Source organism: Triticum dicoccoides, chromosome 2A, assembly GCF_002162155.2.
Source record: "Triticum dicoccoides isolate Atlit2015 ecotype Zavitan chromosome 2A, WEW_v2.0, whole genome shotgun sequence".
NCBI lineage: Eukaryota > Viridiplantae > Streptophyta > Magnoliopsida > Poales > Poaceae > Triticum > Triticum dicoccoides.
Genome location: NC_041382.1, coordinates 698,653,239 through 698,725,327, shown reverse-complemented (window position 1 = coordinate 698,725,327; position 72,089 = coordinate 698,653,239). Strand labels below are relative to the sequence as shown.

The 72,089-nt window shown below is 46.5% G+C and overlaps 1 protein-coding gene and 1 pseudogene across 2 annotated transcripts; both read left to right on the top strand.

Annotated features, from left to right (window-relative positions):
• Window positions 1-32,424: 32,424 nt before the first annotated feature.
• On the top strand, window positions 32,425-36,799 carry LOC119356370 (E3 ubiquitin-protein ligase RNF14-like). Of its 2 annotated transcripts, XM_037623324.1 has the most exons (7): window positions 32,425-32,660; window positions 33,271-33,332; window positions 33,474-33,963; window positions 34,774-35,156; window positions 35,721-35,941; window positions 36,036-36,174; window positions 36,301-36,799. In XM_037623324.1, exons 1-7 carry the CDS (start codon window positions 32,474-32,476, stop codon window positions 36,484-36,486), a joined length of 1,668 nt encoding a protein of 555 aa, XP_037479221.1. In that variant the 5' UTR covers window positions 32,425-32,473; the 3' UTR covers window positions 36,487-36,799. The 2 variants fall into 2 exon arrangements, with proteins under 2 accessions (XP_037479221.1, XP_037479220.1); XM_037623323.1 differs by lacking the exon at window positions 33,271-33,332 and having other exon boundaries at window positions 32,426-32,641.
• A 27,690-nt stretch (window positions 36,800-64,489) lies between these two features.
• LOC119358134 lies at window positions 64,490-70,113 on the top strand (annotated as a pseudogene).
• The last annotated feature ends 1,976 nt before the right edge of the window (window positions 70,114-72,089 follow it).

Below are 72,089 nucleotides of genomic sequence, written 5' to 3'. Positions count from 1 at the left end.
ACTTGACTGGCCAGCATGTGTTTCACTTCGCTCCTGTGTTTGTACCTTCGGGGAAATGTCACGCGGTGACATCCGGAGTCCTGCCTAGCCTGCTACAGCCCGGGTTCTGGAGTCCTGTTAGCCCAGTGCTACAGCCCGGATTCACACGCTGCTGACCGACATGCTCGATGTGATTCATGTATGCCTGTCCCCATAGGTTGGTGCCGCTTTGGGTTCACAACTAGCCATGTCGGCCCGGGTTCTCTGTCATATGGATGCTAGCGACACTATCATATACATGAGCCAAAAGGCGCAATCGGTCCCAGGCCATGGTAAGGCGACACCCGTGGGAATACCGTGCGTGAGGCCGCAAAGTAATATGAGGTGTTACCGGCTAGATCGATGTGACTTGGAATCGGGGTCCTGACAGCATTGGTATCAGAGCCTAACTGCCTGTGGGATTACCAAGCCAAACCGGTCGAAGTTGTGTCTAGAAATGCTTTAGTTATGTAAGGGAATTGATTGTGGAAGGGAATGTAAGGCTCTTTTTACTCCTTTACCTTATGCCCTTCTGATCTGAGTCATCCTCTTCTCTTCTACGGGGATTAAGAACTAGGCCTTCTCATCTATCTATTAGGATGACGTGTTACTAATCCATAGACTTATAGGATTGATGGATTTAAGCCCAGTTCAGTTTCTACTACTTCTGTGTGTTGAAAGTTGATCTCAGAACTTTGATATTGTGATGTTGAGTGGTCATGCCACTATTTTGCAGGATGTCTCAAATATTTTTGAGCATTTACAACCGTTATGCTATCCGAGTCATCCCAGGTTTCTAAATAGTCTGATGCATTTGCAAATTCTTTCTTTCCGTTCCCGATGTCCTTTTGGTCAGAATAAGCACACTAACCGGTCAGTTGAGGTACTCTATTGCCTCAACATATATGTTGGAGCTATTATTATGACCCTAGGTGTTTTAGGGAGTCACCTAGTAATCTAGCCATGTTTTGTGTTCCCGGTGTGATGATTCTGGCCACCATTCTCGAAAGCATTCCGTGATGCCATTTAGTAGTAGGTATTCTACTCCTGGGTTCTTGACCCAAGATTCACTTTACTTACCTCGTGTTGATAGAGTTGTTCGTACCTTTAGAATATTAGTAACCTTTGAGATATTCCTCAAGGTTCATGGTATATACTTCTTCCAAATATCATGAACTGCTTATGACAGAAGTTCCTTGCGGAACCGAACGATCACAACCAAAGTGCTCTTAATGAGTTCTTGATTCTATATTGTGACTCTGCCAATTCTACCTCTCTGCATGGGTTATCCGGGAGAAATATGTTGAACTCGTTCGACATGCTAATCTATGCATCCACAACTCAGAAAGTTATATGTTCCTTGAGTTGTCCCTCCTTAGTTGTTTTCTGACCTTCGTCTATCAATTGATAGTTAGGAGTATGTGTGCATTCATGTTCATCGATGCCTAGTATTCTTGTGGTCTGTCAAGCCATTCTATTTCAGAATGGCTAGGAGAAACAAACTCCAGTACCTCATCCATATCCAGGATTGGGTCAAAGCAGTTGTATTCCGCAGATCAAAATGCAACCCAGCTTTTGGTTCTGTTCTACCCTGAAGTATTACCCACTTTATGTCAGGAACGTCATGAGAACTGCACCTTCTCTTATGAATTCTTGATGTAGTGATACTTCTCGCCATCATTGTTCATTCCTCAGTGTCGCGTTGTCGCAACCGGAATGCCGACAAGTGAATCGTGATGTGTGAAATCAATACTCCTAGCAACAAGTTGCTTGGTAGTAAATGGACAGCATTCTCATTCTTAGTGTGTTGGTTATTAAATCATCATCCTAAGATTGATCGTGCTACCTAGACCTTATTTCCGGTGCACTCTTCGATCAATCAGTTAGGACTTTGTCAACCCCTCACTCTTCTGATCATGTCGTCTTGCCTTGAAAAGCAAGATTGTTCTCGAGCTTAGAGACATATCGGTGGTTCGTGATTTTCTGGATATCTTCACGGAAGTATCACCAGGTCGTCCCCTAACCGATATGTTGAGTTCGTGATCATGTTGGTTTTCCTCCAAACCACCATTCTCCAAGAATCTGTGTTGGATACCCCTGAGCTAGTTGGTTAAGCCAAACAACAACTTGGAGCGTTGGAAGATAAAAGCTTGTCTGACTTAGTTCATGTTAAGGGATATCTTTCGTGTGTATGTGTGTGTGTTGAAGACAGATGATATCTCCATCAAATGGTCCTCGTGATCAGTTGTTGGATCTATTGCCTTGACAAAACTTTGACTTGAGTATGGGCTATCGTCAAGTCAAATCAGAGCCAACAATGTTCGTAATGTTGTCTTACGCATGGTTGATCCCTCGAGCATACATCATTACATCTTTTGGTCTGACCAATACTATCACCGTGTTCACATGATGGTGGAAGTCCAGTGATATGGAAATTTCGATGAATTGTTGTTGAACCCATCAGCAGCATTTTGTCTCCCCCATGATTCATGTTGAACATCAACCTAGTGTTGAAAACTTTGTAAACGATGCCTTCGTGTTTCATTCATGAAGCTTATGCTTGGATGGAAGAAGTGACTTCCTCGAATTCATGTGCACTTGTTGCAAGTTGTCGCCCTTAGTTCAAGAAAGATTGGTTTTGTTCCTCTGGTACCATCCCAAGTCAGTTATGCATGCGCGAATGTATTCTATGGTTTGGTAGACTAATTACCTCCACTCCATATGGGTTCCCTAGCACACCAAGCCACTGATTGATTTGCTCAGGGAAAAGGAGTCTGTTGTGTTAATTCTAGATCATGCACAAGACTCCGATATCCTCGACGATGGTTCCCAACCAGAACTCGGTAGTGTTTCATTGTAAGACTACTATGTGGTCATGCTTGTCTGGGACAACATGTTCACATGTGTTTAGCAGAACCAGCTCATGTTTTGGAGCTTGCTATCGTAGTTCATTTCCTGAGAATCTCGCAACATCATCTCGTCGATTTGTGTTGCAAACTTTCATTTTCCTTTCTAGACTTGATGAGTCTGGAATACCCTGACACCAACCAGATCTGAATCTCAGGCAGATATGATGGTTGGAACATTCCCAACATTTGCATTTTGTTCCCAGTTTGCACCCCATTGTGCCAATTTCCCATGGGTTGTCCTTCTCAACAGTTGCCATCAAGGATCTTCTTCAAAAGTGGACTTACCATGAGTCCTATCCATTTCCGGTGATAAGAAAAAGTCATCCATTGCATTGTCTTCAATAAGGTAGTCCACATCATTCATCCTAGTCCGAGTATGCCACTTCTTCGAGCTCTTTCAAACGATCAATTGTAAATTGCCTTAAGCTGGTATGAAGAGTTTCAATGATCTATGGATCAAAAGTAATTCTTTTTTGCCACTTAAGGGAACATTCCAACGAGTCACCTTTCCAAGGTGCCCCGTTATGGGATCATGGCAATTATTTCCTCGCCACCTTGACACCATCCATCATTTTTCTAAGCGTGGAATTGTTGCCCACCAAATCAAACCCCGTCATTTGTTCTTCCATCCCTCTCGATGTGTTTTGTGTCTCAACTCAAGATGTTTCAACATCTCATTCCGCGAGTTGATCTTGTATAGCTCGATCTTTGAGAAGATCAATCCTAGTAGAGTTTCTTTCCGTCGTCATCACGTGGATGAAGATCTCAAAAGCGAGGATGTCAAGATCAACGTATGCAACGAATCAACAACCTTATGGGGTGCAACTTGGATCGTGAAGATTGTGTTGGTCTTGTGCCCCTCTGTCTTCTTACCTCACGTCTTGAATCTCGGGACAAGATTCTTGTTTAGTGGGGGTGAGTTGTCACAACCCTAGAAATCTTCTTGTAATTAGTGGCATTTCATCCATGCATATTTTTCCAATTTCAATTAATCTTGAAATGGGGATGCTTAAACCCTAGCACCAAATGAATTCAACTAGGGTCAAAATAAAATCTTTTTCATTGAACTCAAAATGCCCTCTAAAAATGTTCAACATTTCTGGATTGAGGTGGAAGCATCTACCAAAAACGGTTTACATTTTTGCAGGACATATTTGGGCTTTGAATTAATTCAAACATATTTGTATTGGAGCTATTTAAATGCTATATATATTCTAGATGCTCCAAAAATGTTGGAAGTTGTTATGGGTCACTGGAATAATTCAGACAGCACCCCTAATTATTTCCAGGATTTTATAAAATGGTTTAGTATTTTACTAAATCAAAACAAAACAGAAGAAATAGAAAACAGAAACAAATAAGAGAGGGAGAGAGTTACCTGGACCTACCTACTGTGCAGCCCACTTGTCCGGCCCAGCTGGCAGCCCAGCCAACTGGCCCAGCCCACCACCGCCTCCTCCCCTGTCGTCTTCCTCCTCTGCCAGGAGGACGGGCGTGTGCCCCTTGCACGCGGCCACGCGCCTCGGCCACCTCCTGCTTCGTGCCGCCTCCCCGACGTCGCTCTGGACGCTCTGGACGAAGCCACACACACCCCCGACCCCCTTGTCCTCTCCCCTCTCTCCCTAGACCTCTTTCCCCTCCTCTACTCTCTCTCTCTCACGGCAACCCGAATGAAGCCGTTGCCACCGTCGCCGCTCGCTGCATCCACCGATCTCCCCATGCCCAGCTAGCTATCCCACGAGCTCCGCCTTGCTGCCGCGCACCTCTACGCCGAACCGCAGGACCCCGGACACCCTGAAGCCTCGTCCTCGACATCGTCTTCTCCGCACGGCCGCCGAATGCCATCGCCAAATTCGCCTTCACCAAGCCGTCCCCGAGTCCGCTGACCTTCTCCTCCGACCCCCAGTGAGCCCCGCCGTCTTTCCCCTCTCTTCTTGCTACCGAACGCGTCCCCTAACCGTGCTCTTCACCGGAGCCGAAAGCTTCCACCCGCCGGCCATGTCACCACCGTCACCGCAGCCGCTCAGGCTCAAAACCGAGCGCGTCACGGTGCTCAGCACAGCTCCACAGGCCCATAGCAACCACCCATTGCCCTGCCGTGCACCATAGCGATGTTTGCATCATCGCTCGAACTCCGGCCGCCGCATTTCAGGACGCCGCCGTCATTCTAGGTCACCTACGGCGACGCCACCTGCACCAAAAGACGTGGACGGGTTCCAGCTCTGCATAGCACCCCTCCCGTGCATCAAACCGTGGCTGGAGCAGCTATTCCGCAGCGCTCCGTTGTGCCTGTCGTCGCCGGCGTCAAGCCGCCAGCGCGTTTGACCTTTGACCAGGGGTTTGACTCCGCTAAGTCACCCACATGTGGGCCCAAGCCCTAATTAACCTGGGTTTAGGGTTAGTTTAGCATGAACTAACTTTGTTAATTAGCCTAGACAGTGACACGCGAGACCCACTGGTCAGATTTGACCAGGAACGGTCATGTTGACTTGCTGACGTCACACCGACGTCATGCTGACGTAGTAATTGCTTTTCTGGTTTTTCTGATTTCAGAAATGATTTAGAAATTCCAGAAAATAGTTGAAACTTCTAAAAATCATAGAAAATCAACCGTAACTCCAAATGAAATAATTTATATATGAAAAATTATCAGAAAAATGCAATCTATCCATCTGTACCATTTTCATGCATGTTGGAACAACTTAAAGTTTATGGTTAGGAAAATTCAATTAAATGGCATTTAAGAAAGCACATATGGAGTTTGAATTTGAACCTAGTGTTCAAACCAACTCCATTTAACTTGTTGCTAGTTGCATTAGGCCAATCAACAGCATATTGCCATGTCACATTCATGCATCATTTTGTTGCATGGCATTGATTGTGTTTCTTTCTCTGTTGCCGGTATTTGTTCCCCCTCGGTAGACGATGTTTCCGACGACGTGTTCGATGACACCGATGAAGAGATATATCATCTTCAGAAGTGCCAGGCAAGCAAAACCCCTTGCTCATTCCAATACAATCCCACTCTCTCGCTCCTGCTCCCTTTTACTGCATTAGGACAACAACGATTCATCTGTAACTTGCTGCGGTAGTTGAACCCCTTATCCTCTGCATGACCTGTCATTGCCACAGTAAATAGATGAAACCCACTAGCATGAGTAGGAGTTGTTTGAGCCCTGATGTGCCTACTCATTCATGCTTGTTTGTCATGCCTGCTATTGCATAGAGTCGTGTCAGGTCTGATTCATCGGGGATGAATCGGAGGTGTGTGAACATGTCCTACTATTGAGAGCTAAGTGTGTGAACATGTTTTGGTAAAGGTATCGATGAGAGGCCATGTAGGAGTACATGGTGGGTTGTTTCATTGAAGTCGTCCTTACGAACTGAGTTCTGTGTTTGTGATCCATGAAACAGCTACTACCACATATTGGGCCCTGAAATATGACCCCGCTCGACTTACTGACCCCTCTCGTCCTCTGTCCAGGAGTTGCAACTAGTTTCTGGTGTTTATAGGATATGTGTTGGCGGCCGTGCGTAACGCTGACCCTAGGGGTGGGCTATGATGCGGTTGATACACCATGGCACGGTGTACCGGGCGCCCGTTTGGTGTCTCGGGAACCCTGCACACATCGTTTGGGGCTGTGAGCGAAACTCCGGCTGGATCTCCTCGCGGATGGAACCCGAATAGGCGATAAAACTGGACTAGAGACTTGTGCGGTTAGTCAGGTCGTGGTCTACACCCACGTCGGCTTTCGCTTGAAGTCTGCCGAGCACATGTCGTGTGCATATGCTAAGTGGTGGAAACATGTGTGACGAAGTACACCCCTGCAGGGTTATAAATGATCTATTTGAATAGTCGTGTCCGCAGTAAAGGACTTCTGGGTTGCCTATAACAGTTCATAGACAAGTGAAAGTGGATACTCTAAAATGCGCAAGATAAGTGTGAGTGCAATGGATGGCGTTCTCGTAGGGAGACGGGAGCGGATCCATAGTGGGGTATTGATATGGTGAATATGTGGACTTGTGTGCGCCACCTCAAAAGAGTTGCTTGCAGTCGTAGTTCAGGTTAGCCACTGAGTCAAAGCTGGCTTGCTGCAGTTAAACTCCACCACCACCCCCTTGTTGATACAGATGCATATGTAGTTAGTTATGATGTAAGTCTTGCTGAGTACATTGTACTCACGTTTGCTTAATTTATGTTTTGTAGAGAGACGTCAGTCTCGCTAGTAGTTCCATGTGGACTTCGACGTTTAGTTTGATACCTCAGATACGATCTTGTGCCCTCGGCAGGATCTAGTAGATAGTCAGGCTTCTCAGCCTTTTTCATTTGTAGATGTCTGTACCCAGACATGTTAAGCTTCCGCATGTGCCTTGATTTGTATGCTCTGAATGATGGGTCATGAGACCCATGTTTGTAATATCTCGCTCCTCGGAGCCTAATGAATAATACTTGAGTCGTAGAGTTATGTTGTGATGCCATGTTGTATTTACACATATCGAGCATATTGTGTGTATGATTGAAATGCTTGGTATGTGTGGGATCCGACAACCTAGTTGTTTATACTTGGCAGCCTCTCTTATGGGGAAATGTAGTCTAGTGCTTCCATGAGCCATAGTAGTCCGCTACAGCCCAGTTCATCGGAGTCCTGCTAGCCCAGCACTACTGCTCAGGACACTTGACTGGTCGGCATGTGTTTCACTTCATTCCTGTGTCTATCCCTTCGGGGAAATGTCACGCGGTGACATCCGGAGTCCTGCCGAGCCTGCTACAGCCCGGGTTCTGGAGTCCTGTTAGCCCAGTGCTACAGCCCGGATTCACACGCTGCTGACTGACATGCTCGATGTGATTCTTGTATGCATGTCCCCATAGGTTGGTGCTGCTTTGGATTCATGACTAGCCATGTCGGCATGGGTCATATGGATGCTAGTGACACTATCATATACGTGAGCCAAAAGGCACAAACGGTCCTGGGCGATGGTAAGGCGACACCCGTGGGAATACCGTGCGTGAGGCCGCAAAGTGATATGAGGTGTTACCGGCTAGATCGATGTGACTTGGAATCGGGGTCCTGACAACAACGAACAGGGCAATCGGACCATAATGCGTTATCACTCTCACTTAGCCATAGAATTCTATAATTTTAAATTTCGGCGAAGCCCCTAGTATTCGGAAGGCCGAATTCGGGGCGCGATACACACCTTAAGCCAGACAAGGCCGACTCCTCGCTCTAAGCGGCATAAGCCTTTAAGGACTTGAAACCTCTCGAACAGCGACCGGTCTCTCGCCTTATCATGACAGTCAGTTTTAGCTTTCTCTACTGAGGTGCTTAGCCCAGCAGAACCGGGGCACAATCGCAGGAGTTCTCCCAGTGCTACCTTAACCGATATAGCGGAACGTAAGGTACCAAAACATGGGAGCTGGGCAAACCCAACTATTGACCCAAGACATGATTCGGAGCTGATGCATATAATGCTATAAGTTCGGGGTGCCGCACTGTTGAAAGTGTTCGGACTTCTCACGCCGTATTATGGGGTATGCTGAAGCCCCTAGCGTACTGGCCGTACTAGAGTGTACGGGTGCTAGATGTCGTGAATGAACATATATATATAAAGGAGGTAATGCAATAATAGTCTTAATGCTATGCATTGTTTATTGAAAAAGGTGCATTAAAGCAGAATGATACAAGTAGTGCGATAAGCAAAAAGTAGGACTGTTTGACATGTCCCTTCCAAGGGCAACCTGAGGAATAGTATTAAAGCAAATATTTCACTCGTTATCGTAATCCACCTGGGAGTTCCGTGGTGTGACGTAGCTTTCTGCCTCCTTGGTTGCTACATCATGTGTTCGACAATCATGCTGTCGGACAGGGTTTCCAGAGATTAAAGTCCTGAAAGAGAAAAATAACAAAGTGGGAAGCCCCTAGTGCAGTTTAAGCCGTGTATTGGGGCATGCCATAGTTGTGCCCCCCTCCCCGCCTGTGCCCACGGTATATTTAATGCATAATTATGTATGCGTGGCACGAATTTCACCATTTGGTTGGGGCCGGGGTGGGGGCCGCATTGCTATGCGGGCTCGAGACGTGCCAGGTGGTCCAGTTGCCGATTACTCCGGGCACGCTTGAAGTTGTCCGGGTGCTTAATCGCCGAACTAGTGGATTGCCTTAAGAGGCTGCTTTGCGCTTCTGCTGCGATGGCCGTGGTGTGCTCCTCCGTGCGGAGAGAGCGCTCTGTGTTTCCATTGACTGTGATGACCCCCCGAGGTCCTGGCATCTTGAGCTTGAGATATGCATAATGCGGTACCGCATTGAATATTGCAAATGCGGTTCGCCCGAGTAGTGCATGGTAGCCGCTACGGAACGGGACTATGTCGAAGATTAATTCTTCGCTTCGGAAGTTATCCGGAGATCCGAAGACCACTTCTAGTGTTACCGAGCCTATGCAATGGGCCTCTACACCTGGTATGATGCCTTTAAAGGTCGTTTTAGTGGGTTTGATCCTTGAGGGGTCTATACCCATTTTGCGCACTGTGTCCTGATAAAGCAGGTTCAGGCTACTGCCGCCGTCCATTAGGACTCGAGTGAGGTGAAATCCATCAATGATTGGGTCTAGGACCAGTGCGGCAAATCCGCCATGACGGATGCTAGTGGGATGGTCCCTGCGATCGAAGGTGATCAGACAGGAGGACCATGGGTTGAACTTGGGGGCGACTGGCTCCAACGCATATACGCCCCTGAGCGCACGCTTCCGCTCCCTCTTGGGGATGTGGGTTGCGTATATCATGTTCACTGTCCGCACTTGTGGGGGGAACCTCTTCTGTCCTCCGGTGTTCGGCTGCCAGGGCTCCTCCTCGTCATCGCTATGTGACCCCTTATCTTTGTGTTCGGCATTTAACTTGTCGGCCTGCTTGAACACCCATCGGTCCCTGTTGTTGTGGTTGGCTGGCTTGTCGGGGGTGCCGTGTATTTGACATGAGCGATCGAGTATACGGTCCAAACTAGACGGGCCCGGAGTGCTTCTTTTGAATGGCTTTTTCCGCTGACTGGGTTTAGAGCCTTTGAATCCGGCATTGACTGTCATATCTTCGGTATTGTCGCTGTTAATGCGGCGCTTATGCTTGTTGCGACGTGACCTGCCATTACCGTCCATGGTATCCGAAGTACCATGGTTCTTTGATATGTTATTACCGCGAGCCAGCCAGCTATCTTCTCTCACGCAAAAGCGGTTCATGAGTGTCGTGAGGGCTGCCATAGATTTCGTCTTTTCCTGACCAAGGTGCCGGGCTAGCCACTCGTCGCGGATGTTGTGCTTGAAAGCTGCTAGGGCCTCTGCATCTGGACAATCGACGATTTGATTTTTCTTTGTTAGGAAGTGTGTCTAGAATTGCCTGGCCGATTCCTCTGGCTGCTGAATTATGTGGCTCAAGTCATCGGCATCTGGTGGTCGCACGTAAGTGCCCTGAAAGTTGTCGAGGAATGCGGCTTCCAGATCTTCCCAACAGCCAATGGACTCTGCTGGCAAGTTGTTGAGCCAATGCCGAGCTGGTCCTTTGAGTTTGAGTGGGAGGTATTTGATGGCATGTAGGTCATCACCGCGGGCCATGTGAATGTGCAGGAGGAAATCCTTGATCCATACCACAGGATCTGTTGTGCCGTCGTATGATTCTATATTTACGGGTTTGAAAGCATCTGGGATTTGATGATCCATTACTTCGTCTATGAAGCATAAGGGGTGTGCGGCGCCTCTGTACTGGGCTATATCGCGACGCAGCTCGATTGGGTCTTGCCCGTTGTGTTCGGCCCGGCCAGGCTTAATTTTAATATATCCAGCGTGACAATTATCGTCTCACATAGTGGCGCGCCCTCGTGATCCGTAGATCGATCTTTCACGTTTTGCTTTATCCTCCAATATGTCTCGCAAGTCTGGCGTATTTCCCCATGCCTTTTTATTTGAATGACGTCGGGGTGCGGGTTGAGCTTTTGGCTGGAATGTCTCTCTATCGCGGCCACGAGGTGGCCGATCAGCCGCGTCATACACCGGGGATGTAGGTTTTGGTGCTTCCTCCTCCAGTCGGGGTAGCAACCTGCATTTTGGGTAACTCTTGGAGGGGCGTTCGAGTTTATACTCTTCGGCCGCCAGGACTTCAGTCCATCTGTCAGCTAGCAAATCTTGATCAGCTTGGAGCTGCTGCTGCTTTTTCTTAAGGCTATTTGCCGTGGCTATAAGCCGGCGCTTGAAGCGCTCTTGTTCGATGGGATCCTCTGGCACGGCGAATTCGTCATCGCCGAGGCTTGCCTCGTCTTCGGAGAGGGCATGTAATTATCGTCCTCCGCCTCTCCATCTGCCGCTCTCTCCGGAGGGCTGGCTCCTCCATCCTCCTGCTCTAAATCTTGCTGGAGGGGATTTTTGTTGTCTTCGGCACTGTCCGGAGTGCTATTATCTCCTGTGCCGGTATCACCACTTTTGCCTTGGCGGGACTTAGAGCGGAGCCGCTGACGCCGACGCTTGGGTTGCTTCTTGGACGGGTCATCCTCCATTGTCTCGTCGCCATTGCCTTCTTTGGGTGTGTCCACCATGTATATATCGTATGATGAGGTGGCTGTCCAGTGCCCTGTGGGCAGTGGTTCCTCTTTGACTCCCGCATCGTTGTCCATACCGTCGATGTCTTCGGAGTCGAAGTCGAGCATGTCGGTTAAGTCATCGACAGTGGCTACTAAGTGGGTGGTGGGTGGGCGGCGAATTTCTTCATCATCCGCATCCCAATCCTGCCGGACGTAGTTCGGCCAGGATCCTTCTGACAAGGAAAGAGACCTTAATGAGTTCAGTATGTCGCCGAAGGGCGAGTGCTGAAAAATATCCGTGGAGGTAAACTCCATGATCGGCGCCCAATCGGATTCGATAGGAACGGGCGCAGGCGGTTCGGAGTCCGTGGCCAGAGAAGGATCCGACAGTTTGGCAACACGGCTCTTGTGAAGGGTAAGGTCGATATTCGACTCGATCGCCACTGAGGGTACGGCCTCTGCGACGGGGTCTATCCACCCGTCCACGAATGGTGAAAATGGCTCCGAATTGAGCGTCGGAGCGGCTGCCAGTGCGATCTCCTGAATACGGTCCGATGGTAGAGCTAAATCGTACTCATCGTGACCGCGTGGCGCACAAGGCAGGGGCTCGAATCCGTCAAAGATCAAGTCTCCACGGATATCGGCCGTGTAGTTTAAGCTTCCAAACTTGACCTGGTGGCCAGGGGCATAACCTTCGATCTGCTCCAGATGGCCAAGTGAGTTGGCCCGCAGTGCGAAGCTGCCAAACACAAAGATCTGTCTGGGGAGAAAAATCTCACCCTGGACTGCATCGCTATCGATGATCGTAGGAGCCATCAAGCCTAACGGCGACGACACAGAGGAACTCTCAATGAAAGCAGCAATGTAGGGGGTCCCGAACTGTGCGTCTAAGGCGGATGGTAACAGGAGGCAGGGGACACGATGTTTTACCCAGGTTCGGGCCCTCTCGATGGAGGTAAAACCCTATGTCCTGCTTGATTTATTCTTGATGATACGAGTATTACAAGAGTTGATCTACCACGAGATCGGAGAGGCTAAACCCTAGAAGCTAGCCTATGGTATGATTGTATGTTGTCCTGCGGACAAAAACCCTCCGGTTTATATAGACACCGGAAAGGGCTAGGGTTACACAAGGTCGGTTACAAAGGAGGAGATATACATATCCGTATTGCCTAGCTTGCCTTCCACGCCAAGTAGAGTCCTATCCGGACATGAGACGAAGTCTTCAATCTTGTATCTTCATAGTCCAACAGTCCAGCCAAAGGATATAGTCCGGCTGTTTGGAGACCCCCTAATCCAGGACTCCCTCAAGCATAAAGGCGCTCTTTTCTAAGAGTTTGCAACACGGTTCTAAGATGGGTGGCATGATCTTTGAGGGATCTGCTAAAGACAAGAATATCATCAAAGTAGGCCACAACAAATACACCAATATAGGGTCGAAGAACAAAATGCATGACTCGCATGAAAGTACCGGGTGCTTCAGATAAACCTATTGGCATAACAAGCCATTCATATAAGCCAAATTTGGTCTTAAATGCGGTTTAATATTCATTACCTTCTTGGATGCGTATTTGATAGTATTCACTTTTCAGGTCAATCTTAGAGAAAATGGTGGGTCCGCTAAGCTCATCTAGCATATCATCTATGCATGGAATGGGGTAACGATAACGCACGGTAATAGCATTGATAGGACGACAATCGGAACACATGCGATATGTACCATCTTTCTTGGGAAAAAGGATTACCGGGATGGCACAAGGGCTCAAACTTTCTCGAACATGGCCGTTGTTGATGAGTTTTTGTACTTGTCGTTGGATCTCCTTGGTTTCCTCAGGGTTGACGCGGTAGGGAGCCTTGTTAGGAAGAAGTGCTCCAGGGATGAGGTCGATTCGGTGCTCGATGCCTCGTAGAGGAGGTAGACCCGGAGGTAGCTCATCGGGGAATGCATCTTGGAATTCTTGCAAAAGAAAAGATAACACTAAAGGTAGATTGTGAGAATTGTTAGTTTTTGGTGCCTCGTCCTTGCACAAAAGGACATAGTGCATTACACTTGACGGGTTCTCACACACTTCTCTCATCTCACTTTTGGTGGCAAATAGGACTAAGTTCTTCTTGTCGCTCATCGTGGAGGGACTCAATTTGGGCTTGTGGCGCTCACTCTCTTTTTGGTGGTTCACTCTCTCACTATTCTCTCCATGATGGGTGTCTTGATTGTCGGCGATCACTTGGCTTGGAGACATAGGACGTAACACATACTCCTTTCCCTTCATCCTGAAGCCATAGTGGTTTGTACGCCCGTTGTGGATGACACCTCGGTCAAATTTCCATGGTCGTCCAAGAAGGAGATGGCAAACGGACATCGGGACGACATCACACTCCAGGAGTGTCTTCATAAGCCCCAATTTTGAAGGAAACTTGTACCATATGCTCGACTTGGATGGTGCCGGAGTCGCTTAGCCATTGAACTTAGTTGGGATGTGGGTGCTTCATCTTGACCAATTGGAGTTTGGAGCAAAGTTCTTCACTTGCCAAGTTATGACAACTCCCTCCATCGATGATGACCTTGACGGACCTTCCATTGATGCCGGCCTTGGTATGTAAGATATGGCATCTTTGGTCTTCTTCTTGTTGATGTTGAAGTGTCAAGACCTCGGAGACAACAAGAGCGGGGCTCAGATCTTCATCACAAAAGACTTGATCATCTTCATCCTCGTTCACTTGGCGGTGCATGGCCACTTGCTCAAGGGCTTCCATTTCTCCTTCACTCATGGAGTCGTATGCACCATCGTCGTTGAAGATCATGGTGCGCTTGTTGGTACACTCAAAGGACTTGTGGCCTCGGCCGCCGCATGTGAAGCATTTGAAGGAACTTGTCTTGGTGGTCTCATCGGTTGGGGTAGAGGATGGTGAAGCTCTCAGCTTGAAGTTGCTTGTTGTAGGAGGACGACTTGAGGTTGTCGAAGTTTTCTTGTAATTTGACTTGTCGTCGTTGCTTGTAGAAGGCTTCGTTGAGGTAGGAGATGTAGGAGTCGTTGAAGCTTGTTTGATGGAGAAACCGTAGGACTTGGATGAGAACTTGGCATACTTGAAGTCATCTTGCACTTGACGTTCCGCCTTGGTAGCTTGGTGCACTAGCTCGATGAGGATCGGGTATGGTTGGAAGTCGGCGATCTTCTTGATAGGATGATTGAGTCCATTCAAGAAATGTGCCATAGTTTGCTCATCATCTTTCGTTACATTGGCTCGTATCATGGCAATCTCCATTTCCTTGTAGTACTATTCAACGCTCTTGGTTCCTTGTTTGAGAAGTTGGAGTTTCTTCAAGAGGTCGCGGTTGTAGTAGGTTGGCACGAAACGTGCTCTCATGACATCATTCATTTGTAAGTAGTGATGGGTGGTTCACCTCTTGCCTCACGGTGCTCAATGACTTGTTCCCACCAAATAAGGACGTGGTCTTGGAACTCAAGGGATGCCATTGCGATCTTCTTCTCTTCCTCATAGTTGTGCAAGCGGAAGATTTTGTCAACCTTCAATGCCCATGAAAGTTACTCTTCAGGATCATTGCTTCCAGTGAACTTGGGCATGGTGAAATTTAGCTTGCCATAGTGTTGCTCTTCATTGTGTTGGGGTTGGGGATGATGACGCCCTTGTCGGGGAGGATTTCCATTGTCTTCTTGCTCTTGTTGAACTTGAGGTTCTTGTCGAGCTTGTGGAGGAGCTTGTCGAGCTTGTGGAGGAGCTTGTCGAGCTTGTGGATGAGCTTGAGGAACTTGACGATACACTCGTGATTGATAAATCCTCTCTTGAACTTCATCGCGAAGCGCTTCTTCTTGTTCGCGCCTATGGCTATTGTGTGCGGCAACGACGCGATTTGTGTCGTGTAGTGCATGTTGCGCCTCAAGTGCTCGAGCTTCTCGCCGTTTTTGTTCTCTATGTTGTGCCTCGGTGTCTTGTGCATGTTGGTATTGTCGCGCTCGCTCTTCCTCTAATTATTGACGTTGGTGTTGCCGTTCTTGTGCTTGTGCAAAAGTAGCTTGGTTTTGACGATGTCGATGCTCTTGTGCTCGAAGTTGCTCTTGAGCATCGGTTCCATGTAGAGGATTGTGGTTTGCTTGACGGTCTTGGCGCGCGGCACGTCGAAGAGTATTTGATGTTGGAGTACTTGAGCCTGAGATGGTGTCGTCGGAGTGTCGACTTGAGCAGCTCCGTCTTGAGTAGGACGAAGTGGTAGAAGAGCGGTTGACTAACAAGGCACACATCTCGTCCATTCTTGTGTCATTCTCTTGTTTTGTGATCGTTGAGCTTGTTGTCGAAGTAGTCCCTTGTATGTTGCTCGGAGAGTCGCATGCCAGTTTTGCACATGCAAAATACTCGGGTTAAACTTGACGAGCCTAGCATATGCAGATATGGCCTCGGAACACTGAGACCGAAAGGTCGAGCGTGAATCATATAGTAGATATGATCAACATAGTGATGTTCACCATTGAAAGCTACTCCATCTCACGTGATGATCGGAGATGGTTTAGTTGATATGGATCACGTGATCAATTAGATGATTAGAGGGATGTCTATCTAAGTGGGAGTTCTTAAGTAATATGATTAATTGAACTTTAATTTATCATGAACTTAGTCCTGATAGTATTTTCATATCTATTTTGTAGATCAATAGCTTGCGATGTAGCTCCCCGTTTATTTTTTGATATGTTCCTAGAGAAAAATAAGTTGAAAGTTGATAGTAGCAATGATGCAGACTGGGTCAGTGATCTGAGGATTATACTCATTGCTGCACAGAAGAATCATGTCCTTGATGCACCGCTAGGTGATAGACCTATGGCAGGAGCAGATGCACACGTTATGAATGTTTGACAAAGCTCGGTATGATGACTACTTAATAGTTTAGTGCACCATGCTTTACGGCTTAGAACCGGGACTTCAAAAATGTTTTGAACGCCACGGAACATATAAGATGTTCTAAGAGTTGAAATTGGTACTTCATACTCATGCCCATGTCGAGAGGTATGAGACCTTTGACAGTACTTTGCCTACAAGGTGGAGGAGAATAGCTCAACCAGTGAGCATGTGCTCAGATTGTCTGCGTACTACAATTGCTTGAATCAAGTGGGAGTTAATCTTCCAGATAAGATAGTAATTGATAAAGTTCTCTAGTCACTATCACCAAGTTACTAGAACTTAGTTATGAACTATAATATGCAAGGGATGACGAAAGTAATTCCCAAGCTCTTCGCGATGCTGAAATCAGTGAAGGTAGAAATCAAGAAATATCATCAAGTGGTGATGGTTAACAAGACCACTAGTTTCAAGAAAAGGGCAAAGGGAAGGAAAGAGGAACTTCAAGAAGAATGGCAAGCAAGTTGCCACTCCCATGAAGAAGCCCAAAGCTAGACCCAAGACTGAAACTGAGTTCTTCTATTGCAAAGGAAATGATCACTGGATGTGGAACTGCCCTAGGTACTTGGCGGCTAAGAAGGATGGCAAAGTGAACAAAGGTATATTTGATATACATGTTATTGATGTGTACTTTACTAGAGTTTATAGAAAACCCCTCGGTATTTGATACTAGTTCAGTTGCTAAGAGTAGTAACTCGAAATGGGAGTTGCAAAATAAACAAAGACTAGTTGAGGATGAGGGGACGATGTGTGTTGGAAATGATTCCAAGGTTGATCAGATCGCACACTCCCTTTACCTTCGGGATTAGTGTTGAACCTAAAATAAATGTTATTTGGTGTTTGCGTTGAGCATAATATGATTGGATCATGTTTATTGCAATACAGTTATTCATTTAAGTCAAAGAATAATTGTTATTCTATTTACATGAATAAAACCTTCTGTGGTCATACACCCAAGGTGAATGGTTTATTGAATCTCGATCGTAGTGATACACATATTCATAATATTGAAGCCAAAAGATGCAAAGTTAATAATGATAGTGCAACCTATTTGTTGCACTGCCGTTTAGCTCATATTGGTGTAAAGCGCATAAAGAAACTCCATGTTGATGGACTTTTGGAATCACTTGATGCTTGCGAACCATGCCTCATGGGCAAGATGACTAAGACTCCGTTCTCCGAAACAATGGAGCGAGCAACTGACTTATTGGAAATAATACATACTGATGTATGCGATCCGACAAGTGTTGAGGCTTGCGGTGGGTATCGTTATTTTCTGACCTTCACAGATGATTTGAGCAGATATGGGTATGTCTACTTAATGAAACATAAGTCTGAAACATTTGAAAAGTTCAAAGAATTTTAGAGTGAAGTGGAAAATCATCGTAACAAGAAAATAAAGTTTCTACGATCTAATTGCGACGAATATTTGAGTTACGAGTTTGGTCTTCATTTGAAACAATGTGGAATAGTTTTGCAACTCATGCCACCTGGAACACCACAGCATAATGGTGTGTCCGAATGTTGTAATCGTACTTTATTGGATATGGTGCAATCTATGATGTCTCTTATCAATTTACCACTATCATTTTGGGGTTATGCATTAGAGACAGCTGCATTAACGTTAAATAGGGCACCATCTAAATCTGTTGAGATGACACCGTATGAACTATGGTTTGGCAAGAAACCAAAGCTGTCGTTTCTTAGTTTGGGGTTGCGATGCTTATGTGAAAAAGTTTCAAACTGATAAGCTCGAACCCAAATTAGAGTAGTGCATCTTCATAGGATACCCAAAAGAAACTGTTGGGTACACCTTCTATCACAGATCCGAAGGCAAGATATTTTGTTGCTAAGAATGGATCCTTTCTAGAGAAGGAGTTTCTCTCGAAAGAAGTGAGTGGGAGAAAAGTAGAACTTGATGAGGTAATTGTACCTTCTCCAAAATTGGAAAGTAGTTCATCATAGAAATCAGTTCCAGTGATTCCTACACCAATTAGTGAGGAAGCTAATGATGATGATCATGAAACTTCAGATCAAGTTACTACAGAACCTCGTAGGTCAACCAAAGTACAGTCCACATCAGAGTGGTACGATAATCCTCTTCTGGAAGTCATGTTACTAGACCATGACGAACCTACGAACTATGAGGAAGCGACGATGAGTCCAGATTCTGCAAAATGGCTTGAGGCCATGAAATCTGAGATGGGATCCATGTATGAGAACAAAGTATGGACTTTGATTGACTTGCCCGATGATCGGTAAGTCATTGAGAATAAATGGATCTTCAAGAGGAAGACGAACGCTAATAGTAGTGTTACTATCTACAAAGCTCGAATTGCCGCAAAAATGTTTTCGACAAGTTCAAGGTGTTGACTACGATGAGATTTTCTCACTCGTATCAATGCTTAAAAGTCTGTATGAATCATGTTAGCAGTTGCCGCATTTTATGAAATCTGGCAAATGGATGTCAAAACTGCATTCCTTAATGGATTTCTTAAAGAAGAGTTGTATATGATGCAACCAGAAGGTTTTGTCGATCCTAAAGGTGCTAACAAAGTCAGCAAGCTCCAGCGATCCATCTATGGACTGGTGCAAGCATCTCGGAGTTGGAATATATGATTTGATAAAGTGATCGAAGCATATGGTTTTATACAGACTTGCGGTCAAGCCTGTATTTACAAGAAAGTGAGTGGGAGCACTACAACATTTCTGATAAGTATATGTGAATGACATATTGTTGATCAGAAATAATGTAGAATTTTTTGGAAAGCATAAAGGAATGTTTGCAAGGAGTTTTTCAAAGAAAGACCTCGGTGAAGCTACTTACATATTGAGCATCAAGATCTATAGAGATAGATCAAGACGCTTGATATATTTTCAATGAGTACATACCTTGACAAGATTTTGAAGTAGTTCAAAATGGAACAGTCAAAGAAGGAGTTCCTGCTTGTGTTGCAAGGTGTGAAGTTGAGTAAAGACTCAAAACCCGACCACGACAGAAAATAGAAAGAGAATGAAAAATCATTCCCTATGCCTTAGTCATAGGTTCTACAAAGTATGCTATCATGTGTACCAGACCTATTGTCTACCTCACCATAAGTTTGGCAAGAGGGTACAATAGTGATCCAGGAGTGGATCACTGGACAGCGGTCAAAAATATCCTTAGTGGAATAAGGAAATGTTTCTTGGTTATGGAGGTGACAAAGAGTTCGTTGTAAAGAGTTAAGTCGATGCAAGCTTTGACACCGATATGGATGAGTCTAAGTCTCGATCTAGATACATATTGAAAGTGGGAGCAATTAGCTAGAGTAGCTCCGTGCAAAGCATTGTAGACATAGAAAATTTGCAAAATACATACGACTCTGAATGTGGCAGGCCCGTTGACTAAATTTCTCTCACAAGCAAAACATGATCACTCTTTGGGTGTTAATCACATAACGATGTGAACTAGATTATTGACTCTAGTAAACCCTTTGGGTGTTACTCACATGGAGATGTGAACTAATCACATAAAGATGTGAACTATTGGTGTTAAATCACATGACGATGTGAACTAGATTATTGACTCTAGTGCAAGTGGGAGACTGAAGGAAATATGCCCTAGAGGCAATAATAAAGTTGTTATTTATATTTCCTTATATCATGATAAATGTTTATTATTCATGCTAGAATTGTATTAACCAGAAACCTAGTACATGTGTGAATACATAGACAAACAGAGTGTCCCTAGTATGCCTCTACTTGACTAGCTCGTTAATCAAAGATGGTTAAGTTTCCTAGCCATGGACATGTGTTATCATTTGATGAACGGGGTCACATCATTATAGAATGATGTGATGGACAATACCCATCCGTTAGCTTAGCATAATGATAGTTCAGTTTTATTGCTACTGCTTTCTTCATGACTTATACATGTTCCTCTGACTATGAGATTATGCAACTCCCGAATACCTGAGGAACACTTTGTGTGCTACCAAATGTCACAACGTAACTGGGTGATTATAAAGGTGCTCTACAGGTGTCTCTGATGGTGTTTGTTGAGTTGGCATGGATCAAGATTAGGATTTGTCACTCCGATTGTCGGAGAGGTATCTCTGGGCCCTCTCGGTAATGTACATCACTATAAGCCTTGCAAGCAATGTAGCTAATGAGTTAGTTATGGGATGTAGCATTACGAAACAAGTAAAGAGACTTGCCAGTAACGAGATTGAACTAGGTATTGAGATACCGACGATCGAATCTCGGACAAGTAACATACCGATGACAAAGGGAACAACGTATATCGTTATGCGGTTTGATCGATAAAGATCTTCGTAGAATATGTAGGAACCAATATGAGCATCCAAGTTCCGCTATTGGTTATTGACCGGAGACATGTCTTGGTCATGTCTACATGGTTCTCGAACCCGTAGGGTCCGCACACTTAACGTTCGGTGACATCGGTATTACGAGTTTATGTGTTTTGATGTACCGAAGGTAGTTTGGAGTCCCAGATTTGATCACGGACATGACAAGGAGTCTCGAAATGGTCGAGATGTAAAGATCGATATATTGGAAGCCTATGTTTGGACATCAGAATGGTTCCGGGTGAAATCGGGAGTATACCGGAGCACCAGGAGGTTACCGGAACCCCCGGGAGGTATATGGGCCTTATTGGGCCATAGTGGAAGAGAGGGAAAAGAAGCAAAGGAGGGGGCGCCCCCAAGCCCAATCCGAATTGGGAGGGTGTCCGGGCCCCCCTTTCCTTCCTTCTTCCTCCTCCTTCCTTCTCTCCTAGAACCAACATAGGGAAGGGGGGAATCCTACTCCCGGTGGGAGTAGGACTCCCTTGGGGCGTGCCTAGAGAGGCCTCCCCCTCCCCCTCCTCCACTCCTTTATATATGGGGGAGGGGGCACCCCATAGACACACAAGTTGATCATTGATCTTTAGCCGTGTGCGGTGCCCCCCTCCACCATAATCCACCTCGGTAATATCATAGCGATGCTTAGGCGAAGCCCTATTCCGATAGCAACATCATCACCGTCATCACGCCGTCGTGCTGACGAAGCTCTCCCTCGAAGCTCTACTGGATCGTGAGTTCGCGGGACGTCATCGAGCCGAACGTGTGTAGATCACGGAGGTGCCGTACCTTTGGTACTAGATCGGTCGATTGTGAAGACGTACGACTACATCAACCGCGTTGTCATAACGCTTCCGCTTATGGTCTACGATGGTACATAGACGATACTCTCCCCTCTCGTTGGTGTGCATCACCATGATCTTGCGTCTGCGTGGGATTTTTTTGAAATTACTGCGTTCCCCAACAGGTGTAGCCACACGATATCTCCAATGTTGAATATCATGGGGTGCTTGTTGAAGTTGAGCTTGGTCGCGAGTTTTGTACTTGGCGCTCGATAGTGTGCCTTGTATCTTCATGCATCTTCTTGAGATAGTCCGCTCGTGCACTCGTGTCCATGTTGATGCGCTCTTGAAGTGGTAGAGGAAGAATGTGCAATGGGGACAACGGGTTGAAACCGTAGACGACCACGAAGGGGGACTTGCCAGTAGTCGAATGTCTTGCGCGGTTGTAGGCGTACTCGGCGATGGGTAGGCACTCTTCCCACTCCTTGACGTTCCTTTTGATCAATACGCATAGTAGAGTGGAGAGCGTTCGGTTTTCACCTCCGTTTGGCCGTCAGCTTGGGGATGGTATGCCGAAGAGAACAATAGCTTGATTTCGAGCTTGGCGCATAAGTTCTTCCAAAAGTAACTCAAGAACTTGACGTCGCGGTCCGAGACAATCGTCTTTGGCACTCCATGTAGGTGCAAGATTTCCCTACAAAAAAGATTTGCAACATGGGAAGCATATTCTATATTGTTGCATGGTATGAGATGTGCCATTTTATAGAATCGGTCCACAACAACAAACACAAAATCTTTGCCATTTCTAGTTCGAGGCAAGCCAAGGACAAAGTCCATACTAATGTCTTCCCATGGGTGATATGGAATTGGAAGTGTCATATAAAGGCCATGAGATTGAGCTTTAGACTTAGCTTTGCGACATATAGAGCATCGGTTGGTGAACGTGAGATGTCACGGAACATCTTGGGCCAAATTTTTTTTGGAGGGCGTAGCAAATGTCTTATCACGTCCGAAGTGCCCCATTAGTCCTCCACCATGAGATTCTTGCAAAAGTAACAACCAAAGAGAAGACTCGGGGATGCAAAGTTGGTTAGCTCTCATAAGATAATCATCTTTGATGTAATAGTGTTCCCAAGACGTATGCGTCAAATATTTAGCATAAGGAGTAGCAAAAGTGGGATCATGCGCATACAAGTCTTTTATGTGCTCAAAGCCTATGACATTCAATTCAAGTTGGGTAACAAGCATGCATCTATGGGAAAGAGCATCCGCCACAACATTTTCCTTACCTTTAATATACTTGATGACATAAGGAAATGACTCAATAAATTCACTCCATTTAGCATGAGGCTTGTTCAACTTAGTTTGACCCCTAAGATACTTAAGTGTTTCATGATCGGTGTGAAGAATGAACTCATGAGGACGGAGATAATGCTCCCAAACATGCAAGACTCTCACTAAAGCATATACCTCTTTGTCATAGATGGGATAATTGAGTTGCGCTCTAAAAAGTTTTTCACTAAAGAAAGCTATAGGGCGCTTCTCTTGCATTAACACACCTCCTATGCCATAACCGCTAGCATCAGAATGAATCTCAAATGGTTTATCGAAGTTGCGTAAAGCAAGCAAAGGAGCATGTCTAAGCAAATTCTTAAGCTCATTGAATGCGGTATCTTGGGATTGTCTCCAAACAAATGGTGCATTTTTCTTAGTCAAAGCATGCAAAGGTGAAGCAATGGTGCTAAATGATATGTCTCCGTCGTATCTACTTTTCCAAACACTTTTGCCCTTGTTTTGGACTCTAACTTGCATGATTTGAATGGAACTAACCCGGACTGACGCTGTTTTCAGCAGAATTGCCATGGTGTTATTTTTGTGCAGAAATAAAAGTTCTCGGAATGACCTAAAAATCAACGGAGAATTATTTTGGAATATATAAAAAAATACTGGAAGAAGAATCCACGTCAGGGGGGCCTCCACCTGTCCACGAGGATGGGGGGCGCCCTACCCCCTGGGCACACCCCCTGCCTCGTGGGCCCCCTGACGCTCCACCGACCTCAACCCTGACTCCATATATTCACTTTCAGGGAGAAAAAAATTAGGGAGAAGGATTCATCGTGTTTTATGATACGGAGCCGCCGCCAAGCCCTAAACTCTCCCAGGAGGGCTGATCTGGAGTCCGTTTGGTGCTCCGGAGAGGGGAATCCGTCGCCATCATCATCAACAACCTTCCTCCATCACCAATTTCATGATGCTCACCGCCGTGCGTGAGTAATTCCATCGTAGGCTTGCTGGACGGTGATGGGTTGGATGAGATTTATCATGTAATAGAGTTAGTTTTGTTAGGGTTTGATCCCTAGTATCCACTATGTTTTGAGATTGATGTTGCTATGACTTTGCCATGCTTAATGCTTGTCACTAGGGCCCGAGTGCCATGATTTCAGATCTGAACCTATTATGTTTTCATCAATATATGAGAGTTCTTGATCCTATCTTGCAAGTCTATAGTCACCTACTATGTGTTATGATCCAGCAACCCCGAAGTGACAATAGTCGGGACCACTCCTGGTGATGACCGTAGTTTGAGGAGTTCATGTATTCACTATGTGTTAATGCTTTGGTTCGGTACTCTATTAAAAGGAGGCCTTAATATCCCTTAGTTTCCGATAGGACCCCGCTGCCACGGGAGGGTAGGACAAAAGATGGCATGCAAGTTCTTTTCCATAAGCACGTATGACTATATTCGGAATACATGCCTACATTACATTGATGAACTGGAGCTAGTTCTGTGTCACCCTAGGTTATGACTGTTACATGATCGATCACATCTGGCATAATTCTCTATCACCGATCCATTGCCTACGAGCTTTTCATATATTGTTCTTCGCGTATCTACTTTTCCGTTGCTACTGTTACAATCAATACAAAACCCAAAAATATTACTTTTGTTACCATTACCTTTTACCACCGTTACCACTACTATCATATTACTTTGCTACTAAATACCTTGCTGTAGATATTAAGTTTCCAGGTGTGATCGAATTGACAACTCAGCTGCTAATACTTGAGAATATTCTTTGGCTCCCCTTGTGTTGAATCAATAAATTTGGGTTGAATACTCTACCCTCTAAAACGGTTGCGATCCCCTATACTTGTGGGTTATCACTAAAATCCTTCACAAATCTACGATAGAAACTGGCTAAACCAAGAAAACTACGCACTTGTTGCAAGTTGGTTGGTTGGGGCCAAGTTTTAATAGCATTGATCTTAGATTCATCTACATGAACACCCTTAGAAGACACAACGAAACCCAAGAAAACAAGTTTATCAACACCAAAAAGGCATTTGTCCATATTAGCATAAAGGCGCTCTTTTCTAAGAGTTTGCAACACGGTTCTAAGATGGGTGGCATGATCTTTGAGGGGTCTGCTAAAGACAAGAATATCGTCAAATTAGACCACAACAAATACACCAATATAGGGTTGAAGAACAAAATGCATGACTCGCATGAAAGTACCGGGTGCTTCGGATAAACCCATTGGCATAACAAGCCATTCATATAAGCCTAATTTGGTCTTAAATGCGGTTTAACATTCATCACCTTCTTGGATGTGTATTTGATAGTAGCCACTTTTAAGGTCAATCTTAGAGAAAATGGTGGGTCCGCTAAGCTCATCTAGCATATCATCTATGCGTGGAATGGGGTAAAGATAACACACGGTAATAGCATTGATAGGACGACAATCGGAACACATGCGATATGTACCATCTTTCTTGGGAACAAGGATTACCGGGATGGCACAAGGGCTCAAACTTTCTTGAACATGGCCATTGTCGATGAGTTGTTGTACTTGTCGTTGGATCTCCTTGGTTTCCTCGGGGTTGACGCGGTAGGGAGCCTTGTTAGGAAGAAGTGCTCCAGGGATGAGGTCGGTTCGGTGCTCGATGTCTCGTAGAGGAGGTAGACCAAGACGTAGCTCGTCGGGGAATGCATCTTGGAATTCTTGCAAAAGAAAAGATAACACTAAAGGTAGATTGTGAGAATTGTTAGTTTTTGGTGCCTCGTCCTTGCACAAAAGGACATAGTGCATTACACTTGATGGGTTCTCACAAACTTCCCTCATCTCACTTTTGGTGGCAAATAGCACTAAGTTCTTCTGGTCACTCATCGTGGAGGCACTCAATTTGGGCTTGTGGCGCTCACTCTCTTTTTGGTGGTTCACTCTCTCACTATTCTCTCCATGATGGGTGTCTTGCTTGTCGGCGATCACTTGGCTTGGAGACATAAGACGTAGCACATACTCATTTCCCTTCATCTTGAAGCCATAGTGGTTTGTACACCCGTTGTGGATGACACGTCGGTCAAATTTCCATGGTCGTCCAAGAAGGAGATGGCAAACGGACATCGGGACGACATCACACTCCAAAGTGTCTTCATAAGCCCCAATTCTGAAGGAAACTTGTACCATATGCTCGACTTGGATGGTGTCGGAGTCGCTTAGCCATTGAACTTTGTCGGCATGTGGGTGCTTCATCTTGACCAATTGGAGTTTGGAGAAAAGTTCTTCACTTGCCAAGTTATGACAACTCCCTCCATCGATGATGACCTTGAAGGACCTTCCATTGATGTCGTCCTTGGTATGTAAGATATGGCATCTTTGGTCTTCTTCTTGTTGATGTTGAAGTGTCAAGACCTCGGAGACAACAAGAGCGGGGCTCAGATCTTCATCACAAAATACTTGATCATCTTCATCCTCGTTCACTTGGTGGTGCATGGCCACTTGCTCAAGGGCTTCCATTTCTCCTTCACTCATGGAGTCGTATGTACCATCGTCGTTGAAGATCATGGTGTGCTTGTTGGTTCACTCAATGGACTTGTGGCCTCGGTTGCCGCATGTGAAGCATTTGAAGGAACTTGTCTTGGTGGTCTCATTGGTTGGGGTAGAGGATGGTGAAGCTCTCAGCTTGAAGTTGCTTGTTGTAGGAGGACGACTTGAGGTTGTCGAAGTTTTCTTGTAATTTGACTTGTCGTCGTTGCTTGTAGAAGGCTTCATTGAGGTAGGAGATGTAGGAGTCGTTGAAGCTTGGTTGTTGGAGAAACCGTAGGACTTGGATGAGAACTTAGCATACTTGAAGTCATCTTGCACTTGACGTTCCGCCTTGGTAGCTTGGTGCACTAGCTCGATGAGGTTCGAGTATGGTTGGAAGTCGGCGATCTTGTTGATAGGATGATTGCGTCCATTCAAGAAATGTGCCATAGTTTGCTCATTATCTTTCGTTACAGTGGCTCGTATCATGGCAATCTCCATTTCCTTGTAGTACTCTTCAACGCTCTTGGTTCCTTGTTTGAGAAGTTGGGGTTTCTTGAAGAGGTCGCGGTTGTAGTAGGTTTGGCACGAAACGTGCTCTCATGACATCATTCATTTGTAAGTAGTGATGGGTGGTTCACCTCTTGCCTCACGGCGCTCAATGACTTGTTCCCACCAAATAAGGACGTAGTCTTGGAACTCAAGGGATGCCATTGCGATCTTCTTCTCTTCCTCATAGTTGTGCAAGCGGAAGATTTTGTCAACCTTCAATGCCCATGAAAGGTACTCTTCAGGATCATTGCTTCCAGTGAACTTGGGCATGGTGAACTTTAGCTTGCCATAGCCTTGCTCTTCATTGTGTTGGGGTTGGGGATGATGACGCCCATGTCGGGGAGGATTTCCATTGTCTTCTTGCTCTTGGTGAACTTGAGGTTCTTGTCGAGCTTGTGGAGGAGCTTGTCGAGCTTGTGGATGAGCTTGAGGAACTTGACGATGCACTCATGATTGATAAATCCTCTCTTGAACTTCATCGCGAAGCGCTTCTTCTTGTTCGCGCCTATGGCTGTTGCGTGCGGCAACGGCGCGATTTGTGTCGTGTAGTGCATGTTGCGCCTCAAGTGCTCGAGCTTCTCGCCGTTGTTGTTCTCTATGTTGTGCCTCGGCGTCTTGTGCATCTTGGTGTTGTCGCGCTTGCTCTTCCTCTTCTTGTTGACATTGGTGTTGCCGTTCTTGTGCTTGCGCAAAAGTAGCTTGGTTTTGATGATGTCGATGCTCTTGCGCTCGAAGTTGCTCTTGAGCATCGGTTCCATGTAGAGGATTGTGGTTTGCTTGACGGTCTTGGCGCGCGGCACGTCGAAGAGTATTTTATGTTGGAGTACTTGAGCCGGAGATGGTGTCGTCGGAGTGTCGACTTGAGTGGCTCCGTCTTGAGTAGGACGAAGTGGTAGAAGAGCGGTTGACTAACAAGGCACGAATCTTGTCCATTCTTGCGTCATTCTCTAGTTTTGTGTTCGTCGAGCTTGTTGTTGAAGTAGTCCCTTGTACGTTGCTCGAAGAGTCGCATGCCAGTGGCGAGGTTGTCAATGCGTTTGCTCATTGCTTGTTGCTCTTGATGCAAAGCTCGTTGTGCACCAAAGAGGTGGTTCTTTGTGACGTAGGAGGACATGTCGTCGTCTTGCTCGATGAAGAGTGGGTTGGTAGAAGTACTTGGCCTATACATCATTCCAAGCAAATATGTGAGTGGGAAAAAGAGAAGAACTTATACCAAATGTACCTTGAATGATGTTGAAGATGGATCAATGATCACTCAAATGTGGAACAAGGAAATAACACAATTGGTACCAATTCTTGTCGGTTTCTCACACCTACACAAGTAAAAGCTTATAGTGGAGCTCGGTTAGGATGGTGGCACAAAATTTGATGCAATTGTTAGTGAGCCTCAATAATGTTGGAAAAGATTCACAACTTTGCAAATGCAACAAGTAGACCAATAGCAAGATATGGTACATGGAAACGCACACACGGGGAGATAAATGGGGTCGTGCAACCAAGGAATGAGCCAAAATGTGGAATCCACGAAAATGCTCTTGTTGCACAACACTAGAGAGACGCTAGCACGATTGCACAATAGGCAGATCAGAAGACTTGTGCACAACCTACTAAGCAAAAATGTAACGACTTCTATCCCAAGTATGCTCTATGTATGGTATTCTGATGATAGGATCCAAGATGATCGAGTATGGTAATCTTAATGTAATATGATGCTATGGTTCTTGCTTAAAAGCTCTTTGCTTATCTTTCTATTTTGCTTAAAAGCTTGTTTGGTTGTGATGGGCTGGCTTATTAGGGATGATAGGCTACTCATATAAATAAGGAATTCCTTCTTTTCCAGGAGCCCATTCGGACATAACTCCAAAGTTAAGCGTGCTCAACTTGGAGTAGTGTCAGGATGGGTGACCGACCGGGAAGTTGCTCCTGGGTGCGCACGAGTGAGGACAAAGTGCGCACAAAAGACTAGTATTGATCTGTGGGGCCAGTCTAGATCCCGCCAGGAGTAACGACCACCGGCGGGTGTGTTCGGGGCGTTACATTGGCTCCTTTTTCTTTTGAGCAACGCAAAAGATGATACCAAGATATGTACCAAGATGATATGGTAAGTATGCAATGGGAAGTATGACCACTAATGTGCACATGTGATGTTGCCGACAATACTCAAAGGCTAGTCTCGATGGGTAAGATACGCAAAATTGGGCTATGATGGTTATCAATGTAATGGCAAGGAGTAGATCAAGATGTCGTCGAGATTACCGTTGAGGGCTACATGTGTAAGCAAGGACGGATGATGGTGAAGTGGTTGTTGTCGATGACGAATCTGTGGCGAATATGAGCGGCGGTGATGTTGATGTTGAACCGTCCCTAAGTAGCCGAAACACATTAGGAAACGGAATCCGCAACTAAAATTCTCAAAGCAAAATGTGTCGGAGTGCGAAACGAGTAAGCAATGGTGGTTGCGGAAAGTGATGATGGTATCAGGGTGCGTATTTGGAAGTGGAATGGGTATTGGAGTGCATATGCGGAACTGGGGCGGTGGCTGAAAACTTTCGGGCGACGATTTTTAATTTCGTCAGGAAACATCGGACGTCCGATGGATGTCGGACGACCGGTCGTCGGACGTCCGCTAGCTGGCGGGCGTCCAGTGCCTGGGAGATTTCGGGCACGGGATGAACGGCTAGGGTTCGTGGTGGAGGTGAAAAAATTGGTCAAATCCGAGCGATTTTGTGAAAATGGTGGAGATGATGGGGGAAAGCTAGATCCACTCGTGGCAAAGCAAATGCATGGATCAAATCCAACAAAACTTCATCACACCAACAAATTACAGAAAAATTGGGGCTATTTTTGATGGGGATTTTCGAAATTGGGGAAGAACACAACGAAATCAAGCTAGAAAACAAGGGGTAGGGGCTCCAAATACGTGATCAACGTGGCTCATGATATCAAGATGATGTAGGGTGGAAACCCTAGGGGCCGATCTTTCATGATTGGAGCGGATCCTACAAAGAATACGAAGAACACGAGGGAGAAAACACGAGGGGAAAAGAGAGGAATCACTCAAATCAACAAGAAACGATCACACATGTGCTAGATCCTTGAAACACAAAAGAGGTACAAGATCCGAATCTAACAAAGGACGATACATATGTAACGAGTTTTTCTCCGTGAGGAGGTCTTAAGGTCTTCCCGTTAGGGGTCTTGAATCCAAGTGGATCTTCTCCGAGGAGGTGACGGTCTCTCTCGGTGGAGTAGATCCAGATGGATGAGTGAGGCTCAATCTCACGTATGAGCTATCACAATGTTGCCCTACCTAGGAGGATGAGGAGGAGGAGGTATATTTATAGTCTTAGTGCAAATGGTGGCGAAGTGAAGGGGTACATGGGCTGCCGGCCCGAAACTGTGCGCAGACAAGTATAGGACGTCCAGTGGTTCGCGGGCGTCCGGACATCCGGTAGTCGCCGGACTTCCGCTATTTTGGCTCGATTGAAGTCGCACCGGATTTCCGGAGATGACCGGTCGTCCGGTCGCCACGGACTTCCGCTGATTTCGCTCGGTTGGGGACCTGCCGGATTTTCGGTGGAGATCGGATGTCCGGTCGCTGGGAGGTGTGGCCGGTCGTCCAGTCGCCGGTCGTCCGCTCGCTGTAGCTTGCGTTGGCTAGGACTTGGGTAGGCCGGGGCTTCGGGTGCCGAATGTCCGGTCCCGACCGGTCGTCCGGTGGTTGGAGCTTCTTTGGCAGCTCTTCTTCTTGTCCCTCATACTCGGTTTCCTCGCGCGTCTTGTTCGTTGTATGTAGCTGCTTCGTGGCCTTCCTCCAAGTACCTGATCACACATAGTGTCTCCGCATGAGGTAGTAGCCATGTCGCCTGTGTAGAAAGTGGTAGTTTGGAGAGGAGCGAGTTCACCTTATCTTCGATAGCCTTTGCTCGAGCTCTTGTCATTGGTCCAAGTGGTGCCGTGGGAGACGTAGGTAGGTCCATCTGGATGACCTCAGGATGCTCCGCATCATCTGGTGTATAAGGGCATCTCCAATAGTGACCCACAAATTTTCTCGTGCATCCGTCTACAGACAGGGGGATCAGTCCGGACACGGATGCGGGAGAACGCCATCCAACCGTAGCTATATATGTTTGCCAGCAAATTCAAATTCAAATGTATGCTGACCCACACAATGTGCTGGATCACACCCGCGCCGTATCGCATCCCCGATCACATAAAAAAGGGCAAATATGCTTAGTTTTTACATGCCCGAATCCAAAAGAACATCAGTACGGTAGTCCATGCATTTTTACGTGCCGGGCCGGCCATCCCAGCAAGCTCATGGAACCATATGTGAATATTCCTCCAAAAGGTTGTGCCCTTTTGCTCCGTGCCATGGACAGGATCGAGGCTAGTGGCCAACCATGCATCGCACAACAACTCGTCCTCCCGCATGTTGAAGCTTTCTCCTCTACCCTTCTTCTTCGGATCGCCGGTTGTATCCATCATCGTCGCCCTCCTCCTCCTCCCCCCCCCCCTCTGGATGATGCTCTCCGGCGACCCAATGTTGTTATTGTTGTGTGCCATCGCCGTCCTGGTTGTAGGACTGCTGCGTGGCCGTCTGGGTGTAGAATTACTGCTGCTGGTAGTTACCGGACTGGGTGGGATTCGAGTCTTCCACTTGCTCGTCCTCATAGCCGCTCCTCCTCCCTTGTCTCTGTCGTGGATGATATCGAGCACCTCCCTGTCCATGTCGTACGCCATCTCTGAGCCGATCTTCCGGGGGAGCGTGATGATCGGATCCTCCGGCAGCTCTGCCAGCTCCATCTCCGACATGTTCTTCGATGGTTCCATGTGTTGGCGGCAGAGGGAATGAGAGGGTGGGAGAAAATAGTGGAAATTGGGCGGAGAGCGGCGAGGAATGGAAGAAGAGAGTGGAGAATTTTGGCGCTGAAATAGTGCGGGATGCTACAAAAGCACGGGCTTCGCCTTCCTTTTCGGTGGGCTAGGAGGGCGAAGAGCGGCATTTTGCGTGTCCGGACTCCTACAAATCTTCCTCATGTTTGTCTCCGGTTTGCAGGAGAAATCGCGTTTGGACCGCACAGCGGATCGATACACGAACGTGTTGGATGGCTTCCGCGGTCCGGACAGCACGGTCCGGACGGTTGTGGAGGTTTGCGGGTCGGCGGCGTTGGAGATGCCCTAACGTTTCTGTATAATTTTGGCTCAAATGTTAGCAGTTTTCAATATGTTCAAACCGGTGATACTTTTAGTTGAACTCCTGTTTTGATGAATCCGTCCGACTATACACATGGTTTCATAGGCAATTCGTATCCTATGCGATTCGTATTCAACCGTGTACATTACGGACGCGGATCCTCTGCCGTGCGGCAGGGTGCCGTTCGGCGATTGACAGGTGGGCTCGCTGTGAATCAGCCCCACATGCTAGTGTCCCCAACGGCGTGTAACGTACGTCAGGGGAGCTGCTTCCGTACATTACTAGTTTACTACACACACCAAATCGGGGCGAGAGCACACACCAAATCCCTCCGTACGCGGCACCGTACGCGCACCACAGAAACTACCAAGGCCGCTCCGGCCGCCACCCGTGGTCCGCTTATGGAGAGTCCTCACGGCGCCGCCCCGGGAGAAGGCGGCGCCCTCTCGCCGTCGCCGGAGGCGGTGGGGATGCTGCACGAGATGGCGCTCCGGGACAGCCAGCAGGGGGAGGAGCCCGATCTGCCCGACGAGCAGCTGCGCTCCTACGACCAGCTCCAGAAAGACGAGGTACTCCCACTGCTACCTCGCTAGGGATTAACCCTCAAGCCTGTTTTCCGGAACCAGGTCGCGAATCCCTCTCGTGATCCCGGCCGTTCGCAGTTCGCAAACTGGAAATTACGAACACCCGTTGCAACTAATGCGCCCATGGATACCCGTTTTCTAGTCTGTAGATTGTGATTCGGAGTAGCTGGAACAGGCTAACAAATAGTAAGATCGCGAGATATCGTAAGGCCAGCTATACAAAGCTTTTGAAGTGAAAGCCTGCGTACGGCGCACAGCTCTGTATCGATGGTCTAGAAAAGATGGCTGCAGAATTAGAGTGGCTCTTCCAAGTTCCCTTTACCTTTAGAATGCAAAAATAATGATGGAATTGATGAAACAAAACCGCAAATATATATAAGTTAGTACCACATACTCCCTCTGTAAAGAAAAGTGATCTAAACGCTCTTGCATTTCTTTACAGAGGGAGTACTTTGTTCTGCGAGACTTTAACTGAAGAAAGTTCTATGCCAAAACACGCGTCAAGAAACATATGTCGAATGCAGTATTGGTTTTCTCGAAACTAGATGAATGGACACTACAGTAAATTTCAGAACTCCGCCGTCGTAATTTTTCTCTGGTCTATGATTGCATAGATGCTGGCAGTGGAGGCAATTTAAACATTCTTGGTGAAAATTCTGTACCACGGTATTTCCAGGTATATCTGTTTTATATATTTATTATCTTCTTGAGGAAATTATTGTTGTTTTAATTGGTTTCAGACTCCAGGACCCAGCAATTACCAAAAAATCAACAAAGATTGTGTTACAGTTTTCCTTTTGTTTTCAATTCTTTGCAGATCTATGTATATTGCGAAATTCCAGATGGTATCAGTGTGTCCGCGGAACTCCGAGGTGTTGATGATTACCCAACCAAATTCAGTGTCGAGCACTTGGCTCCAATATCGCTGACATGCCTTATGCCTCCATCTTACCCAAGCCATCATTCTCCATACTTTACCCTCGCAGTACAATGGTTGGATAGTGTGAAGATTTCCTCCCTATGTGACATGCTCGAATCGCTCTGGGCGCAGCAACCTGGACAGGAAGTTGTTTTTGAGTGGGTCCAATGGCTGCAGAGCTCTACGCTCTCTCATCTTGGTTTTGATGACGGAATAGTAATAAGGGATTCTGATAGTACGATGGATCATGTGGATGTTCGCGTTGTTGGAGGGATTCTGTCTGTAGAGGATGTTGTTCAACAGTTGATCAGCTACAATGAAGAGCAATGCCAAGAATCGTTTCTTCAGGGCTTTCATGTTTGCATGATCTGTTTCAGTGAGTACAAAGGTAAGTCGGATGCTCCATCCATGCTCATGTACTCCCACAAGTGCTAATTGCTGTACCGGGTTATGTATTATAGATTAACTTATGCAAGACTCACAGTTCGTTATTTCACAACTCCAGCTCTTTCATACTCCTAACTTAAATTTGTTGTTCTTGAACAGTAAGGGAGAGTGCTAGCGATAATAGGTATCTATTCGACACCGTACTGGGGCTCCATGGAGTCAGGGCACCATGGTTTCAAATGCACAAATCCAATCCAAAAGTTGGATATATTTTTCAGAAATTTTAGCCCTGGGGTATATACCCAATTATAAGAATTAGCATACTTTGCAATGCACATACATTTCAATAAAACACTCGAATTTGGATATTGCAGGGCATATCTATTCACATGCCATACTGTTTTCATATAAAATCCCGCACATGCCCGCACTCTAATGAACATTATAAAAAAATACTATGTTAATATTAGTTCAAACTTTTTTCAGTTAGTTTGTATACAAGTTAAACCTGACAAAGGAAATACAAAATTCTTTTGGGCCCCATACCTAGACGAAACTAACGAATTTGTTGCATGGTGCCCCTGCTACCTGTATATACTGTGAGTAAATCAAAGTGATTTAGAATGTTCTGCTGGAACAAAGGTACAGCTCAAACACCTAAAGATAGCTTATCTTCCCTGCAAAAGTTAAATATTGAGCTTCTTTACAAAATTTCTATAATTGACAAGATGAGCATGAACAATCCAAGTTCCACCATGTCCTGAGTCTGGAATATCTAAAAGTTAAATCTGTATCTTTTGATTACTACCAGGCATCGACTTCATAAAACTTCCATGCCGTCATTACTTTTGCCGGAATTGCATGGAGACATACTCACGGATGCATGTGAAAGAAGGATCAGTCATGAAAATTGTGTGCCCTGACAACAAATGCGGAGGTTTTGTTCCTCCTAATCTACTAAAGAGGTTGCTCGGAGAGTCAGATTTTGAAAGGTGGGAAAGACTGATACTTGAAAGGACTCTAGACGCAATGGCTGATGTAGCCTACTGTCCAAGATGTCAGACAGCTTGCCTGGAAGATGAGGACAACGCCCAGTGCCCCAAGTGCCTCTTCAGCTTCTGCACCCGCTGCAGAGATCGTCGTCACATAGGGGAGAAATGCCTTACTCCAGAAGAAAAACTTCTCTCCTTGCAGGTTCAGAATTCCTCTAAGCACTAAATATCTCCTTTTTGTAGTAAGTATTATCTACCAGCTCATTCTCTATTCTTGACCACATTTGGTTTTGATGCCGTATTTGTCCCAACCGAACCTGGTCCAAAGGACAAAATTTTGTAGCCCAACTGGTGTTATGTGCAACATTTGAACATATCTAGTCCATGCAACTAGCAACACAATATACTGGCATGAAGTGCAATTTACTCAAAGAAAATACATTACATGATCACTCTATTTGCTGCCTCATCAAGGCGTTCTTCTTAATGCAAAGATGCCCAGGCCTTCCGCACATTTAGAACAAATATAACTCTACGTATATATTATATCTGTATTCTGGATACAGTAACTATTCATAAACCAATTTTCTTTTCAGCAGAATACATCCTTTTACTTATATGATATTATTTCTAGAAAAATGGACGCTCGAAGTTCCAGCATTTCTGTTAGGGCTATTCATCATTTGTCATAGTGGTGTTCCGTTCAATGAGAACAATATTGAGATCACTGTGTTGAGTGTGTTTTTTTTGTTTTTTTTTTGTACAGGAACGTGAAAAGGTACGCCACTTAAACAAAGGCGGTACTGGACCTAGTAAATTGGTGGATGAATTATCTAGTATCAAGGAAATACTTCGTTCTTGTGTTCCATGTCCGCATTGTGGTACTGGCATCACACGTGTGTCAGGCTGCAACCATATGCTTTCTAAGAACTGTGGTAAGTTGTTCTGCTATGGCTGTGGCAAGCCACTAACTCCTGCTCATACAAGGTACATTCTTCTGATAAAAATGTGATCTATCAAATATGCTGTCTGGTAGCTATTCTCTGGATACCAAATCTGAACCTATGCTCCCCTTTGAAAGTGAACAATGCAGAATCGATTATGAGAAGCGGACAGCAAAGGTGGATTTGGTTGACGCTGTCAAAGAGCTACAGAAAAAACTGAAAGTGGGTGGATACAAACCGCATCCATGCCCGAATTGCCACCTGATAACTTACAAGGTGAAGTTTTGGTCTCTTCCGAATATCATATGGATCGGTGATCCTTTTTACTGTGATCTGAATATAGCTGTAGTTTATTTTTCACTTGGTTCTGGTAAATGAAGACTCTGTCTCTGATGTGAGCAGCTGGGAAACAACAACCATGTCTTCTGCGAGGGATGCCAGGTTCATCATTGTGCTCTGTGCCGGAAGGTGGTGCGGAAGAGCTCGGAGCACTATGGCCCTCGAGGGTGCAAGCAGCACACTGTCGACCCCGAGGTTGCTCGGGCTAGACCAAAGAAGAACGATGACTCTCAATCAGAATCCTTGTGAGGGTTTATCATAGGGCGAGCATTGGTTTTGGCTACAGGGAGGCCATTCCTCATTTAGAAGAACAGGTTTATTCCCTACAAGTATATATACAGTTTCAATTTTAAAATAGCAATAGTTGCGCCGACAGCTTCAATTTTACCGAGCATGTCATCGATGATTAGTGAATCTCTGAACCCTGATAATCATTCTATTTTTATGTTAAGCAACATCAGTTCCGTAAAAGGCCTTCGTAACTGCAAAGTTTGCTGGATTCAGTATACCATAATGTTTCAGGCTACACTTATTATATAAGAAAAAGGGTTTCCCCGCTTTATAGATAAAGCATCACCGAACAACCGAATCCTGCCGATACAAACACACACACACCACATCACACCCACCCAAGGCTGGATACAAGGACGCTGATAACGGCAACACTACCCCAACAAAATCCTAGCCAACATCAGATGAACACAATAAGCACTACTACGAAGATGTCAGGGCCCTCGACTGTGGGCGGGCCACCGCGAAGAGGAGAAGTCGTGTAAGACGAGCAATGAGTTCCAAAGCGGCGCCTTCAGCAAGGGAACGACACCATCGTGTCGCCACCGCCCAATCCAAGGATTAGAGTTTCCCCAGAGCACTCCGACGACAAATGAGATGCCGCGACGGCACCTTCAAGAAGGGGGCGGCGCTAGAACACCGCCGCCGTCGGCTTGGCAAAGCAGAATGGATTTTCACCCCGGCCAACACTCATCGTCACTGGATTGGATGAACGACTCACCCCGGTCAACACGCCGCCCACACGGCCATGCTGATCGGACAGCGCCCGAGCCGCGTGCTCCGCCCATGAGCACCGGTTACCACCAACCGGGCCGCTGCCACGGCATCCGAGCCCCACCCTCAACCAGGACACACCAAACAGACGCGGCTGACCGGAACGAAGTGAAAGCTCGCCTTCCACCCCAAAGCCGACACCTTGGCATAGTCGATGACCTCGGCGGCCGAATCAGGGCCAGGGGAACTCCGGCGGCCACCCACAACGGCCGCCAGATGCAACGGAGGGGGCACCCTGCCCCTTCCCGAAGTCCCCTGCCACCACCAGCAAGCCTCCCGCGCACCACCACACCATGGCGCCACCTCGGCCTGACAAGCCCGTCGCTGAGTCCAAAGAAGAGGGAGGGAGCTCACCCGAGTCCGACGCAGACGAACCATCGCCGGAGAGACCCGTCGTTGCCGCGCGCAGATCGGATAACCACCAGGCCGCAGCAGCACCGCTGCAGGCCACCCCACTCCGAAGTCAAGACCGACCTCGGCCACCGCCCCGCGCCGCCCACCGCCATCCGCGCCAGCACGCCACCGCGCAGATCGGGACCCCCCGCGATCGCCATGATAACCCACAAGTATATGGGATCGCAACAATTTTCGAGGGTAGAGTATTCAACCCAAATTTATAGATTCGACACAAGGGGGAGCCAAAGAATATTTGCAAGTATAGCAGCCGAGTTGTCAATTCAACCACACCTAGAGATTAATTATCTGCAGCAAGGTGATCAGTATCAAAGTAGTAGTGCAACAGTGACGATAGCAGTAGTAACTTAGCAAGAACAATATAAGATAAATTCATAGGCATTGGATCAGTAATTTGTTGGATGATATTCATCATGTGACAGTCATAACCTAGGGCGATATGGCACTAGCTCCAGTTCATAAATATAATGTAGGCATGTATTTCGTAAATAGTCATACGTGCTTATGAAAAGAACTTGCATGACATCTTTTGTCCTACCCTCCCGTTGCAGCGGGGTCCAATTGGAAACTAAGGGATATTAAGGCCTCCTTTAAATAGAGAACCGGAACAAAGCATTAACACACGGTGAATACATGAACTCCTCAAACTACGGTCATCACCGAGAGTGGCCCGACTATTGTCACTCCGGGGTTGCCAGATCATAACACGCAGTAGGTGACTATAACTTGCAAGATCGGATCTAGAACATGGATATAATGGTGATAACATAAACAGTTCAGATCTAAAATCATGGCACCCGGGCCCAAAGTGACAAACATTAAGCATGACAAAGTCATAGAAACATCAACCTCAGAACATAGTGGATATCAGGGATCAGCCCTAACAAAACTAACTAGATTACATGATGAATCCCATCCAACTCCTCACCGACCAGCGAGCCTACGAAGGAATTACTCACTCTCGATGGGGAGCATCATGGAATTGGCGATGGAGAAGGGTTGGTGATGACGAAGATCGAAGATCCCCCTCTCCGAAGCCCCAAACGGACTTCAGATTTGGCCTCCCGATGAAGAACAGAAGGTGACGACGGCTTCGTCTCGTGGATCGTGATAATTCTTTCTCCCTGATTTTTTCCGAAAAAATATGATTTTATAGTGTCGGTTTCAAGGTTTGCGGGGCCACTAGGTGGGGAGAACCCACCTGGGCGCGCCCTGGTGAGTTGTGCCCACCCAGGTGCCCCCCTCCGGTGGTTCTCAGCTCCAGAAATTACCTTTTATATTGTATAAAAAATCCTCGCAAAGTTTCATTACATTCCGAGAACTTTTATTTCTGCACAAAAACACCACGGTAGTTCTGCTGAAAACAGTGTCAGTCCGGGGTTAGTTTCATTCAAATCATGCAAATTAGAGTCCAAAACAAGAGGAAAAGCGTTAGAAAAAGTAGATACGTTGGAGACATGTCACGCCACGCCACAAACGAGCCCGCCGCTCGACACCGTGTCCCCACCAGGCAACCCCGCCGTCAAACTCGAGAACATCGCCGTGCCGCCGGCCCCACGAAAGCCTGGCGCCCCCACTCGACCGGCCGTCTCGCGCCAGCCGCGAAGCACGAGGGGGGAGGAAGAAGAGGCCCCACCGGCCGGGCTTCACCCGACGGTGTCGCTGGGCGGTGGCGAGGAAGGAGAGCAGAGGAGAGGGGGGTCGGGTCGCGGCAGCTAGGGTTTCCCCGGGCCGCTCGCGAGAGCGACACGGGAGGGGAGGGGGGAGAGGGGAGCGTTGTTTTTGTTTGGAAAAAATAAGTATACGTTGCTTCCTTTTGTGCGCTCATATATCTTAAGTACTTGATCTCTGGACAGTAAACTTCGTCTTGGCATTGAGTTATTGCTGCCCGTCCATTGGAACAAGATCCTCTACCTAAGTGCCAGCACACCCAGCACTTCTGCTCAATGAAAGCGTATTTTACACATCAGTAACTTGTTGATATGATCTAGTACCTCTTTTTACCTGTGGTATATGATCTAGTACTACTAAGACCCGCCATGCTAGGCCAGCAATAGCGCAAGCGACAAGGAGGTAACCCTAGCCGCCATCGCTGGGCCTCTTCCCTCTCCTTTCCTCCTTCTCCCTCTCCTTCGTCAAAGGGCTAGGTCAAAGGGCTAGGCCAGGCGAAGCCTAGTCGGGCCGGTGACAATGGGATCTCTCGCCCCTTAGTTGGGTGTTCTGGCGTGGGCCAGCGCTGTCTGGCTAAGGTGTAGCAGTGCGGCGGTGGACCTTCATGGTGGCGGCAGCACAACGGGCAACGTGGTGGTGGCGGTGGTGGTGTTGGGCTATGCTAGATGCATTGGCTGCAATATAAAAAAAATCAATTTTGCTAAAGCACATGATATGCCATAAGTAAAGGACTTCCCCTCTCGTTAGGGTTTCTCTCTCCCCTCGAGCGACAGCGACGCTGGCACCGTAGGGATCTTCTCTCCCCGGCTGTTCACCCCCTTCCGGCGATCGCTGTGGCCCTCGGCCGCCGCGGCGTTCGGGGAGGGCGGGGACTTCTTTGGGACCTACCGCTCGCGGATCCCTAACCTCGAGCAAGCGCATGATGGGTTCGACTTCATCTGGATCGAGTACGGCTGCGTCCGATCTGGCTGCGATGATGGAGGAACTTGGCTTGAAAGAAGATGATCTGGTTGATGTCGTGGTGGAAGACACCGAGCTGCCGAAGGAAGAGACACGCTGGATGGATCTGGCTAGGGTTCACACAGAGAAAACATACAGCCAATATTGGTTTTATAGGAATATGAGAGTGGCCTGGGACCTAGCTCAGGAGGTGAAGATCAGACCACTTGAAGATAATCTGTACTCAATGCAATTCTCCTGCCTGGGTGACTGGGAGAGGGTTATGGGAGATGGCCCTTGGAACTTCAAGGGTAAAGCAGTAGTTCTCTCGGAGTACGATGGCTTCACAAAGCTGTCGTCTATAGAGCTCAATAAATTGGACATCTGGATTCAGATTCACGACCTGCCGGACGGCTTCTTCTCTAAGGTCAAAGCTTTGTCGGCGACTGTGGGAGAATTCATATATGCGGAGCCTAGATCCCCGGATTTTGAAGGAAACTTTGCTAGAGTTCGAGTCAGGATCGATGTCACTAAACCCTTGAAGAACGCTATCTCATTGGTAATAAGGAAGAAGGATTCGGTGGAGCGAGTGATCTTTAGAGTTAAATATGAAAGATTGCCGGATTGGTGTGCAGTTTGAGGACATCTCGGCCACCAACACAAAGAGTGCAGGGATGGGGTCCATGCCCCAAAGACGCTGGTCTTCAAAGACATCAAGGCAACGTGGTTTAAAGGCCCCGGTAGTGGACCGGGCGAGAGCAGCAATGCAGGGAGAGGCCGTGGGGGAAGAGGAAGAGGACGTTCGTATAATAGTGTTGATTTGTATGACGAACAGTATCGTGAGGAACGGGATCAGCGAGATGGAGATGTAGCAATGACGGAGGTTGATCGCAATAGGAAGAGAGGGGCCAATGATCCAAAAACCACACTCCCAACCTCTTCAGTACAACAGACGAAGCAACTGTTTCTGCCATCACCTGCGGTGCCTCTCAGCCCTCCTCCCAAGCAGGATCTGAAGAGATCGAAGTCAGCCTCGCCTAATGAGACAGCTCTAGAGAAGTTTACAGATTTCACCAAAAACCTTGATGCGCGTTTGGCGGGCTCCCATGGGGAGTCTCGCCATGCGCAATGAGTCTACTCTATTGGAACTGCCGCGGGGCTGGCAAACCCGCGACAGTTCGTGAGCTTCGTGACCTCATGAGGCAACATGCGCCCTCTACCGTGTGTATTCTAGAAACCCAAATAGAGGGTACTCGTGTTGAGAATTTAGTTGGCAATTTAGGTTTCAATAAAAGCTTTGCTGTAGGAAGCTCTGGTAGAAATGGTGGATTAGGAATTTTCTGGAATGAGGAAATAAAGCTCGAGATTATCGGTTATTCAGAGTATCATATTGATGTGATTGTGGACGAGTTGACACAAACAAAAGCTCGTATAACCTTTGTCTATGGCGAAGCTCAAGTTCCACAAAGATACAAAACATGGGATATGCTTCGGGGTATTGCAGGAACCGGGAACGACCCTTGGATGATGATAGGTGACTTTAATGAGGTCTTGCATGCACATGAACACGATGGTGTAGGCAACCGAAGCCAGGCTCAAATAGATGGGTTTCGGGATGCTCTTGAACATGTGGACTCTCGGATATCGGGTATTCAGGATCGGAGTGGACTTTCGAGAGGAAAGTAGCCGGGGGTACGTTCACAAGAGTGAGACTGGATAGATGTGTTGCAAATCCAGCATGGACGCTAGCCTATCCAGACGCAGTGCTTGAACACAAGACAGCGGCGAGTTCAGATCACGTACCACTACTACTCAGCCTACACGGGGTGCATGCATGCAGGAGGCCCAAGAGGACATTTAAATATGAAGTTTGCTGGGAAACAGACCAGTCGCTATCGTCAATAGTGCAGGCGGGGTGGGAAAAGACACCAGGTGTTTCGTTGGAATCAGTGTGCAACAAATTGCAAGGTCTGGCTGACGATTTGTCATCATGGGAGCGCACTCACTTCGGCAGCATCCGGCGGGACATTGCTAGATTAAAAAACGAGCTTCAGGTGCTGCGGGCGATCCTAGGAAGAACTGCACCATCTCGCGAGGAAACCAAGGCAGATCAGTTACTACCTCCGTCCCGGTGTATAAGTCATTCGCGTAGTTCTAGGTCGATAATTTAACTATCTAAATATGTATTATATGTGACAAAAAATATATATTTAAAAACTACATCCGTGTGGAAATCTAGTGGTATACTTTTCATGACATATAACACATATTTAATTCCTTAAATCGATGACCTAGAACTACGCGAATGACTTATACACCTGGACGGAGGGAGTAGTTGAGCTGTTCCATCGAGAGGAGATCCTCTGGCATCAGAGGGCGCACGTGGAGTGGCTCGCGCACGGCGACAAGAACACATATTTTTTCCATTTAAGAGCCAGCCGTCGCCATCGGAAAAACCAAATAAAATCGTTGCAGCTGCCCGATGGAAGGATGATTGATAATGAAGGTGAAATGGAGGAGCTGGCGACAGACTTCTACAGTAACCTTTACACATCTGGAGGAGTCCATGACATGGGACGTGTACTTCAAACTGTCCCTTCCAAGGTAACACCGGCAATGAATGAGTTCCTAAACGCTCCATACACGCAAAAAGAGGTCAAGTCAGCATTGTTCCAAATGTTCCCGACAAAAGCTCTCAGACCGGATGGGTACCCAGCCCACTTTTACCAACGTCATTGGGACGTGTGCGGAGCTGATGTTACTGCAGCAGTGTTGCGAATCATCAATGGCACCGAGTCAGCGGAATGCATAAATGAGACACTGTTGGTACTCATTCCGAAGGTAAAAAACCCCACATTGATGTCGCAGTTCAGACCTATATCCCTATGTAATGTATTATACAAAATTGCGTCCAAGGTTATTTCCAACAGGTTGAAGGTTGTTTTACCTGATATCATCTCAGAGGAGCAGTCAACTTTTGTTTCAGGCAGACTTATCACGGACAACATAATAACTGCATACGAGTGTCTTCATTTTATGAAGAGAAATAAAGCAAAGAGAAATAGATATTGTGCACTCAAACTGGACATGATGAAAGCTTATGATAAGGTTGAATGGGATTATCTTCAGGCAATCATGTTGAAGCTGGGATTCACAGACAGATGGGTTGAGATTGTTATGAGCCTGGTAAGGACAGTTAAGTTTTCGGTTCTGTTTAACGGTAAGAAGTTGAATGAGTTTCAACCTTCATGTGGAATACGACAGGGAGACCCAATTTCTCCATATTTATTCTTGATAGTAGCAGAGGGCCTTTCGTGCCTTTTAAAATCTTTGACGAGTCATCCAACTTGAATGGGATACAGGTGGCTGCCACAGCTCCATCGGTTAACCATTTACTATTCGCAGATGACAGCCTGCTGTTTTTCAAGGCTAATACAAATGGAGCAAACGAGGTAAACCAGTTGTTGAACATTTAGTGCCAAGCTTCGGGTCAACGCATAAATCATGATAAGTCGTCAATACACTTCAGTAAAGGTACTCCCGACAGTGTAAGAGAAGCAATAAAGGTGGTGTTACAAGTTTAAAATGAGGCACTGAGCGCCAAATACCTCCGGATGCCCACGGAGGTGGGGACTTCCAAAAATGGGGCTTTCAAATATTTGAAAGATTACTTATGGAGCAGGGTTCAGGGATGGATTGAAAAATCATTATCCTCGGCAGGGAAAGAGGTATTGGTTAAATCCGTGTCTCAAGCAGTCCCAGTCTTCTCTATGTCCTGTTTCAAGCTCCCAAGGGGCTTATGCGAGCACTTGAATATGTTGATTAGGAAATTTTGGTGGGGGAGTAAAGAAGGACACCGCAAACCTAGTTGGGTTTCTTGGGAATCAATGACCCAGCCAAAAAGTATGGGAGGACTGGGTTTTAAAGACTTTGAGCTCTTCAACTTAGCACTTTTGGCTAAGCAAGCATGGAGAATCCTTCAATTCCCAGAATCGTTGAGTGCAAGAATTCTAAAAAGTATATACTTCCCGAATGGCTCCATCCTAGAGGCAGAGCTTAGCAGCCATCCTAGCCAAATTTGGCGGGCTGTAATAGAAGGGCGAGATATACTCAAACAGGGCCTAATCAGAAGAATTGGCAATGGGGAGACTACCAATATCTGGGAGGATAACTGGCTACCACGAGGGGAGATGATGAGACCGTACGGGAGCCGCCAACGAAATCCGCCTACGACAGTGTCAGAATTAATGGATCATACTTCTGCAGTTTGGAACGTAGAGAGACTACAAGAGGCGTGTCTCCCGATTGACATCCCAACCATATTAAGCATACCACTTTGTACGTCGAACGTGCCTGATACATGGTCCTGGAATTTTGAGAAAAATGGCTGTTTTTCCGTCAGATCAGCCTACAGGATGATGGTGGACAAGAAATTCAGAAGGGAAGCATGGCTAGATGGGGGAGCTGGATCCTCAAGCAATGATCGTGATGGAGAATCATGGAAGCTTCTATGGAAAACTCCAGTCCCAGGGAAAATTCGCATGTTCCTTTGGAGGCTGGCGAAACACTCCATCCCAACGGAGGATATTCGAGCTCACAGAAATATAGCGACCTCAAGTGCATGCAGTCTATGCGGTGTCGAGGATTCCTGGAGACACTCACTGCTCGAGTGTTCTATGGCCAGATGTATATGGGCGTTAGTGGATGGCGAGCTGGCTGAACACTTATGTGAAACCACGGAACCAAGTGAAAACAATGGATGTTTTCAATGATTGACACATTATCACATGATTCCTTTGTCCGCCTAGCAGTCACCTTATGGGCAAGATGGTGGGTTCGACGCAAGGCAATCCATGAGGAAGTCTACCAAAACCCCGCATCGACACATCAATTTATAAATCGCTTCCTGGCAGACCTTGAGCTACTCCCAAAGAAACCAGAGAAGAAGCCTACAGCGATTAGAAGAGGTCCACCCAAGCCAAAAGCGCCACCAGGCGGCTTTGCAAAGATACACATTGATGCGGCAGTTTCAAAAACTCGCAACCGAGGTGCGGCTGCGGCAGTATGTAGGGACTCCAATGGAGATTTTATTGGAAGCTCAGCCCTTGTTGTGCATGGAATAACAGATGTTCCAACATTGGAGGCGATAGCGTGTCGGGAAGGCCTTTCTCTTGCCCAAGATTTGTTGATCCAGAACTTTGTGATTGCTTCGGACTTCAAGCAAGTGGTAGCTGATATCCAGAAAGGAAGCCGAGGTGTTTATGGGTCCATTATTTCTGAAATAAAACAATCGATGTTAGCATTTAATTGCTTGCTTAGTTTTGAAGGTAGAGCTACAAATAGCGATGCCGATAGGTTAGCCAAGTTTGCTCATTCTCTAGATCAGGGTCGCCACATGTGGCTTGATGCCCCCCATGATCCTTTTTGTATCCCACTTCATGTGGAATTTGAGTAATAAAGCTTGGTTTAACCCCTCAAAAAAAACATGATATGCCATAATTATTGTACATTTAAGTCCTATCTCAATTATCTCGCATGAATATTCGTGTGGGTATTTCTTTTTCTTTTTTTTTCCTTTTTATGCTTAATTAAGTTACTTAGATGTGCAATAATTTTAATGGTAGAAACAAAATAACTTTGGACACCACTGAAATAGGTGAAATTTTGCATATTTCGGAAATCATTTCAGATTTGAGATTTTGAAATTTCACTCAATTTTAATTAATTCTAAGATATTTTAAATTTATTTTGAAATCGGTTCGAATCTGCTTCGAAATTTCAGGGTTAAAAGTATTTCGGAGCTTATTGGAAAAAGTGAAATTTCATCGAATTTTTTAACCATGGCAGTGCGTGGCGAGGGTGGCAGCATCAGCCTCGTCTCTATCTGCTCGGCGGGTAGAGAAGGTTACCGCAGCAACTTGGTCTGGGGATGTGCTTGGCGGCAAATGTGCGACGTGAGAGTAGGGGCGTCGCGGTGGTGGTGCGGGCCAGGTTGTTAGAGCAACTTTCAACCCATTTCATCTGCGGCCGTTTTTTTGGATCGGCGTGAAAAAAAATTCGGCCTAACACGTCGACCTAAATGGATGCGCGTCGCTTTCGTCCGCCTGTCGACTCATTTTCGGTCCATTTTTGAGCCTGATTTGCATCGACGCGGACACAAGACGGACGCATGCGCGCTCGCCTTTTTTTTCTTACCGGGCCCGCTGGTCGGTGGCATATTGGATTCACACACTCGCCCGCCTGCTACGTCGCTGACGCCGCCGGTCATTTTTTCAGATAAAAATGGATACTTGGATAATTCTAGCGTACACACATAAAAAGAAAAGACCACTACTCGTCGATTTCTGACTCCGACTCGGTAATGTCCTCCTCCGATGTCTGAATGTAGGCGTCAACATACGCCTCGTCTTCAAAGTCCCAACCCGCCGCTTCTCGTAACTTCAGTTTCAATTGAGCTGCCTGCTTCCGGATGCTTGTCCTCCCGATAGGCGGCTCGCTCCCTCCTCCTCGCGTCCCTTTCCGATCTCAATTGCTTGTAGAACTGGCGCTCGTCGATGATGTCCTGCGGGAAGCCTCCGCGCCACACCACCAAGGCTTCCACGTCCTTCTCTACGATGGCGAGGCGACGCTGCCGCCTCCAGTGAACACGACGATCCTTGTCGGTGAAAAGCCGCGGGAGAGGCGCCAGATCCTGCGCCCGCTGGCTCGACATGTTGGGAAAGTTCATATCCCAACGAGGCCTCAGGAGGCGCCACGCCGCCGCGTCGTGTGCGCGGACCGCCTCCTCTGCGGTGTCGAAGGTGCCGAGGACAAGACATTTCTCGCAAAACCAGATCTCGGCGGAGAAGGCGCCGGAGCGGCGCTCGCGGACTCCGCGAAAATCCGAAGTGCTCAGGCGGCGGATCGACATGGTGGCGCAGACGCGGCGAGAGTGGGCGGCCGACAGAGTGTGAAGGGAGCACCTTCTTTATAGCAAGCGCCGGCCACGGCGTGCGCGCGAACCTTTCCCGCGCGCTGGAGCGCCAAAACCAGCGCACGCTAGGCCGCTTTCCCCCGCGCGCTGGAACGCCAAAACCAGCGCACGCTAGGCCGCTTTCCCCCCGCGCGCTGGAGTGCCAAAACCAGGGCGACGACATGACGTTAAACGCGCGCGGTCATGAAATGGGTCGGCCCGTTGGGCGCACTACCGACCTAAAACTAAAAAAGGGCGGACGGCGGGCGGGCGATCGATCCAAACGGACAAAAAACGAACAAAAATGTCCTCTGTTTGGGTCGGCCCGTTGAAGTTGCTCTTAGAACTTCTGGAGGACGTTTTGGGTCGGCCCGTTGAAGTTGCTCTTAGAACTTCTGGAGGACGTTTTGGGTGACAACTTGCAGCAGATCTGGTGCCGCGTGACGGTGGGTGGGTAGCTGGTGCTGCCTCAAATGGATTTTCTAGCCAAGAAGCCATGGTGGGGTGTCAAGGAGTGGAGTGTGGGGAGGTTGTCAAGGGGTGAGGTGGTGATCTGGCCACTCATTGCAGGTGTAGGGGATGCCGGTCGGGACATGCTCTTCTCCTTCTCCTTCCCCTTTTCCCCGGCCTGGCGCTTCCTAGGTCCTGATTGGGCGTTGATCGTGGCAGGTCGATCGCTGGCAGCTCCATCGGTAGCAAGTATCTACTGGTAGGCGCAAAGCATGTCCCTTGGATGGTTACTAGGGTGTCTGGATGCAGTAGGGTGGACCTGGGGATTGGGAGTGCTCATGGGCGGAGCTTATGGCTCAGGTGCTGGCAGGCTACCATGGCCGCGCGGTCGACGTGGTGGTTAGTGTTCGGGATTCTAGGGTGGTGATGCGGCTGGTGTTCTTGTGACTGACCGTACCCCGATTCGAAAACCTTGTCTCGATTTAGCCAGGCTAATAGCGGCGGTGTCGTCCATGGGCGTCATTTCCTTCTTCAACACCATTGCGGTGGCCCTTTGTCCTTCTGATGCTTCGGGCGAAAACCTGATCCTTTGGGTCTAGCGATGGTGGTGCTTCGGTATTGTGTCCGTCCTGAAGGAGCCACCTTGGAGTCCATGGTCCATCGTTGTTTAGCTTCGCCTCTTCGGTGTTGGTCGTTCAAGGTTGGGAGCTCCATTGACTCCAAGCGATGCTCAATTTATCCACTTGTCATTTGCTTTGAGTTGTATGGGGTGGTGCTGTTGTTCTTCAACTCATCTTGGCTTGGGTGTGTTGTGGTGATGTGATATATGCGGGTGTTTGTATGGTGGTTGCTACTTTATATATAAATTGGGGCAAAGGCCTTTCTAGTAATCTAGTATACATAACCTGACATGTATCTCACAGTTGTACGAGGATCAGAGCATCTCCAATAGACTCCTTAAAAATCTGTCGCTTATAATGATTACAAGATCATCGAAGCCAGACTTTGCCGCATTGGTCCATTTTTGCAATAGAATGATAGGAATTGCAACAAGTATAAATGCACTAAACCGAGAGTTAAATTTGCATAAATTTACACATATTTTTTGGTTACAAAAGAACGGGGTTTAATGAATTTGTAGCGAAATAATGTGGTGTTAGGAGACCATAAACCTTAGGGCTGATGTAGACAGGAAGAGAGGGCCATAAACATTATTTGGAATAATTCCATAAAATAATCCTACAAACACAAGATAGATGTATTGAAACTTGAAGGACCACTTACAAGTTAAAAAGGGGGGAAAAGCTTCTCAATATATCGCATAGGAAAAGAAATAGACATTTCATCCCTAGAAATTACAAATTTCATCAATTTTAAAATTGGCCCCTACCTACACCCGGAGCTAATCTCTGTGGATAGAAATGAAAGTAGGATAAACGAGATTGAGTTGGCTCTTTCAATGAGGAAGTTAGTTGAGGCAATAGAATTACTCAATAAGTTACTCCCTCTGTAATTTAGACGTTTCACTCCTTTGTTTACGTATGTGACGCCCCCGATTCAATCGTACACTAATCATACATGCAAACGTGTACGATCAAGATCAGAGACTTACGGGAAGATATCACAACACAACTCTACAAATAAAATAAGTCATACACGCATCATATTACAAGCCAGGGGCCTCGAAGGCTCGAATACAAGAGCTCGATCATAGACAAGTCAGCGAAAACAACAATATCTGAGTACAGACATAAGTTAAACAAGTTTGCCTTAACAAGGCTAGCACAAACTGGGATACAAATCGAAAGAGGCGCAGGCCTCCTGCCTGTGATCCTCCTAAACTACTCATGGTCGCCGTCAGCGGGCTGCACGTAGTAGTAGACACCTCCCGAGTAGTAGCCGTCGTCGTCAACGGTGGCGTCTGGCTCCTGGGCTCCAACGTCTGGTCGCAGCAATCGGGTATAGAAAGGGGGAAAAGAGGGAGCAAAGCAACTGTGAGTACTCATCCAAAGTACTCGCAAGCAAGGAGCTACACTACATATGTATGCATTGGTATCAAATGGATTAAGGGTATCATATGTGGACTGAACTGCGGAATGCCGGAATAAGACGGGAATAGCTAGTCCTATCGTAGACTATGCTTCTGGCCACCTCCATCTTGCAGCAGGAGAAGAGAGTAGATGGTAAGTTCACCAAGTAGCATTGCATAGCATAATCCTAACCGATGATCCTCCCCTCGTTGCCATGTGAGAGAGTGATCACCGGTTGTATCTGGCACTTGGAAGGGTGTGTTTTATTAAGTATCCGGTTCTGGTTGTCATAAGGTCAAGGTACAACTCCAAGTCGTCCTGTTACCGAAGATCACGGCTATTCGAATAGATTAACTTCCCTACAGGGGTGCACCACATAACCCAACACGCTCGATCCCATTTGGCCGGACACACTTTTCTGGGTCATGCGCGGCCTCGGAAGATCAACACGTCGCAGCCCTACCTAGGCACAATAGAGAGGTCAGCACGCCAGTCTAAATCCTATGGCGCAGGGATCTGGGCCCATCGCCCATTGCACACCTGCACGCTGTGTACGCGACCGGTGAGCAGACCTAGCCTCCCTTATACAAGAGTAAGCGTTCCAGTCCAACTCGGCGCGCGCCGCTCAGTCGCTGACGTCACGAAGGCTTCGGCTGATACCACGACGTCGAGTGCCCATAACTGTCCCCGAGTAGATGGTTAGTGCGTATAAGCCAGTGACCAGACTCAGATCAAATGCCAAGATCTCGTTAAACGTGTTAAGTATCCGCGAACGCCGACCAGGCCCAGGCCCACCTCTCTTCTAGGTGGTCTCAACCTGCCCCGTCATTTCGCCACAAAGTATCAGTCGGGGGCCGTCGGGAACCCAGGCCCACCTCTACCGGGATGGAGCCACCTGCCCCTTCAGCCCCCAACTTCGAACAGTACCACAGGTAATGTAACAATGTATAGTATATAGTATATGCCCGTGATCACCTCCCGAAGTGATCACGGCCCAGTAGTATAGCATGGCAGACGGACAAGAATGTATGGCTACTGATGATAAACTAGCATCCTATACTAACCATTAGGATTGCAGGTAAAGGTAACAACAGTAGCAGCAAGGACAGGCTATGCATCAGGATAGGGTAACGGAAAGTAGTAACATGCTACACTACTATAATGCAAGTAGTATAGAAGAGAATAGGTGATATCTGGTGATCAAGGGGGGGGGGGCTTGCCTGGTTGCTCTGGCAAGAGAGAGGGGTCGTCAACTCCGTAGTCGTACTGGGTAGCAGCGGCGTCGGTCTCGGTGTCTAGCGGAAGAAGGGGGGAAGAAAATATGAATACAATGCAAACAAGTGCATAACGATGCATGACTAAGCAAACAGCGGTGTTAGGTGTGCCCTAACGCGGTAAGAGGTGATACAGGCGAAGGGGGGGAAACATCCGGGGAAGTATCCCCGGTGTTTCGTGTTTTCGGACAGGTGAACCGGAGGGGAAAAGTTGCATGTTCGCTATGCTAGGGATGTGTGGCGGACAAACGGGCTGCGTATACGGAATCGTCTCATTGTTCTGAGCAACTTTCATGTACAAAGTTTTTTCATCCGAGTTACGGATTATTTTATATGATTTTTCAAAGTTTTAAACTTTTTCTGGAACTATTATTTACTTGAAAATAAAAGGTTAAATTGCTACGGGTACACATAAGTGTACCCAGCAAAGTGCACAGAGGCTGACGGTGGGTCCCAGTTGACTGCCCAGTCAGCAGTCAACTGGAGACTTTGACTGGTCAAAGGGCTAGTGGGACCCTCCTGTTAGTGATTAGGCTATTCTAGTCAGCATTTTGACTAGGTCAAACTGGATAGGGGGCCCACCTGTCATAGGGCCAACTAACTAACAGAGGTTATTTTTTAACTTTTTAGTGGTGGGGTCCAGGGGTCAGTAGCACCTTAGTGGGGGTGATTAAGTGTAAATGGTAAGGGGCTATCCCCTCTAATCGAAAATAGGGGGCCGACCAACACGCAGCAGGAACCATGGTCGGGGCGGCGGTGTGCGCGGGCAGGGCTCGCCGGAGGTAGCGGCGGATGCGGCCAGCACGGCGGTTCCCCGGCAGCCAGGGGAGGCACGTGCTCCCGGCGGGAAGCGGGGAGGCGCGGTGGGGAGGCAGCAGCAGAAGGAGCAGCATGCGGGAGCAGGGGCGGTCGACGCGGCGGGGACGAGGGGAGTCGAGCGGGCGACCAGGGGAGGCGCCGCGGCACAGGCCCGGGGAAGTCGGCGCGGCGGCCGGCTGCGGGGAGGGCGCATAGCGACGAGCAGGGGGTCGCGATGGATGCGACACGGGGCGAGCTGGGCGCTGCAGCGGGCGTGGCGCGACGGTGCATAGGCGGTGCGGGGTGGACAGGGGTAGGCAAACGGGCAGCGACGTTCAGACACGGACAGTCAGTTGCTTCGAGTGGCGGCTGCAGCGTGTGTGGGGGCGGCCGGAGTGGTCCGTAGCGGTGATGGCCGGTGGCGAAGCAAACGACAGCGACGAGCAACAGCAACGTTGGTTGCGGCCGATGCAGCGATGGAAAAGAGCGCGGCAGAGAGGGGAAAAGCGCGGGCGCTCACTGAGAAGGCACAAGAAGGCCCGTCGAAAGTTTAGAAGCAGCATCGATGGGGAATTTGGCGACGATCGTCGGCGACAACCGAAGAGGAACCGGTCGATCCTGGCGCTGTGGTGGTCTTCTGCTCGAGGCCGTGGTCGGGGAGGAAGCATAGGTCGTCGACGGTGCTCCTGGCGCGGGATCGGCCGGAGAGGACGACGACGACCACGGGGACGATGAGGCGGCGGTGACGACCATGCTCAGGACCTTGAGGAAGGCGAGAGGAGAGCGGTGAGTGGAGGCAGGTGGGGAAATGAGAGCCTGAGGCGTCGAGGGGGGGGGGGTGCGTGGCGCCCTTATCCCCCCGCGGCGCTGCCGGTGATGGGCGGTCGGTAGCGACCGCGGGCACGATCGGGTGTGCCCGGTGAACAGGGAAGTGTACGAGGGGGTTTGAGTGGGCCGGCCTGGCTGGGTGGGCTAAGGCCGAGGAAACAAGAGGGCTTTCTTTATTTATTTATTTTTGTTTTATTTTATATTTCTATTTTACTGTTTTTATTTTAGTTTCCTTTTGAATTTGGTTCTATATACTACACCACTGGTTCCTAATTTAGTTTTAATAAGTATGCCACTGCCCCATAAGTTTTTGGCAATAAAACAAATAGTTTAATATTTTATCAAATTGAAAAGGGTAGTTAGTTAAATGTTTTGCTGCTGTTTTAAATATTTTAGTGCACTTAAACCTTTTATAAAATTGTGGTTTCTTCACCATAATTACCTATGCTTTATTTGTCACACTTCGAACATTTTAGTTTTAATGTTTGAAGATTTTTTTTATGTTTGACAAAAACTCAAGTTTGAATTTGAGTAGTTTTGATCTAACGCGAGGTTTATCCACAGTAATAAAGGTGGCGTGGCATCATTAGCGTAGGTTTACTGTAGCTTAACTATCCAGGCGTCACAATTCTCCTACACTACAAGAAATCTCGTCCCGAGATTTAAGAGGTAGTGAAAGGGGGAAAGGTTTTGGTTATGAATCTAGCGGGTCTTCTCATCCTGGCTTGCTCTTCGCGAAGAAGTTGATCCCTGTCGTTGATGTCTTCATTTCTCTACTTCGGGTCATCTTGACGAAGTCGCATCCTATTTTCGGGGTCTGTCTCGTACTTACGAATAGGTAAGGGGCGGTTCGACAATGATAGAATGCTATAAGGGTTAACCATCGGGGGTTATCCCATGAATGAACACAGGGGTATCTCTTGAGTTGGTCAAATGAAACACATCGAGAGCCAAGCAAGAAGGTATAGTAAGAAGTATCAAGCGGATAGGCAATCGTTCGATGCCCAATTAGAAGGTGAAAGGGTTTCAGGGCACGAGAATAAGTATTGCGCCTGATACCAGAGTAGATCTCTAGGAAGGTGGCTCGCGAATTACATATCAAGTCAAGTGCGAGGAATTTTTTTGGCAACAGGGTGTACAGGAGAGTCAGGTTTCGATCCTGTGGAACTTGTGGGTTATGGGCCCACCATGTGGGTTAAAGACAGAAAGAGTGGTGTCATCTTGCACGGTTATGATAACCATGCAGGTCAGACCATAACCTGTCGGTTATGTCGGCAACAGCGTCGGTACCAAGGGCAAGGGACGAAGAGAACCATTTTCCTGCTCGTTGAACGAGGTGGACCAATAGGCAAGGTTCTCGTCCATTGGTGGTTACCAGAATGTCATCAACAAAAGCAACATGGTCTTATTGACAGAATTGTACACGGAGGTGTTAACATAAGCAGGGAATTAATACTGCTTAGGTCATAATGATCACCAGAAAGGTCAAACAAACCAATGGAAAGGAAAACGTGATCATCGGGTTAAACAGAACAATGGAAAGGAAAAATGTGTTTAAACACACTCAGTGGTATATCCTTCCCAAGGACAAGCAGAGCATGATATCTATGACAGGATACAACATAGAAAACCCTTTTGGAAAAGGGAGAGAGTATCATGACATTACCCATACAACGGTGTTTGGGGTAATTAATAAAGAAATTTTAGCATTGTGCTTCAAATGTTCTTATTGAAAGTCGGAGTACCACATACATGCTTCGAGATAGTGTTGACATGGTCTTTAAGCAAAGGTCAGACTTTGGATACAGGAAGGATCCATCAGGAAAAACTTGTAGAATAAGTCTTACAATTTCCTCATGGAAGAATGGATAGCCTTGCTAAAAGGAAAATTATAACAATAGGCCCTCCGGTCAGGCGTGCTAGGCATGACATCACCTTACCGAGTCATATAAAGACCAATGTTATAACTCTTGAAAATATATTCCGACCATCATATCTGACCGAGATTCAGATCTGATTGGTGTCAGGATACCTTAGACTCTGGATGCCTGAGCAGAAAAAGGTGCGACACAAATTGACGAGATGACATTATAAGATCCTCGGGAAATGAACTATGGAAGCAAGTTCGAAACAAGAGTCCATCATTAAAACCAAGAAGAGGATGAGGAGGTGGTTGATGGACTCAACGACGATTCATCGAGAATTCCACACGGATGGATTTCCACAATTATGTGCACAAGGAGATGACATTTGAAAATTCAAATGATATAATGTTGTATGCCTGAGGAAAACATACACCATTAATCATTAGTTGAAAGGTGTGACCGAAATACGACCTTAGGCAGCAAGATCAATGTTAGAGTGACGATTCAATAATCAACAGCCTAAGAACGAACTGTCGATCGTTAACATTCAAAGCAATAGGGTTGCCAGAAGTACAAAATCCAAGCAGCACCGCTTGTTAGATGGTACCCCGGTTAGAATCAACACGGGGACCAAGAAAGAATGGTGATGGTGAGAAGTATCACTATGCCAAGAATTTTCAAAGAGGTGAAGCAATCCTCACAACATACTCGGCATAAAGGACAATGATACTTCAAGGTAGAATATAATGCAAATAGGATAGCAAGTTGCATCCATAACATGGACAAGCTCACGATGAAAAGAAGTTCAGGGTGTTGTCGACGATAAAAAAAATCATCAAGGGCAAGGAGGGTATTTCTCAACATGAACACAGTTGACATCTCGAAAGAAGTCAAAGTGTTGAAGGTGATCCGACACATTTGTCGAGAGATTTCAAGACGTAATCGATCGGTGATGACATCGAGTCAAATGAATGGTGAAGCGAACGGTTATTGTAACCAAGGGTATGACACAAACTCCAAACCAAGTTCATTGTTCAAGGTGAAATGGCATGATGAGGAAGATCGACGTAAGCTTAGCTCATCGTCAAAAATTGTGCTCTAGGAAGAAGGACCAGGTAGCACAGTTAAAATTTAGTACGATAATGATATAGCCGATAAGGCTTGGGATGACTTGAAGGATTATTAAACTTGTAAGCAACAAAAATTACTTAGAGTTATCGAATTGGAGTGCAAACTCGATTCACAATTCGGTGTTCTCGGTTGACGACAACCCAAAACCCAGGAAAATTGGAATCGATGGGAAATAACAGTTGATGAAGAACCCATAAGAAGTTATGCAGTTACATGATATTCTCGAGATACCAGAGTGTAATACTCGACGGTAGGGCAGAGTAGAGGGTGGACACGTTAAATGATCTGCAGAAGACAAGTACTTCATCTTGTCTGAGAAATGGAATCAAAGGAGAACAATCATGGTCGGAACCACGATTGCAAAGGCTCAATATACAGATACCAAATTATATTAAGGGAATAGTTATTATTACAAGAAGCTTCCATGATAGGATATACATCGTGTCCATGGGCATGAACACAAAGTTCAAGGTCGAGTCCCACTCCTTCAATGTATAACCTTCCATTCACCTCTCGCTTTTCGAAAATGACATTAGTTGTCGAAAGTTTTACCTGGTGCAATACTAGATAATTATGACCCATGAAATCTTTCGGGTTCACACAGAGTAAGGAAGGCATAGGTTTAACCCATCGGGGCATCTTATGAACACATACCACCAACTTCAAGAGCGAATAACTCAAGCTCGGGAGCAGAGCATGGTTGACAAAAGCAAGGGATACAATTTACCAAAGGCATTATGTATCCGATGAAAGGCTCACAAGTTCAATGAATATGAAGGATGGTGTCGGACAAAATCCAACAAAGGATCTGGTGGTCCATAAGGGATCTGATGTGAGTATCGGTACTCAACTAGAGGAAGAAAGAATGCAAGGGGATCAGATTATAGAAACAACTGACTAACTCAAAGCTCAAATGCAAAGGAATTATGAATTCCAAGACAAGGGATCAGAAGCAATGCTCTGATTAGGGCTGGATAAGTTGAATAGCCTTAGAGGTACAATCGGGCAATTTGATTGGTCGAGATCCAGCTCATGTTTAAAATGACGTCTGAGCCGAAAGGACGAAACGAAGGATCTGATTAAGGAATGCGAGCATTCGTAACATATTGATTCAACAGACTCAAACTGATAATGAATAATGATGCCAATAAGATTACCAGACTTATGAGGTTAATCATAATGCAAGCAGGCAAGAATTTCAAGAGCAATAGGCTGCTGAGGATTTTCGAGGATCGAATGGTATTTCGAAGACTTTTGTGAAATACATGAATCAACTGGGGATGAGCGGATACTCGATAAGTGAAAGAAATTATCTGTAAGGGTATGTCTGTGGCAAAGAGCTGCAAAGTGGTGGGCACAAAGGTTTCTCGAATTATCGAAGCAATTTTCAGGGTATCAAGTAATAACAGGGGCAACTAGGAACAAAGGTAAGAACAACAAGCGTAAGCAATTATCCATAAGGATTTATCGGTGGTCGGGAATAGCAAAAGTGGTGGGCACAAGGTCTCGAGATAATAATGGAGAGTATCTTTGGAATCTTCTGGTGAAGCAGGCCATCATCTGGAATGAAGGGGCTCTTCGGGAGAAAGTATTTACGAGAACCTAGAGTTAGAGTTAGCAAAATCATTTAACCCAAATAGAAGAGAGATCAGAGTCCCAGAGTATAGACGAGGAGTAAAAGATCCTAATACCACCCAAATGGCGACGTGGGCCCGTAAGACACACAGCCATGTTAGTAAAAAGTTTTGTAATGTCTAGACTCGACTTCGGCCAAGAAGTGTGGAAGGGGGATTCCTACAGGCAGTCGGCTCTGATACCAACTTGTGACGCCCCCGATTCAATCGTACACTAATCATACACGCAAACGTGTACGATCAAGATCAGGGACTCACGGGAAGATATCACAACACAACTCTACAAATAAAATAAGTCATACAAGCATCATATTATAAGCCAGGGGCCTCGAAGGCTCGAATACAAGAGCTCAATCATAGACGAGTTAGCGGAAGCAACAATATCTGAGTACAGACATAAGTTAAACAAGTTTGCCTTAAGAAGGCTAGCACAAACTGGGATACAGATTGAAAGAGGGGCAGGCCTCTTGCCTGGGATCCTCCTAAACTACTCCAGGTCGCCGTCAGCGGGCTGCACGTAGTAGTAGACACCTCCCGAGTAGTAGTAGTCGTCGTCGATGGTGGCGTCTGGCTCCTGGGCTCCAACGTCTGGTCACAGCAATCGGGTATAGAAAGGGGGAAAAGAGGGAGCAAAGCAACCGTGAGTACTCATCCAAAGTACTCGCAAGCAAGGAGCTACACTACATATGTATGCATTGATATCAAATGGATTAAGGGTATCATATGTGGACTGAACTACAGAATGCCGGAATAAGAGGGGAATAGCTAGTCCTATCGTAGACTACGCTTCTGGCCACCTCCATCTTGCAGCAGGAGAAGAGAGTAGATGGTAAGTTCACCAAGTAGCATTGCATAGCATAATCCTAACCGATGATCCTCCCCTCGTCGCCCTGTGAGAGAGCGATCACCGGTTGTATCTGGCACTTGGAAGGGTGTGTTTTATTAAGTATCCGGTTCTAGTTGTCATAAGGTCAAGGTACAACTCTAAGTCATCCTGTTACCGAAGATCACGGCTATTCGAATAGATTAACTTCCCTGCAGGGGTGCACCACATAACCCAACACGCTCGATCCCATTTGGCCGGACACACTTTTCTGGGTCATGCCTGGCCTCAGAAGATCAACACGTCGCAGCCCTACCTAGGCACAACAGAGAAGTCAGCACGTCGGTCTAAATCCTATGGCGCTGGGGTCTGGGCCCATCGCCCATTGCACACCTGCACGTTACGTACGCGGCCGGTGAGCAAATCTAGCCTCCCTTATACAAGAGTAGGCGTTCCAGTCCAACCCGACGCGCGCCGCTCAGTCGTTGACGTCACGAAGGCTTCGGCTAATACCACGACGTCGAGTGCCCATAAGTGTCCCCGCGTAGATGGTTAGTGCGTATAAGCCAGTGGCCAGACTCAGATCAAATACCAAGATCTCACTAAACGTGTTAAGTATCCGCGAACGCCGACTAGGCCCAGGCCCACCTCTCTCCTAGGTGGTCTCAACCTGCCCCGTCGTTTCGCCACAAAGTATCAGTCGGGGGCCGTCGGGAACCCAGGCCCACCTCTACCGGGTTGGAGCCACCTGCCCCTTCAGCCCCCAACTCCGAACAGTACCACAGGTAATGTAACAGTGTATAGTATATAGTATATGCCCGTGATCACCTCCCGAAGTGATCACGGCCCAGTAGTATAGCATGGCAGACGGACAAGAATGTATGGCCACTGATGATAAACTAGCATCCTATACTAAGCATTAGGATTGCAGGTAAAGGTAACAACAGTAGCAGCAAGGACAGGCTATGCATCAGGATAGGGTAACAGGAAATAGTAACATGCTACACTACTCTAATGCAAGCAGTATAGAAGAGAATAGGCGATATCTAGTGATCAAGGGGGTGGGCTTGCCTGGTTGCTCTGGCAAGAGAGAGGGGTCGTCAACTCCGTAGTCGTACTGGGTAGCAGCGGCGTCGGTCTCGATGTCTAGCGGAAGAAGAGGGGGGAGAAAATATGAATACAATGCAAACAGGTGCATAACGATGCATGACTAAGCAAACAGCAGTGTTAGGTTTGCCCTAACGCGGTAAGAGGTGATACCAGCGAAGGGGGGGAAACATCCGGGGAAGTATCCCCGGTGTTTCATATTTTCGGACAGGTGAACCGGAGGGGAAAAGTTGCATGTTTGCTATGCTAGGGATGTGTGACAGACAAACGGGTTGCGTATACGGAATCGTCTCGTCGTTCTGAGCAACTTTCATGTACAAAGTTTTTTCATTCGAGTTACGAATTATTTTATATGATTTTTCAAAGTTTTAAACATTTTCCGGAATTATTATTTACTTGAAAATAAAAGGTTAAATTGCTACGGGTACACATAAGTGTACCCAGCAAAGTGCACATAGGCTGACGGTGGGTCCCAGTTGACTGCCCAGTCAGCAGTCAACTGGAGACTTTGACTGGTCAAAGGGCTAGTGGGACCCTCTTGTTAGTGACTAGGCTATTCTAGTCAGCATTTTGACTTGGTCAAACTGGATAGGGGGCCCACCTGTCATAGGGCCAACTAACTAACAGAGGTTATTTTTAAACTTTTTAGTGGTGGGGCCCAGGGGTCGGTAGCACCTTAGTGGGGGTGGTTAAGTGTAAATGGTAAGGGGCTATCCCCTCTAATCGAAAATAGGGGGCCGACCAACACGCAGCAGGAACCATGGTCGGGGCGGCGGTGTGCGCGCGCAGGGCTCGCCGGAGGTAGCGGCGGATGCGGTCGGCACGGCGGTTCGCCGGCAGCCAGGGGAGGCACGCGCTCGCGGCGGGAAGCGGCGAGGCGCGGTGGGGAGGCAGCAGGAGAAGGAGCAGCATGCGGGAGCAGGGACGATCGACGCGGCGGTGACGAGGGGAGTCGGGCGGGCGACCAGGGGAGGCGCCGCGGCACAGGCCCGGGGAAGTCGGCGCGGCGGCCGGCTGCGGGGAGGGCACATAGCGATGAGCAGGGGGTCGCTATGGAGGCGATGGCGGGGCGAGCTGGGCGTTGCGGCGGGGCGTGGCGCGGCGGTGCATAGGCGGTGCGGGGTGGACAGGGGTAGGCAAACGGGCAGCGACGTTCGGACACGGACAGTCAGCTACGTCGAGTGGCGGCTGCAGTGTGTGTGGGGGCGGCCGGAGTGGTCCGTAGCGGTGATGGCCGGTGGCGAAGCAAACGACGGCGACGAGCAACAGCAACGTTGGTTGCGGGCGATGCAGCGATGGAAAAGAGTGAGGCAGAGAGGGGAAAAGCGCGGGCGCTCACCGAGAAGGCATAAGAAGGCCCGTCGAAAGTTTAGAAGCAGCAGCGATGGGGAATTTGGTGACGATCGTCGGCGACAACCGAAGAGGAACCGGTCGATCTCGACGCTGTGGTGGTTTTCTGCTCGAGGCCGTGGTCGGGGAGGAAGCATAGGTCGTCGGCGGTGCTCCTGGCGCAGGATCGGCCGGAGAGGACGACGACGGCCACGGGAACGATGAGGTGGCGGTGACGACCATGCTTGGGACCTTGAGGAAGGCGAGAGGAGAGCGGTGAGTGGACGCAGGTGGGGAAAGGAGAGCCCGAGGCGTCGAGGGGGGGGTGCGTGGCGCCCTTATCCCCCCGCGGCGCTGCCGGTGAGGGGCGGTTCGGTGGCGACCGCGGGCACGGTCGGGTGCGCCCGGTGAACAGGGAAGTGGACGAGGGGGTTTGAGTGGGCCGGCCTAGCTGGGTGGGCTAAGGCCGAGGAAACAAGAGGGCTTTATTTATTTATTTATTTTTGTTTTATTTTATATTTCTGTTTTACTGTTTTTATTTTAGTTTCCTTTTGAATTTGGTTCTATAAACTACACCACTGGTTCCTAATTTAGTTTTAATAAGTATGCCACTGCCTCATAAGTTTTTGGCAATAAAACAAATAGTTTAATATTTTATCAAATTGAAAAGGGTAGTTAGTTAAATGTTTTGCTGTTGTTTTAAATATTTTAGTGCACTTAAACCTTTTATAAAATTGTGGTTTCTTCACCATAATTACCTATGCTTTATTTATCATACTCCGAACATTTTAGTTTTAATGTTTGAAGATTTTTTTTATGTTTGACGAAAACTCAAGTTTGAATTTGAGTAGTTTTGATCTAACGCGAGGTTTATCCACAGTAATAAAGGTGGTGTGGCATTATTAGCGTAGGTTTACTGTAGCTTAACTATCCGGGCGTCACAACGTACTTTTTAGCCCTTGACATATGAACAACAAACATTGTCTTTGGCTGGACTGGTTCCAAGGCTAGCAGCTTGGTGAAGTCGGAATTTCCTAATCAATCAAATCCGCTTGCAAATTGGCACATGAAACAAAGGTTTAGGAAAGACAAACCAAGGGCGGTTAGAGCTAGTGGTCTTAAGGAAAACACAGATACTGGCTAGGGTTTCCAATTTTGCCCCCAATGTATTCATAAATGAGTCTAACATTTGATTTCTTCCGATCTCTCCCCAAGTTAGATTAATGGTATAGTTGCAAGGAAACAAGTTTCTTGAGGAAGGTCTCTATCTCCCCCATGTCCTAATGAGGAGGATAAATCAATCGGTTTTGCTGAAACTCAGCTAGCAGAGATTTATCTGTGGTCTCATTCACGTTGACGTCCATCTGATGTAAGAACGCGCTGACATTTGTGCTGCTATCGAGAAGATGTGGGGCGCGGCCTGTTATCTGTTTTTCTTAGTGTGCGGCACGTCTTGGGCCGGTTTGTCAGGGCGGGCGTGCTGGGTGTGTTGTGGTTTTATACTTGACTGTTTTGAATGGATGTACCTGGCCTCGTTTCGCCGGTGTATTGTGCAGAACAGGGAGAGTCAAGGCAAGCATTTATGTACTTCTCGTGAGCTTTTCCTCCATTTGCCCACTCAGTCTTTATTTTTTTATTTTTTTTGTATGTTTGTCTTGAATTTCTTATTTGTGCTTATTTTTCATTTTTTGCGTCATTAGTCGTCAGATCGATTTGCGTCGGGATTCATGTAGGTTGTCCAATGAACGTTACACGCGGCTCGTTGTTTTGTGACCTGTCCTTCAATTTTTTATGATTGTTTGTTAACGATGCTCACGACCCATGATGGTTTTTGCTTTCTATTTAAGAAAACCTAAATTGACGGGCAGTGGTTGTTCATTCGTCTTCTTTTCATTTTTAAATGGGATTAGAACTACATGTTTTCCATAGGGTAGTCGTTTTTTAGGGGATTGCAACTGCATGTTTTTCAAAGGCCGGCCACAAACTGCAAGTTTCTCTAGGGTACCCGCAATTGCAAGTGTTTCAAAGGCCGATCGCACCTACAAGTTTCTCTAGGGTAGTCACAATTGCAAGTTTTCAAGGTCGGTCGCAACTGCAAGTTTCTCTAGAGTAGTCGCAATTGCATGCTTTTGAAGGCCAGTCGCAAGTGCGAGTTTCTCTAGGGCAGTCGCAATTGCAACTTTTCAAGGCAGGTCTCAACTGCAAGTTTTTCTAGAGTAGTTGCAATTGCATGTTTTTTAAGGCTGGTCGCAACTGCAAGTTTCTCTAGGGTAGTCGCAATTGCATGTTTTTGAAGGCCGGTCGCAACTGCAAGTTTCTCTAGGGTAGTCGCAATTGCATGTTTTTGAAGGCCGGTCGCAACTGCAAGTTTCTCTAGGGTAGTCACTATTACAAGTTTTTGAAGGCCTCTCGCAACTGCAAGTTTATCTAGGGTAGTCGCAGTTGCAACTTTTTAGGGTGGTCGCAACTACATGTTCTCTCCCTTTTCTTTTTTGTTTTCTTTCGTTTTACATTTTCTTTTTAAAAGTTTTTTCTCTTTTAAAAAACGTTCATGATTTTCAAAAAATACTTTGCAAATTTTAACAATTTTTTGTGTTTACACAAACGTTCTAAACTTCAAAAAATGTTCCTATTTTGAAATTTTATTCATGAATTCAAAAAAGTCTGTGAATTTTAAAAATGCTCATGCTTTTTTAAATTTTGTTCAGAAATTGAAAAATCTTCCTGTTTTCTAAAAAATTTCACTTTATTTTATTTTGTTCACAAATTCAAAATAGTTGGGGAACTTAAAATAATGTTTCCGTTTTGTTCAAAATCTGTTCACAAATTCAAAAATGTTCATAAATGCAAAAAATGTTTGGGAATTTCTAAAGATTTTTTTCAAGTTTTTTAAATATAATTTTTCAAGAAATATTTGAAAAAGTACTAAAACTGTTCGATCTCTCATGATAGATAGTTCTTGAAAGTTTCATGGTGTAACAATGCCCATTAGCTGTGGTGGCTTACAGCACGCATTCAGCATTGTTAGATCTTGAGTTCAAGATCCCATATAAGCGCTTTTCCGGCCTTTTTTTTATGACCCACGTGATACAGCGCTGCATCTGCCAATGGACCGGCTTGTTTTAACACCCAATGACTTGTGAACAGGCCGAAAAGCCCAAACGGCCTGTGCGGGAATTAAATCAATTTGACAGCCCAATAGACGCCACCACTAGACCGCGTTGGATTTCGGGAGCCTGGTTACGAGGAACAACCAAAAGCGGGCTTTGTCTCAAAAAAGAAAACAAAAGCGGGCTGGGACAACTATCACGTGATATCAGCTTACATCAGGTGAATGAGATCATATTATAACTCAGCTAGATGAGTTCTAGGCACTCCCTAAATCAATTGGTTTGAATCCCAGTCCCATCCCCGCTGCACCATGATCACAATCCAGATAGTGTTGTCGGGGGGAGAAGCTGGTTACAGACACATGCTTGGGTTGACTCAAGTGTGAACGCTATGGGATGCGTACGAATATGATAAGCCTAGAGGTGGAGATGACTATTTAGAAAAAGTTTCTGAAAGAGAGCAATGCAAGCAAAACATTAACAAAGTGTTATCACTAGGTCGCGCGAGTGCAAGAAAAAAATGTCGAGCTTTGTGTAGCCTCGTTCCTTTGAACCAATGTGTCACATTGATTCCCGCAAAATAAAAGTGTTCCATTGAAAAATGAATTCAATTTAAAGTTGAAATCCTTTAAAAGTTCCAAAAAGAAAACCCAAATGATAATCCATGCGTGGCACGAGGCACTTTGACATTGACATTTTTTTACAGCTAACTAAACTTGTCATTCAAAAAAAAAGAAAAAAAAACTGAAACTTGCCATGCTAACCTGTTTGGATCCATGGGTTAGAGTTAGTTTGGGTTATTTGGACTCAACTAATCCAAAAATATCCAAACATGGACCTTGTTTGGTTTCACGAGTTAGAGTTAGTTTGGATTAGTTTGGACTCAACTAACCCAAAAATATTCAAACAAGAGGGTTAGTTTGGGTTAGATGCATCTGACCCACCTATAAAATCCAACACACCCAAGAGGTGCTTATTTGAGTTAGTTCTCCTTGGGACCATTAAAAAACAATTTTTTTTCTCGCTCTGCCCGCAGTAGATCCCTCCCCAGTTCCTCGAAGCTTCTCGTCCTCTCCCTCCCTCCCTCTCGCATCGCCCCTGAAGGCGCCTCGCCGTATCCGCGCTCCCATCTACCGCCGGTAAGCAACCCCGCCCTATCCTCCCATTCCAACCCCCTCGTCTTCCCGCTGCCCGTCCGCCCACCGGTAAGCAGTCGCGGCTCCTTGTGCGGCCCGTCCCCGTCGGCCTCGGCCAGCGCGACTCCTTGCACAGGGACAACGGATTCGGTCGGCGGGCTGCGCGAGAGGCCAGCGCAGCTCCTTGCCGGGCGTGTCCCCGTCTGCCTCGGCCAGGGCTCGCTCCGCCAAATCCGGCAGGAAAAGGGGTCCAAAGTAGCCAAATGATTGAGAAAGGGTATTTATTGTCAATCTAACTCTGTCGTCCAAACACCTCTTTGGTTAGAGTTAGTTCAGAGTTGATTCATGGTTAGAATTTAATTCTAACCTCTAACTGAGTTAGAGTATCCAAACGGGGCCAGGGGTTAGTTTGAGTTAGATGCATCTAACCCACCAAAAAAAACTAACCCACCCAAGAGGTGCTTATTTGGGTTAGTTCTTCTCAGGACCACTAATTTTTTTTTCTCTCGCTCTCCCCGCAGCAGATCCCTTCCCACTTCCTCGAAGCTTCTCGTCCTCTTCCTCCCTCCCTCTCACACTGCCCGTGAAGGCGCCTCGCCGTATCCATGCTCCATCTAACCCTGCCATCCAAACACCTCTTTGATTAGAGTTAGTTCATGGTTAAAATTTAACTCTAACCTCTAACTGAGTTAGAGTATCCAAACAGGGCCAAAGTTGCCACCTCGTATCATTAAACTTGCCATAGAAAACTTCAACCCAATCATTGCTACCAATATCAACATGGGATCCGTGAACAGATGGTTCTAGAAGCACCAGTCCAAATTCAGTGTCGAGCACTTGGCTCCAATATCACTGACATGCCTTATGCCTCCATCGTACCCGAGCCATCATCCTCCATACCTCTCTCTCGGTGTACAGTGGTTGGATAGTGTGAAGGTCTCGACCCTTTGTCATATGCTTGACTCAATTTGGGCACAGCAGTCTGGACAGGAAGTTATTTTTGAGTGGGTGCTGTGGCTGGAGAGTTCTACGCTCTCTCATCTTGGTTTTGATGGCGGGATAATCATACACAAGTCTGATAGTACGATGGCTCCTGTGGATGCTTGTGTTACTGGAGAGATTCTGTCTGTAGAGGATGTTGTTCAACAGTTGATCAGCTATGATGAAGAGCAATGCCTTGAAACATTTCGTCGTGGCCTCCATGTCTACACAATTTGTTTCAGTGAGCACCCAGGTAATTCAGATGCTCCATTTGATGCTTGGATACTCTCCCTGCTGCTCATTTCACAACTACATCTCCATCATAACTTAAATCTGTTGTTTTGAAACAGTAAGGGAGAACACTACTGATACAGTATATATTGGACACTGAATTGGTGCTCCATGGAGCCAGGGCACCATGATTTATGCACAATCCAAACCAAATTTTGGTATAGTTTTTGGAAATTTTAGTTCTGGTGTATAATGCCTGATTATTAGAATTCAGATACTCTACATTCTGGGATATTGCTGGGTATATCTATTTTTTGTATACCATACTGCTTTTATATAAAATCAACGTATATCTGCAGTCAAACAATCATTAGAAAAAGTAACTATGTTTTGGCTTTAGTTCAAACTTCTTTCAACTAGTTAGTAGACAAGTTAAACCTGATAAGAAATATAAAATTATTTTGCACCCCATATCTAGGCGAAACTAACAATGTGGGCCATGGCCCCTTTACTACCACTAGTAGAAAAAAGGTCTTTAGTCCCGTTTCTGGAACCGGGACTAAATGGTCGGTACTAAAGCCAAAACATAGTTCCGGTTGGTACTAAAGGCCCTCCACGTGGCCGCTGCCTGGAGGTCCACCTTTAGTCCCGGTTGGTAATACCAACCGGTACTAAAGGAAATTTTATGATTTTTTTTGAAAAAAAATTTTGAATTTTTTTTATTTCAAATTTCTGAATTATTTTAACCTCTAATCTCTAATCACCCCTCATCACTGCTCAATTTAACCTTTAATCTCTAATCACCCCTCATCATCTAACTTCCCGAACGATCACCCATCCTCTCACTACTTCAGTCTGAGCACGCTTAACTTTCGGGTTCTATTCTCCCTCGTTTCCAAGTCTGCACTTATTGTTTTCCTGACAATAGTAAGATGTCAATCCTATTAACCCTCAGGAATTTAGCTTGATCATGAAGTCACACATTTCACTGTTTGAGTTTGAAACTATTGTTCTAAAAAACAATAATTATTTAGTAACACTAATATTTCTTGAATAAGTAGTTTGACCACAGTTTGACCATAGTTTGACCAGATTTGACCAAAATTCAAAAAAACTGAAATAATTATTTAGTAACACTAATATTTCTTGAATAAGTAGTTTGACCATTGTTTGACCACAGTTTGACCATATTTGACCAAAATTCAAAAAAACTGAAATAATTATTTAGTAACACTAATATTCTTGAATAATTATTTAGTAACACTAATACTTCTTGAATAAGTAGTTTGACCATAGTTTGATCGGATTTAACAAAAATTCAAAAAAAACTGAAATTTGAGCATAACTTTTTTTCCTTTTAGAATTTGAGGATTCTAAAAATTTGCAAACAGGCCATAGGCTGTCAAAATCGGAAGCGGATTTTCGTTCTGAATATTTTGATATATGATACGTTTTTTTCCGACATCGTATGTAAAAGTTATAGCCGTTTTACATTTTCCCTACATTTTTTGCAAAACATGTCTAAATTTAAGTTTTTAAATTTTCCTAACTAGTAGATGTAGTAATATAACTACCTCTCGAAGGATTTTATTTTTTAAAGTTTTTATCATTTTCTTTTGATTTTTTCGAAACAAAAAAGGCGATCCACAAACCGGGACTAAAGGGCTCAGGTGAACCGGGACTAATGCCTTAGTCGCACGAACCGGGACCAATGCTCACATTAGTCCCGGTTCGTGACTGAACGGGGACTAATGCCTTAGTCGCACGAACCGGGACCAATGCTCACATTAGTCCCGGTTCGTGACTGAACCGGGACTAATGCCTTAGTCGCACGAACCGGGACCAATGCTCACATTAGTCCCGGTTCGTGACTGAACCGGGACTAATGGGCTGACCCGGCCTGAACCTTTGCCCCCTTTTCTATTAGTGTACATATATCATGAGGAAATACAAGTTAAAGGTTCTGCAGGAACCCAGATATAGTCCAAATGCCTATGAAGCTAATCCCTTATTGAATGATAAGCTTACTTTCCCTGTAAAAAATTAATATTTATAAGCTTCTTTACACAGTTTCTATAATTGCAACATTAGCACAATTAATCATGTTCATGTGTCATGCTGCTGAGGTACATCCTCATTAACAATCCAAGTTCCATCATGCTTAGAGTCTGGAATATTTAAAAGTTTAATCTGTATCTTAATTCTTTTGATTCCCCTCAGGCATCGACTTCGTAGAACTTCCATGCCGTCATTACTATTGCTGGAGGTGCATGGAGACATACTCAAAGTTGCATGTCAAGGATCAGTCCTGAAATTGGTGTGCCCTGATGACAAATGTGGATGTTCTATTCCTCCTAAACTATTGAAGAAGTTGCTTGGAGATGCAGGTTTTGAACGGTGGGAAAGATTGGTATTTCAGAAGACTCTAGACTCAAGGGCTGATGTAGCTTACTGTCCAAGATGTGAAACAGCTTGCCTGGCAGATGAGGACAGCGCCCAGTGCTCCAATTGCCTCTTCACCTTCTGCGTCCGCTGCAGAAATCGTCGCCACGTAGGGGAGAGATGCATGACTCCAGAAGAAAAACTTATTTCTGTACAGGTTCAAAATCCATATAAACACTACATATTCTTTCTTTTTTTGAAATAAGTGTTAGCTAACTGTCCATGTTCTGATTAAAATCCATCTAACGGTGCATATTCTGTTGTAAGTTTTAGCTGTTATGTTTAATACGAGAGCTAACTTCCAACATATAAGAACACAACTATTGGGAATGCCAAAATTATCATTGGATATTTCATAGAATAGATAACTTATTCATTTTTTCACAACTGTAAACATAGTTTTCTTTAGCTCTTCACTGTTGAATGGCGAATCATGGAATCTAGTGAAGTTCCAGACATGGGAATGTCTGTGCTGTGTTTAGTCGTATTTTCCCTACCGAACTATCATTAGAGAACTTAACATGGCACTTTGAATGTCACATAGTACCTGATCTGATGCCACCGTGGAATCTGACAGGTGGGACTGAGCTGGCAAAGAGTTGGGTTTTTGCTAAACCGACAAGACCTGGTGTTATGTACTTATGTACAACATTTAAACATACCTAGTCCAAAATGCAACTAGCGACACAATACCTGGTCTAAGTGGAAATTACTCAAGGAAAATCCATTACAAGATAATGTACAAGCCACACATCATGGTGTTCTTCTTAATAGAAAGATGCACAGACCTTTCTATATATTCTAGAAAAAGCTATAGCTCTACTTGCATATAATATATCTGTATTCTAGATAAAGTAACTATTCATAAACTAATTCTGTTTTCAGAAGAGCACATCATTTTACTTTAAGGTTATTGCAAAACATGGTGCCATTTCCAGCAAGATGGGCATTCCAAGTTCAGTCATTTGTTTTATGGCTATTCATCATTTGTGTTAAGACTCTTTCAATGCAATGAGAACAGTATCGAGATCACATTGTTTATTGCGCTATTTATTTTTATACAGGAGCGTGAGAAGGCACGCAACTTGAGCAAAGGCAATGCTGGACGTAAAGTCTCTGCGAGTGATATATTTAGCATCAAGGAAATACTCCGTTCTTCTGTTATGTGCCCGCATTGTGGCTTTGCCATCTCACGTGTGTCAGGCTGCGACCAGATGCTTTGCAGAAACTGTGAGAAGTCGTTCTTTTATGCCTGTGGCAAGCCATCAAGTCAAGGTCATACAAGGTACATATTGTCTTGTGATGTCCCCTTGTTAAGTGTGATCTGTCAAGCATCATGTAGCATATCTATTCTCTGGGTAACTAATTCTGAACCAATGCTCCCTTTTGACAGTGAACAATGCAAAATCGATAGGGAGAAGCTGAGAGTGAAGGTGGAGGCGAATGATGTCGTCAGAAACATGCAGAAAGAGCTGAAACTGGCACTGTCCAGAGCGCATCTGTGCCCGGGTTGCCGCCAGCCGAATTTCAAGGTAAACGTTTGGTGGCTTCCATATACTCCCTCCGTCCCACAATATATGACGTTTTTGTAACCTGGTTTGCAAAAACGTCTTACATTGTGGGACAGAGGGAGTATCATGTATGGAATAGTGATATTTTTCAGTAGTGTGTTCTGAAGATAGCTCTAGTGTTTGGAATCCGGCCTAGAGGCACAGTTCGGAATCCCCTACCCGAGATCCGCCGGTTTTGACACCGACATTGGTGCTTTCATTGAGAGTTCCGCTGTGTGATCGGCAAAAGGATCGATGGCTCGTCTGCAGGTCAACTGCGATGCCAGCATCTTCGTCACCGGCTCGACTGGTCACCTTGGCACGACCGAGGACCATGCTCCATCTCCGATCGTCATGTTCGGAAGAGGGCCTTCATTAACATCAACTCCGTTCTCTATCAAGATCATGGAGGAATCATCCATGGAGCTCGGGGGCTCAACGTCAACATTGCCCTCGGGCGACCGTGCTGTTTTTTCGAACAGCAAACTTGTATCCACTGCCACCACCTCTTAGAGCATCGCTTTGACGATCCCTTTGGTGGAATTGTGCAGAATTGAGTCTACAACAGCCATGGAAAATTTCGTCGAGTTTCGATGGAGGAATCTCCGACAATCTACGATATACCAGAGCCCTGTCAAATATGGATGGGAATTTGGATGAGTTTAGGGCGTGGTCTCCAGAGCCTAGCTTGGAGGTCCTTTGGAAGATCCAACCGTTCATCTACTGCGGAATTCCCATATCTACCACCCCTCCAAATTTCAGCTCGATCCGACGGTTCAAACTCCGGGAACCTTCCGATGAGTGGATCAATTTTCGGATCCGTTTTCTGCGCGAATACGGATCCGACCCAAATTCATGTTTCTTTATGAACGTGACATTGGACAACCTTTTTAGAGGAATTCTCTCCTAGGGCATTGTGCGTTGTTTTTAAACACGCGCGCGTAAATTTTTAAGCCTCCCCTGAGGTCACCTTCATCATCATGCTGGTGTCAAACCAGTCCGGTGATATTGCTCCAAGGCTGCCGACTTGCGCTAGACACGTCGTCACTTTGTTGAGCCGAGCTCAACTTCTTCGGATCATCATCTCGGCAAGCTGAACAAGATTCCGGCATCGCGAAGGATAAATTATCACCAACATCGCCGCCCCACGGATTACACGGAGCGGGCATACCGGCATCACCGCACGGTCACTTCATCAAGCCGGCATCGACCACGTCACGACCTGCATTGGCAGGGTCGCACTATCACTTCTTCAAGCTGGTGTCCTTCACGCCGACCTACTTCGACTCATCGGCTGACATCGATGCTTCGACATCTCGGCTGGACCGGGGGCTTCGCCATCTCTTCATCAACCTACTCCGGAGACTTCGGCCTCACTAGCCGACCAGCTCTGTCACGTTAGCTGGACCGAGGGCTTTGCCTCGACCAGCCAACCTTTGCCAGCATCGCCATACTGTCGCTTTATCTCCTATCAGGCAATGGGTGTGCGGATCGAGTCCCAATTTTGGGAATCACCGTTCTTCAGATTGCTACAACAAATAAACCAGGTGCTATTAATTCTAGTATTTTTTGCCCAAGGAATTATTACTTTGGTTTGTCCATCATCTGTACACAGGTCTATCAAATGATGGCCGCATTAACGACGGCCGCGTGGTGGTTCGGCCAGTTTCCGTACATTGTCCGGCGAATGCCGCATCCGGAACTCGGACCAACGTGTGAACTCAGGCTTTTCCACGCCTTTACCGCATCACGCCGACGCCCTGCATCGACATTGACTTCGGCGCCATGCCATATTTCTTTTATTACTCACTTTGCATAAATTATTTATTATGCAACGATTTTTTTAATTATTATTATTATTATTATCTCCGGTTTGCACTATTTTTTGTGCACAGGAAAATGATCCGGGGACTTCGTCGTCACTCTGCCGGTCTGCATTGACCGTGCTATCTCGCCACTTCAGCGTGTCGAGCTCTTCGCTCCGCCACCCCAGGACCGGCTTGGGGGATGGAACCTTGTCCCGCATCAAGCTCGAACCGCGTCATCAATGCCAAACACATTAACCAGCTAAGTCGCTTTCATGCTCAAAGTT

Bases quoted from the DNA above. Each gene is read 5' to 3' on its own strand.
- LOC119356370 (XM_037623324.1), top strand. From the start codon at position 32,474: ATGGAGAGTCCTCACGGCGCCGCCCCGGGAGAAGGCGGCGCCCTCTCG. The intron at 32,661-33,270 runs GCTAGGGATTAA...ATGATTGCATAG, and splicing joins GGTACTCCCACTGCTACCTC to ATGCTGGCAGTGGAGGCAAT. The intron at 36,175-36,300 runs GTGAAGTTTTGG...TGATGTGAGCAG, and splicing joins GCCACCTGATAACTTACAAG to CTGGGAAACAACAACCATGT.